This window comes from Pipra filicauda, unplaced genomic scaffold, assembly GCF_003945595.2.
Source record: "Pipra filicauda isolate LSUMZ 115617 unplaced genomic scaffold, ASM394559v2 scaffold449_size645428_pilon, whole genome shotgun sequence".
NCBI classification, from domain to species: Eukaryota; Metazoa; Chordata; class Aves; order Passeriformes; family Pipridae; genus Pipra; species Pipra filicauda.
The window spans coordinates 555,753-624,443 of record NW_024104586.1 but is presented as its reverse complement, the minus strand read 5'-3'; the positions used below and the strand labels follow the sequence as shown (position 1 = coordinate 624,443).

Below are 68,691 nucleotides of genomic sequence, written 5' to 3'. Positions count from 1 at the left end.
CAAACAAGGAACCAGTTCTCCTGGACATTTCTCCAACACTCAAGGTCTTTTGAAGCTGCTCTCGTGGCACCAAACCTGCTCGGGGTCTCTCCCAGCTGTTGGCTCTCCGTGGAGTTAACAGGCACACACTCCATTCCCTCCTCCCCCAGCCAAACCCAATTCTCACCGGCAGGACGGGCCCTGCCCTTACCTGTCCAAGCTCCCAGCTCGGCACAGCCGTGGGGACAGAGCAGCTTCCCAAGGCAGCTCCCGCCCGGCAGGAAGCACAACTCGCCACACTCCACCAGCCGCTGGGCACGGACCTGAGCTGAGCCCCAGGGAGGGCACGGCTGGACAGAGAAGGAGCAAAGAGCATTAATGCAGCACCGAGAAACTCAGTGAGACCAGTCTTTGCCTCCTAACCCTGTACGTGGAAAGGCTTTGGAATTCCAAAGCAAAACCTGAGACACCCAGAGAGCAACAGCCCCGCAGCCCTGCCACGGCCCCCCCCGGTGGCACCCGGCAGGTAACGGGCTTACCCGGCCCCCGCTGCCCAGCACAAGGCGCCCCTAAACGCCCCCCGGCTCCCCCGGTCACAAACCCAGCGGCCAAGGCGCTCTCCCCTCCGCAGCCCGGGCAGCAGCGGGGCCGCACCCTCAGCCCTCACACGCAACCGCCCCCACCCGCCCCGCCGGCCCTTTATACCGCGGGCCGGCAGCGCTGCCCAATCAGCGCTCGAGCGCCGCCGCCCAATCCCAGCCCGCCCGGCCCTGCGGCCCCGCCCCGCCCGCTCACCCGGCCCCGCCCCTCTGCGCGGCCCCGCCCCCCGTTCCCTCAGCGCGGCTCCCGCCGGGGCCGGGGAAGGGCGGTGGGAGCTCCGCGGTCACGGCCCGGCCGGGAGCTCTCCCGGGACAAGGGGAGCGGGGCCTGCGGGGACAGCGGCCTTCTTGGGGACGGGCAGGGCGGGGCCGGACGGGCCGGTGCGAGCCAGGGGGGCGGGTGGAGGGGCGGGGCCGGGCGGGGCGAGGGGCGGGGCCGGACGGGCCTGGGGGCGGGCCTGGGGGCGGGCCTGGGGGCGGGCCTGGGGGCGGGCCTGGGGGCGGGCCTGGGCGGGTGGAGGGGCGGGGCCGGCGCGATCCCGCGGCGCTTCGCTCTGGGCTCTGGGGCTGCTCCGGGCGGGTTTTGGGGCACTGCGCACACCCTGCCCTGGTCACAGCCCCGCCCCAGCTCGCTGCACTCCCCGCACCCCTCGCTCAGCTCCGCGGGGATTTGTGCCTCCTCCGAAGGTGGCAAATGTCCGCAAAGCCAGTCGGGAAGCCAGAGAGCTGCAGCCCCCGGGCCCCGCCGCGGCTTCCCCGCCCTCCCCCGGCCCCTCCCGCCCGTCCCGCCCCGCAGCGCCGCTCCCGCTGCCGCCCTCGAACCCAAGGAACGACCCCCGTGCCCCCAGCACAGGCCGGTCCCTCCCCGGCAGCCTCGGCACCGCCGGGAGCGGCCGCAGCCCCCAACGCCGGGCGGGGCCGCGCGGGGCGGGGGCGGGTCCCGCGGCTGCGACCCCGCGGGGAAGGGACCCCCGGGCCGGCCCCGTCCGGCCCCGCCGCTGGCCCTGATCGGGCACCGCCCCTCGCCCACAGTTTTAACATTAGAGAGCCAAGTTTAACCCAGAGCCTGCAAGCTCCCAAGTGCAGGGCATGGCCACAGACTTGTTATTTTTCTCTTTTTAATGACCGCGTTGCCAAAGTGGGGGAAACACAATCAGCATTACCTAAACAGCATCACAGCATCTCCAGGGCACAGAGGGACCGCCGAGAGGGGGCTGCCCTCGCCGGTGCCTGCTGCCGCCCACGAACCTGCCGCCCGCGCCCTACGCCGCCGATCGCCCCGCCCTGTCCCCACAGCGGGAAGCGGCGCGGCGAGACGGCGCTGCGGGCGCGGGGCGGGGATCCGGGTCGGGGCGGAGGTCAGGGAACAGGTAGGACGCCTCTCTGAAGCAAGGGGGCCTCTCACCGCCATCTTTAGTGTGGTTTCGACTAAATTCCGGTCCTGGCGGCGCCATCTTTACTGTGGGTTAGGGACGAACTTCCGGGCTGGGGTCGCCATCTTTTTGTACGGCCTTGGAGGACTTCCGGTCATGGCGCCGCCATCTTTCTTTCTGGGTAGCCTCGGACGAGGCTACCCAGACGAGGCCCCTCGGTCCGAGGGGCGCCATCTTTGGTGGTGCGCCGTCGAAAACAGTCCGGTCGCTCTCTACTTCCGGTACCCGACTTTATCCGAATTAGCGTCCCTCGCTAATTTCTGCGCTTTCGCCCCAAAAATCTTCACGTTATTCCCCCCACGCACACCCTGGGAGAGACGGAAGACCGCAAGTCCCGCCGTTCCGCCGGAATCGGCTCTTAAGTTGAGCGGGGAGCGCTGCAGCGGCACGAGAACCACTGCGCATGCGTCGCCGGTCCCCCTCCCGGCCGCCCTTAATTACCGTGTCATCGCCGGCGTCTTGCCAAGGACTGCGCATGCGCCGGCGTCGCCACCTTGGCTGCCCCCCCCCCCCGACGTTCCGGCTCCCCTCTCTCACTGCGCGCGCCTCGCCCGCTGTTCCGGGGCCCCTCCCTGACGTTTCGCGGCTCCCCCTCCGCTTTTGCGGCTCCCTGGGGTTCCCCCACCCACGTTTTGGGGTCCCCTTCTCACAGTTTAGGGGTGACCCCCAAGTTACGGGGCGGAGGGCGGGGCCGGGGGGGCGGGGAGTAAACGGGGCACCCAAGAAGGGGTTTTTTTTCTCTTTTATTTAATTTTATTTCCTTTTTAGTTTTCTTGCCTTTTTTTTAATGTTCTTTTCTATTTTTTCTTTATTTCGTTTATTTTTTGTTCTCTTTATTTTTCATTTTCTTTTCTTTCTCCTTTGGTTTTTATTTTTTTATTTCTTATTCTTCCAGAGAGGGAAACACTGCAGCTCCTCTGGGCCAGAGAAAGGCTCCCCTGCCCTTCCCTTAAACACAACGCCTGCAATGAGTACCCTGCAAGCCCGCTCTGCTCCTGCCAGGCACTGGGGCTCACCCAGAGGGGCTTTGCCAGCACCCAATGGAAATTAAAATTACAGCCTGGGCAAAGGCACTTCCAGCAGGACCGCTCCTGGCCAAGGCCACCGGGCTGTGCAAGTCAGACCAGTGACCACCCGGGGGGGGGGGATTTTCAGGGGGATACTTCCAGCTTTTATTCCCCAGAAACTCCAGTTCTTCCTGGCCCCGCTTGCTTCAGTCCTCCCCTGTTGGAAGAGGTCACACAGTCTTTCTGGGGGCCAGATTGCCAAAGCCCGGCCGGTCCATTCCCTCCACACCCCCGCGCTCAGGGGCCGAGGGGCAGCCCTGCCCCGCACAGACCCCGGGCTCGCCTTCAGCCCGTCTGTGCCAGGGCTGGAGCGATCCTGCCATCGGCCCGTGGCCACGAGGGGCACAGAAAGCCCAGGGCCAACAGCAGCTCCAGGCAGCTGCAGGCAGAGGTTATCCCTTCCCAGCTTTTTGGCAGTGGGGGGAAGGTGCCTTTCCCCGGCCGGCAGCGGCATCGTCCCCGCCGCAGAGCCCGCCCCGATCCTGGGCCGCCTTGGAGACAATTCCCCGTCCCAGCCCGCCTCCTGCAGAAAACTGTTCGGGTTGAATGCGTTCTTTGTTGTATTTTTAAATGTTTATTTTGTCGTTAAACTTCGTTATTATTCTCTCGAAAGCCCGGGGAAGGCGGCCACCCCCCCCCATCCCCACCGCACCCCCCGCCCCGGCCGGTCCCCGCCCCTGCCCTGCCCGGCGCTCGCCTCAGGCCCGGCCCGGCCAACGCCTCGCTCTGCGCAGGCGCCGCTTCCCAGCCCGCCCCGAGCGCCGGGCGCTGCCTCGCAGTCGCCGCCTGGCGGACACGGCCGGGAGCGGCACTGCAGCCGCGCCCCCCACTCACCCCCGAGGACCTGAAGGACTCCCGGAGCGCAGATTGACAAAAATAAACGTCCTGCAAGACCGACGTCGCCTTTCGGAAGTATTTCCTTCATTTCTGAGAACGATAAAGGGCCAAATCAACAATAAACGTTATTTCATCCCTTTGCCAAGAATAACCCTGCAGCTTGCCTTCCTTTCTGGGCTGACAGCAGACAGCTTGGATGCCCTGAGGTAAACATTAGACAGCTCTCTCCAACGTTTCTTAAAATCTCCTTCATCTTTCCCGTGGTAAAACCCACCCTTTTCATTGCATGGAGAAAAACCAAGCCAAACCAAACCCCACCACCTGACACGGGTCACAAGTTATGAAAGAGACTCCAAGCCACGGGAGGAAAGCTAACGAACAGGTGAAGTTTCAAGGAAATCCCACGTCTTCCAACATCCTGCTCATGTTGCCTACGCTGCCCCCGCATAGGACCCACTCCCAGGCATCTGCCCAGCAGCAGACACCACTGCTGCCCTCTCAAACAGCAGCACTTCAGCCACGAGCCACCACTGTTCCAAGAACCACAGCTGTAGATTGCCGTGCCCATCAACGGCAGATGTGGCAACTAAGCCATGTCCGCTGTCTGCTACCTGCCACACAGGACCCTCTTCTCTAAAAACAGCGGCTCAGCGGGCAGCACTGCCATTTTCCAGACACGTACTTACTCCCAGCAGTCAGGACACACTTCAGTACTTCACCAAGTCTGCGGGAGGACTTGCAGGGCCTGAAGGCTCACGCTAGGGTGTGGCACTCACGTGGTGTCTATGGAAACCATTCTGCTACTACGGAATGTTTTCTCCTAGGAAACACACCTATTACACAAGTTACACATCTGACCAAAAGGCAGCAAGTGGCCTCCAATCCCACCAATTGTCTTCTTGCTGTCACCACATCCTTAGCCTTAGAAGGCAGGGCGAAGTCTACAGCTGTTGGAGCAGTTCCTGGGAACGCCATAAAACACCCTTTCTTTGGACTGCCCAAGAGCAAGTGCTGAGGGCACCCCCCAGCTCCTGCCCAAACATCCTGTCCCGTCCCCATCCATGCCAGGAGCCCGCAGCCTTGGAAAACACACATTCCTGGGCTGCAGCTCCCAAGGGATGATGCAGCTATCCAAGCGCACGCCCGCGGGCAGGGGGGCACTTACCTGGGGGGCCGCCGGCCCCTCTGACTCCCCCCCACAGCAGCGCGGCCCCTGACCGTGGATGCCCCGCTCCCCCCGCTGCCGTCCCGCCACAGGGAACGGACGGGCAGGACCCGGCAGTGCCGGGACACCGGGCACGCGCACTCGGGCACGGGCAGCAGCGGGTGCCGGTTCTCCCCGAGCCGGGGGGTGAGGGATTCCCTCCGCCCGCCGCTGCCCCTGTCCCGGCCTCGGAGAGGCGGCGGCTCTCTGGGAGCACACCTGGGAGCGATGCCGCCTGCCCTCCGAGTGTGGGACAGCACAGCTGCCGTGACAACCCTCCCTCCAAAGAGCTTCCACCGAGCAATCGCCGGAAAGACCCAAATCCCAGCACTTGGGGCCCTTTCAGCGTTGCTGTGAAACACCGCGTTCAACCGGACACGTCCCTGGGAACGGTTCAGCCCCAAAATCGTGCTCCGTAAGCAGTGGACAAAATCTCCCTCCCTTTTTGGACCGAAAAGCAGTCCAGCAGCAGCAGGAGGCTGCCTTTGCCCATCCGAGCCCTGTCTCCTTTCTCCAAGCCGAAACCTCCCGGCATATTCAGGGCCTGTCTGGAGGGAAGCCCCTCTAACTCACTTCCTGTCGTCCTGGGGGAAAACCCAGACTGGATTCTGAGCAGAGTACGGAATGGGGGAAAAATCCGGACTGGATTTCGGCCAGAGTACGGAATAGAAAAAACCCGGACTGGATTTTAGCCGGAGTACAGAATGGGGGAAAACCCAGAATGGATTTTGGCCCGAGTACCGAATGGGGGAAAACCCGGACTGGATTTTTCCAGAGTACAGAACGGGGGAACACGGACTAGATTTCAACAAAAAAAAAAAATTTAAAAAAAAAAAACGAAGGGTTGGATTTGATGACTTAAGAGATCCTTTCCAACCCAGTCGATTCTATGATTTTCTCTGTGAGGAATCTTTGTCCATGTTCAATTTTGGGAGTCCGACTGGAAATTTCAGTGCAGGACTCCTGCAAACAAATGACAGCCCTTTCCACCAGGAAAGAAAGTGGTTACACTCAGGGTCTCCGGTGAAGGTGGTGAGCCAGCCTGGGCACTCCATGGGCAGCAAGAGCTTTCTGTCCTGGCACCTTCTGTCTGCAAGGAATCTTTTCTTGTATTCAATTATGGCAGTCGGACTGGCACTCCTAGCACAAGGTTCCTGCAAGAAAACGATGGCCCTTTACCCCAGGAAAGAAAGCATGTCAAACTTTCCGTTTCAGGTGCAGACGGTGAGCCAGCCTGGGCACTCCATGGGCAGCAAGAGCTTTCTGGTGTGGCACCCCTTGGTCTGGGAGGAATCTTCATCCGTATGGAATTTTGGGAGTCGGACTGCCAATTCCAGCGCATTGCTCCTGCCAGCGAACGACTGCGTTTCCACCCAGGACAGAAAGCCCTTACCCTCCATCTCTCATGTGCAGTGTGTGGGCCACTCTTGGCACTCCATGGACAGGTGTCTGTGACCGTAGAGGCAACCCCAGCACACTGTGCCATCAGCCAGACCTCTAAATTATGTGCCATTAATGAAGAGTCTTCATAGTCCACAGCCCATGGACGTGCAGCCCCACTTCCATCCAGAGCTGTAAGGAAAGGGGCAATCACAGGCATCAGCTTTTGGTAAATTTTCCTTGTCTCCTTTACTGGAGTGTCATGGATGAGCATTAACTGTGAACATGATTACGATTTATACTTCGAAATGGAAACTAGTCTAGTCTCACTTCCCCTGCAGGAATCCATCTGGAATGGATTCCCTCTTTCTTTGCTTGTTTTAAATTTGAACAAAATGTCTCAAAGAAAGCATAAGACTTACCAAATAAAGAGCTCAGTTATCCCAGGGTTGTGAACCAAACAACAAATCCAGGCAGGAACCAGTCTTCCTGTGAACAGCAGATGTCTCTGAATCCATCTCTTCTTTTTTAAAAGAGGAAGAAAGCAAAATGAAAGGAGTTATAGGGCATAATGCCAGTAAATTAGGGACATTTTTATTGAAGAACATCTTTTCAAGTTAAATGCACAGAAACATCCTTTTAGTGGGCCATTTATGTGCTTTACATACCTTGAACACTTCCAGGGATGGGACAACCTGGGGGCAACCTGTGCTAGTGTCTCATCACTCTCACAGTCAAGAACTTCTAAACCTTATCGGTTTAAAACCATTATTAAATATACATATACATTATTAAATATATATAAGATATATTTCATAGTTACTACATAACACTTCTCCCAGCATTTGCAGCAAGGCACCCACAGAGCAGAGGAGCTCCCGGCAGATCTCACTTGAGCAATCTGCTCCCCTGACATCAATCAGAGTAGGAAGTGACCATCCCCTCCCAGAGCTGGAAAGGTGCACAACGTTCTAAAGATTTTCTGAAACATATAAAAAAACCCCATTTTTTTGTCATCAAAAAACCCCCCAATTTTTCACAGGCAGAACAAGGCTTTTGAGTTTCTGCAAGCTTGATCACTTCAAGGGACGTCAGTTCGGAAAACCATCTGATGACAACCAAGTATAAAGTACATTAGTTATGAAAACCAACCACTAAAATTGAATGGAGAATATACATATGTATATATATACATGTATAATTCAAGTGCCTTAATTTCACTTTAAAAGTCAAAACTGCTTTTAAAGAAATTTAGTTTAATAAACTACATTTAAAAAACAACTACTGGGCAACACTCTTTCCCTCCCTTAAGTGTCATTCTTTGACCCTTGGAGAAAGGCTTTAAAGCAGTAAAGAGCCTGTTAAGCAGCAACTTAATCAAGAATTCAAATCAATAACATAGACAGAGACTGACTTCAAAAACTATTTTAAAACTAAATTAAAAAGCATTTGCATTGCCAATTGACAAGTTTAGAAAGGTTTCCTTAACGATTGTTGAGATTACAAAGTAATGAGCTGTGGAGAGAGCAAGACAGAGCACGGCAGGAAACCTGTGTGAATTTGCCCTTGAAATTTGTTGGTTTTTAACAAATAGGGTCACATCTCAAGGACCTGCATAAACCATTCTAGCCTTAAAAAAGGAAAAGCCTTCCTGGATATTTTTCATTACAGCAAGTGCCTAAGGAAGCTCTCAGCAGGGCCAGAGTCCAAAACAACAGCAGCAGAGGGAGATTAAAAGAACTGCAGGGATGGTTTCTTGAGCACAGGATGGGCTCCCCAAAGCCAGACCTTCATCCACAGCACTCAGAAGGTAGAAAAACAAGGATATGACAAGGCCTTAACTGGGGAACTGGTTACCAAGGGTTTATAGGGAAAGAACAGCGTCTGGAAAACAGGAGCTGGAAGGTGGGAGAAGGAAATAGAGCAGCAGCTGAGCCACCTTGAAATTCCTCTCGTGAAGAAACAGCTTTCCATGTCAGCTGGGGGGGGATTTAGAAGTAATGAGGGGAAATTGCAGCAAGAGGAGACTTCTTTGCAGATTAAAGTGCTGGGACAAATTCACTACAGAAACTAAGAAACTCTATCAGCAGCTCCTTGCAAAGAGGTCAGGCATCCACCCATCACAGCAAAGCCAGCCCCAGGGAACTGGGCCAGGCAACTTTCCAAGTCAATCCCAGACGTATTTTCCAACACTTGCACAAAATGTCATTGTGCATTGACACGGCACAGGCTTTCCCTCAGCTTATCAGGCCTTGGGACACCTCAGACTGAGATGTAAACCCAGCTTGTAGCACTTTGCTGTGCTCAGACTCTCCCCTCTCCCCCCGACACCGACACGTAGCTATGGTGAGCAACCAACAACCTGTCCGAGCCATGGGGGGATTTCACAGCCTGTTCCAAGCAGCAGGAAGGAGAAAAAAAAGGAAGACAAAAAGGAGGCTGGCTCTGCTGCTGCCCTGGAAAATGCAGCCTGGCAACCTCCACACAATAAAACACAAAGGGCACAGACAGTGTCTTGCAAATGGGGGCTCATGAGCCTCTCCGAAGGGCTGGTGGGGAGTAGCTCTTTTTACACATCTCATCCCTGGTGTGCACTGTTTTCCTCCACACAGACAGTGCAATCTCTGTGTTTTCATAGCAAATTCCTAAGAAATTGCCTAAAAATCAGGCTAGGAAGAGAGCATTTCTGGCTGCCAAACTCAGCTTAGGTGAGCTATCTTTAAAAGGGCTGGGCCAAGACCGGACCTGTGTATAAAAAAATAAGACTCACAAATAAAATAGCTTCAAACCTTTCAAAGCCCAATATTTACTGAGCATATTCAACCTTTTTCTTAATATTGTTTGTTTTTTAAACAGGTAACAGCAGCACCATATACTTCCCTGGTGATAGGCTGCTTTGCAGGAATATGTGTCATCTCCTAAACTGTTTGCTTTACAGAAAAAAAAAAGAATATTTGCACAGTATTACACCTGTTATCTCATGACATTTATATGATGAGCTCTAGGGGCAGAGTCAAAGCTCAGGTGCTCAAGATACCTTCCCAACAAAAACTGTTGCACAGCAAAGTATCACAGAATACATCCCACCTACCTCAGAGACACGTGCCACGGGAAGAGGCAGATGTTTTGGGAGTGATAAGAGCTCCTGGGATGATCCATGGTCCCACACAGTGCAGGGGGATGAGTCAGGGTGAGCCAGTACAGGCAGTGCCCTCACCACCACGGTCTCTCCAGAAGCGTTGGAGGCTGGGTCCCCACTCCATCAGCACCTTCCAACTCAGCAGTGGCACAAAGGAGCTTCAGATCCATCCAGGAGCAGCAGCTATGGAGCAAACAGAGGAGACAGCACAGGCTGAAAAACCCATCTGGCCTGGAGGCTGAGCTTAAATATGCTCCTGAGCCCAGGGGTGTAGCTGGAGACAGCAAGTGAGGCTCCTTAGGGCCCCTAAAGCCCATTAGGGCCCTCAGGTCACACCTGGGTCCTCTTGACCAGTATGTCCCATACAGCCCCAGGGCACCCGGACCACACTGTTCCTACCCATCTAACAGGGACTGGAGGGAAGGCTCCCTCTGCACAAAAGCATGGATTTTAGCAGGAAGAGAGCCTGCACACGTTTGAAAGCACACAAATTAGAACAGCACTGAGGAAGGACCCATCAGGCACACCTGAACAAAGAAACAAAACTCCTGCGTGGTTGTATTCACCTCTAATTGCTCTAATAAAGCTTGAAATAAAATTTAGAGGACAGCAAAGGCAGAAGGTTGAAAAATTAGGGGGAATCTCTCCATTCAGGGATTTTAGAGAGTTTTAAGTGCCACCAGTACAATTATGTGGGAACTGCTCACGTCCCTTCAGTTTTTCTCTTGGAGGGAAGGATTGATGCAGCTTGTTGACAGGGTCAGTGCTTTCCCTACCACTGCAGTGGCAAAAGGGGAGGTGGTAAAGATGCTGGGGGGGGCATAATAGGCAGGCTTTGCACCTGAAGGTCACTTAGAGGGGAAGAAAGTAACAGAGGAGAAAAAAAGTTCGTTAAATTGTCAGCAGATGCATCCCTTTATCATGTACAGGCTCGTGTGCTCCGGAGCCTGCAAACCCCTTCCCCGTGGCCCTGGAAACCTGCTTTCACCACTCAAAGCCAAGCCCTCCAGCAGCAAAAACCAAGGGGCTGGGGCCAAACCAAGAGCTGGTTTGACGCAGCCGTTTCCCCCTTCTTGGATCACAAGCCCGGTCCTGTCTCAGCACACAGCTGAGCTGACACGGTCCCGACCCCGACACCCCGCAGGCCGGACCAGGATCCATCAGCAGCTGCAGATGAAGAGCAAAGAGGACATGGGAGAAAACCACAGAGGATCACAAGGCACGGAAAAGCTGATACGGGGCAGGAATTATGAGACTTGAGTAGGAGCTGGAAGGAGAGACGTCTGAAAATGAGGAGCAAAGCACGGCACAACACTCAGCAGAGAACAAGCCATCCTCCCCTTCCAGCACCAAGAGCTCATGGGGAGGAGAAGAAATTGGAATGAGTGGAAAAGCCCCGGAGCTGAAGTGGCTGTGACAGATAGACAGGCAGACCTGCTTTCACAAGCTTGTGGTTCATGGTAGAAAAGATGGGTGGCACTGAACAGAACGTAAAGCCACTACAGGTTGTTATAACACATCATCTGCTGTGTTGAGCAGAGCTGAAGAATTTCAACTGCTTGTTTTGTGTTGTTGAATGTCTTCCAGCAAAGCCATCCTCCTGGCTCAGAGGGCAGTGAGGGATGGAGTATCCCCTGATTCCCTTGGCAGTTTGCTCCATGGTGAATCATCCTCACTGCTAAGAGGACCTGCTGCCAATTGTCCTGTTAGCAACTGTCCCTTGGGAAAATGACTCTCTCCTTTCTTTTCTTTGCTGCTTTGCCTTTGCTCTTTTTCACTGAGTCACCCCATAACGATTTACCCCCATGGGGCCTGCTCTGTACTCAGTTATCTCCTGCTTCCCCCTCTGGCTGCACATTTAATCAGTGAGGGGTTTTTTTCTACTTGCTTCCAGGTCTTTCCCAAAAATTCCTGAATAATAAAAGGCTGGAGTGGGAGTCTTAACTAAAGACTACCCACAAAAAAAAAGAGAAAGTAACAGAACCCTTAGGGAGCCTTTCCTTCCACCCTCCCATCTGCCCCAAGGTGATCAGATATTGGAAACAGAGCTGGAAATTCCTCAGCTAGTCAAGAGCAGTGCTGGCTAAACCCTGAGATGGTACAACACCTTAGGGATTGGCCACTGGTACTGGTATTCCCCTGTCTAAGGAGTGTTTGAGTCTCATTATTTCCACTAGACATTTTTTATGACAATCTGGACATGAAAATGCCCTGAAAACAACCATAGCTTGAGGTTTGCAGGCTTTGATGCAACAGCCCCTGTTTCCTCCATCCTGCTTCCACCTGGGTTCAGCTGGGGCACGTTGACCACCCTTTGCCAAAGTCCACCCTGACATCACACCTCGGTGGCAAAGTCCCCATGTGCCTCCCTGACCCGGGCACGGTGACCTGGTTACACTGACCACCCTGCTTTGCCCGTGGATTCTGGAGCTGCCACGTCAGGTCCTGCAGCCAGACACCCCCATGGCAATCCAGCAGCTAACAGTGGGACAAGGACCACCTGGAGCATAAGAGTGGGAGGGGCTCAGCACCCCAATTCTGTCTGTAAACCTTCCCACCAAGTCATTTTCAAGGGAATTAGCAGCACAGTGTCCAAATAAGGACGTGATGATCTTTGACCATATTACATTGATTTAATTTATGAGAAGAGGATTTGCGCTGGCAGGTTGTGCCTGGGTAGAAATGGGAGATCACATGTCCCTTGGGTGATACTCAAGGGGCTGGAGGAGCACCCAAGATTCCAGGAGCATTGATTCTGGGACCATGCATCTGTCCATAGGTTTTCAAAGTTCCATAAGGCATCTTTCCACGAGCATGACAGAGGGGTTTGGGAAGAATGCTTCACAAAGTTTTATAACTCCCTCTGATTTATTCTGCTTTACTCTTTCACAGATTCTCCCAGACAAAAGCAAGAAGCAGGTTTGGTGGAAGAGAAAGCAGATGAAAACAGGCACTGAAGCTCCTTGTGCCTCCTGGTCTCCCCTCCAGCTCTAACAAACCCACAGGAGTTTTCTCTCAGAGCAGAGAAAACGGCACAGTTGACTGAGAAAGCTGCACATCAGAGAACAGGATTCATTTCAAAGTGACACTTCAAAGTCTGAGTTAGGTATTAAATTTCCAGCATAACTGATGGAGTGAAATAAATACCGTCAGAGGGAGATTAGTGGCACAGTAAGGCAGTGCCCAAGCTTGGGGCACGTGGCATCCTCCAAAGACACCTCTCCCTTTCTGCTGCCTTTAGAAGGATCTGAGATGGTTGGTTTAGTCTAGAGCCCTGATGTGGGAACCTAGAGACAAATTCCATCCCAGATGACTTTCCCTGCCCTTTGCTATCCTGTCATGAGGATAAGATTATAACAGAGATCATGCAGTGACAGCAAGACACCCCCACATGCAGATTTCTCCTGTGAGAGCTCCAGAGCTCATCCCTGGTAGCTCAGGCAGTGGATAAACTCTCTTTCTTGGGACCACTGGGAAAACTCTTCTAAGTGACCATTCCGTGGTTTCACCTCTCAAACTTCCCAGTGGGTAGCAATCAGCAGTCCAGAGATGCCCATGGGAAAGTGGGTTGCAACTTGCCACCTTCCCACACCCCAGTCCTGGAAGGACTCAGCAGCCAAGCCTAAACAAGCAACCTGCCACAGTTCAGTTCCAGCTGGAGACCTCCTTATCAGCAGGTTTTGGTTTTTTCCACAGGCTATTTCTGTTTGCCTTTCCTCTCCAGGCAGTGTGTTTAGCACACCCAGCACAGCACCCATCTCCTAACCCCTTTCCCACCTTCTTTTGGGGGGTAACGATGCTCATGGTACAGCCCATCCCAGGCTCTCCCCATTCCCTCCAGCCTGGCCCTTTAAGTAACTTGACCCTCCGGGCTGCAAATCCCAGTCTCGAACTAAAAGGATGGAAAAGCATTTTCCCCCTTCCCCCTGGGTCTTTTTTGCTTTTGAAAGAAACTGTCTCTCCCCCTTTCTCTGTTGGTGGGAAGACATGGATCACCAAGGGACAGAGCAGCTTTCTGAGCACTCCCCTCCCGTATCAAGGCAAACTGGCAATTTCCCCACCCCACACTGCTTCTGGCAGCTCTTTTTTCCAGCTTTCCTCCCCTCCCGCCGGTCTTTGGCAAAGCTCAGCTGATTTCCAAACCCTCCGTGGCTGCTGGGGGTTGGTACAAAGGTTTAATTATTTGCTTTTCCTTGGGTGTGTAAGGCGGGGACAGGGAGAAGGTTGGGCCCCATGGCCTGACACTGCTAATCTTGCCCACTTTTGTTGTATAGTCCCTCTCTCCCCCCCCCTCCCTCCCTGTCTCCCGCCCAGCTCCCAGAGCCCGCCATGAGTCCGCAGGCAGTTTTGGAATGCTTTTGCCTGCTTTGCTTTTCCTTCACGAGAACAGCAAAAGGTAAGAGACTTTGGGCTGATTTGGGTCCAGGGGCAGGATGGGGTTTGGATGCCCAGAGGGATGAGATGCTCATCCCAGGGCGCAAAGAGCCTCCCTGGCTCCACATAATCCAAAATCTCCCCAGACTCCAGCTGGGTAGGCAGGAGTGATTGCCAAACTGCACACAGCCTGAGCATCTCCTGAGGCGGGGATATCTTTGGGATCCTGGAAGTCCTCCCTGGGGGATGAGGAAAACCAGAGAGCTGGAACTGTATAAACTGCACACAATGCAGAACTATAAAAACTCTTCAGCCTGTCTCACTCAGGAAAGCCCCAGGGAATGAGCTGGATTTCCATTGATTCCTGTCTTTTGTTGTTATAACAAAAGCAAACATTTCAGAAGCCCAGCAAGTGCATCAGATTTGCAGGAGAATTTTAAGTCACTTCAGAAAACAGGTTTGACTGGCTTTGTCATGGCAAAGGCAACCCCCCACCTCACACATGCTACAATCATATTTGTATACAAACAAGAGAAGGGACTCCAAATAATTCTAGATAAATAAGTTTAAAGCGGGGAGTTTGGATCTAAAGCTGCCCCATCAACTTCATTTTGCCTTATCATAAAGTCAGTGATTTAATTAAGTTCTCATGGGTAACACATAATATGAAGAATATGGCCTCTCTTCTCCCCTACAAATGTTTTTTGTGCCCCAGTTAATGTTGAACAGGCACTGTGAGATATCCCTCTTGTCTGTGGGCATGCTCAGAAAACTTGACTTTAGCATTAAAGTGTGTCTCTCTGGCACTCTCTGAAAGTCCTCAAGTGCCCAAGCAGAGCTCCCACTCTGGCCATCACTTCTAAGGCAGAACTGGAAGCCTAAGGTGACACCCCAAGAACACCCTAATATCCAAAAGCAGGCACAGACGATTTCCCATGGAAACCTTTCCGTGGGCTATACTTCCACATCAGCATAGAAGTGGCCCTTCTGGAGGCAGTGATGCAGGTCTCAAGCATCCCTACAGGTCTGGGGCCCCTCTAGGATGGGAGTTGCTGGGTGCAGCAAGGGGAGGATTGAGTTTTGTGCCGGCTTCCCTTCAACATCCTTCCCTTGCATCTTTCCGCAGGGGATTTGCAGCCACTTTCTTTCCAGCCCAGGACACTGTATCAGTACCACTACACCCTGGATGTCCAGCTGGACCACATGGCCCCGCCATCCCCTGGGGGAGTCTGGCTGCGGGCTCAGGCGTCGGTCCACGTGCACCGGCTCTGGAGGGACCAAAGCGGGGAAGAGCTGCTCCAGGTGCAGGTGTGCGGGCTGGGAAAGACATCACAGCTGGAATTCTCCTCCTGGGAGCACCCCAGGAGGTGTAGCCCTCTTCCCTTTCTAGCCCAAGTCATCTGGAAAACATCCTCTCTGACAAAATCCATTGCCTGCAGGTAAAACACACACCAGCCTTAGTGTGACACGCTTGGTCACTGCTCTCTGCCATCTTCTGCTGTCATAGATCCGTGACCTGAGAGCCCAGCACAAGCCAGACGAGGAGAGGAGCCAGGATGGCCCTGGAGGTCCCCCTGCAGAGATTGAACTGAGCCAGGAGGCAAAGGCAGAGCTCCAGAAGCCGGTGTTCATCTCCTGGAACAGTGGGAAGGTTAGCTGGACACCTCCCGGGCTTGTCCGTGCCCTCTGCAACGCGCTCCTGCGCACATCCCAAACTTTCCCAGCTATGAAGCCCGTAGGAACTGTTGCTCCACCTCTGATTTAATATCAGAGCAGAAGGAACTGGACAGAGTGCCCAGTGTAGGACTATCTGGTCTCCCATGTGATCCCAGATGGAGCCCCATCCTCCAAAGGGGCTGCAGCATCCCATGTTAAAAGCTCTTCAGTCCTAACCATGGGATACAAGCTCCTTTCTGACCTTCTCCTCTCTGAGGCTTTGGAAGACCAGGATGGGGAGGAAAGGGAAGTTTTGTGGACATGCATCCACAAAGCTCTTGCTATTGAGGGATGCAATCCTCCATGGGAAAACTCTTCAGGTGTTTACAGAGTGCTGCTCAGGTTGCAGGGGAGAGGCCTTTTGGCAGCAGAGAGCCTGCAGGGACCCCAGAGATGTCCCCTCAGCCAGGCACCACCTCTTGCCCCCCAGGTCAAAGCTTTCTACGGGAATGAAGCAGAAAGCAGCCTGATCTCCAACTTGAAGCGAGGCATCCTCAGTCTGCTCCAGCTGCAGCCCCACGCCGGCACCACGGTGGAGGTACGTGCAGAGCTGGGGCCAGATCCTGCCCAAAAACCAGGGACCATGGTGGACCAGGAGAGCTGGCCCTGCAGCACAGCCAGTCCAGGTGCTTCAGCAGAGGAGGCAAAATTCAGGATAAACAGCACAGGCTTTGCTGCTCCAGCTGGGCACTGAGCAAGGATGACTGTTGGAAAGGCAGACGACTTAAAATAATCTCTAGACGATTTTCAGGAATGGGCACACTCACAAAAGAGTAGTTTTTCCCTGGACAGTAGGAATAGTGGAGAAAAAACTCTGCAAGCATTCCTGCCAAGCAGGATTTGCTTTGCCAGCAGCCAGCAAACAGCTAAGAAATCCCTCCCTCCAGAGCTCAGCGAGGCTGGAGTGACCTGTGAACAACGTGGAGTAATCTCAGAACCCAAAATGCAGGCACAAAGATGCTGCTGCTGGTGTCAGCCTGAAATGCAAAGATGGCCAGATGGATTTGGAACTATCCAACACCCCCCAAATTCGGCCCACTTTTCCAGCTTTTTGGTGATTTTTCTATTTATTGGGTTGTCCTTTGTGTCTGTCCTCTACACAGGTTGTTTTACTGAGGGTGATCAAAGCTGGTCACCCTTACCCACCCTGGTCACTCACATTTGTGTTTCAGGAGGATGCCTCTGGGAGCTGCCAAGTCACCTATGCCGTGTCCAACCACTCCATCACCAAGACCAAAGATCTCCTCAGCTGCACAAAACCAAACTCTGGATTCACCTCTGTAAACAAAGCAAGTTCATTACTCTCCCTGTGGTGGGCTCAGGTCGTGTCAAGTACATCAGGGCCACCCCCCAGTTGATGTTTTGTATTCCTCAGACTCATTGGATTGGGAATTAGGTTGACAGGACCAAAGGCCTCTGTTTGTTTTGTTTAAAGCAGTAGCCCATGTTCAGCCCTGACAAAAACAGATTAAATCCCGTAGATCTTCATGCAGTTATAGCTGCCATGATCAAAATTGAAGGGTTTTTTAAAATATATAAACTCTACTGAATTGAATATAAAAACAGACAACACCACAGAGAGCCCAGGGGCCCTGGCAGGGGTCTCAACACCGGACAGTCACAGGGTGATATCATCACCAATGCCATTTGCTGCCTAAAACCACCACTTGCACCTAGTCCAGCTCTTCCCCTTCCCCAAGCCCTGCCACGTGTGGGCCCAGCTGCTCCAACACCATCTCCTGGCGCTCCCGAGGCAGAGGTGAAGCCCAGCAAGTGCGTCGTTCCTTTCGGAAGGAGGAAATCCAGAGAGCTTCCCCAGGGTCACCACGCAGCACGCCGAGGAAGTTGAGCAGTTTCTGGCATCGGCTTGGTGGAAATTGCTGTTGCTTTCCCTTTTGCCTGGGGAGTGTCCTTGCTGATGCTCCCCAGGAATTGGGGGCCATTCCTCTTCCCACACCATGCAGCTGTGTCGGAGCTGACGCTGTTGAATGGGCGTGGAGGAAGAGCAATGCTTTGGGAGGCATTTATTCCCAGTCTGCAGTCTCCAGGAGGAGCATCCCCCGTTCCCTCTGCTGTGGCTGAGCCCAGGTGACACCACTCTGTAATGAAAGTCCATGGTTGCATTTTTTCCTCCTTGCTTTTCCTTTTTCAAGGTTTTTGGAGTTGAGTGGCAGCCCAGCAGCAGAAGCCAGTATGTGGTGAAAGACAACCTCCTCCAGTCGGCCCTGGCCGAGGAAAGCCATGTGCTGGCTCCAGCCCTGAGGTCCAGCTCCAGCATCAAGATCAGTTCGAGGTGAGTGATGACTCCAGCCGTGAGCCACAGAGGGTGTAAATCACAGAGCGCTTCCCAATGGCTTCTTCTCCCTTCACAGGCAGCAGCTCCAGCTACTGTCTCCTCCAATGCCTGGTCCAGCAGAGGTGTCTGGACAAAGCCTTGAGGATGTGCTGGCTGGCACAGAGGGACGGCACCAGCCCCTGGGCATGGCCAGCCTGCCCTTCAGGAGGGTCTGCACCAACTGCCCGTCGGTCAGTGATGCTACTGACCCCCAAAACTCACCACATGCTCTCCCCCCAACCCGGGCGCTTGTAGGATTCGGGGTTAAAACACAGTGGTGCTTTTGGAGGGGCAGGATGTGGCCCCAGGAGCACACACAGCTGGGTTAAACTCATCACAGCTCTGAGGGCAGGAAATATTCCCACTGCAGGTCGGGCTGGAGAGGATAAACAAGGGATTATTTCTGCCGCCCCAAATCCTCCAGGCTTTTCACTTAGGAAATCTGGAATTGCAACAACACGACGCTTACAGTTTCTCCTGCTCTTTTCCTGGAACTCCCCACAAATTGGGGCGTATGGGCTTCAGCACGAGTCCCCAGCAGTGGGGGTGTGAGGCTGCAGTCAATGCCTGCAAGCAGCTGCATGACCCCCATAGGCACTTCCCACTCCTAAATATTTCCCAAGTATAAACATTATCCCATGATAACGGGGGAAAAGAGGCTAAACCCCACCTGACAAGCCTCACCTTTGCAGCTGAGAGCCCACCTGAAGGCTTTTGACAGATGGGGAATCAAAACAGACCCCTCGAAGGTGGCGACTGCCTGGCAGTTCCAGAGGTTCATCCGGATGCTGCGCAGTGCCAAGAAGAGAGATGTTCTGGAGCTGCTGAGGAGAGCTCCTGAGGAGACACGGTGAGACTGCCAGGAGCTTTCTTGCCAAAATTCTCTGCGTGTAGAACCCTGGCATGAAGAGTCATTCCTGGCTGAGACAGCTGGGGTCATTTGGTGCTGCTCCATACCCCATCCCTGCTCCAGGCAGCCACGGTGCCAGTGTACTCTGCTTTTCCTTAATGCCCTGCATGGTTTTTGAGGGTCATGCCACTGATGACCTCCCTCTTCTTGCTCCAGCCCCTTCGTCGTGGAGGCAGCAGTGGCTGCACAGTCAACGGCTTCCTTGGCAGCTCTCTCAGAATTCCTGGATTTCAGCAAGGAGGAGCCCAAGTCCCTCCTGGAGAAGTTTCTCTATGCAGCAGCTTTCTCTCCCCGGCCTTCAGGAGAGCTTCTCCACCTGGTCTTAGTAAGTATGGACATCTCTTTTCCCTCCCTGAGGGTCCTGCATCTGGGATGGATCCATGCCCTGTTTCATGCAGGAGGGAGCAGCAAGCATGTTTTCCTGAAAAAGGAAAGTATGTTTCTGTAGAAATAAATATTCCTGCTTATGGGGTTATTTTATGTGTGTTTAATGGGACACTGGTGATGGGAGCTGATGGTCCTTAGAGGAAAAGCTTTCAGCAGAGAATGCCTCATGTCAGTACATTACACATAATAAAAGCTTAATTAAAACTACTGTGGAAAATCAGTGGTTTATCCAATTAAACGGTGCATGGCCTCCTTCAAGGCAGGTAAGAGCAAGTTTTTCCTTACTTTTGTGATGAACGCTCTGAGATAAGAGGTAAAACATACTCCTCCTCTCTATTTTCCCCCGTTTTTTTCCCCTGCGTAATAATACCCCTTTCCTGATGCCCAGGACAAGCTGGATGGGAAGCAACTGGCCCCTGAGATCTGGGAGACAGGGATAGTTGCCGTGGGCTCTCTGGTGGGCAAGCTGTGCCAGCAGAAGCTGTGTGGGCTGCAGGTGGGTCTCTGCAAACCCTCATGCTTGGCTTTTTCAGGCAGCCCCCAGCTCCAGGCATGCCCAGAATGTCTCCTTCCCCTCACCTCACTCTCCTCCTCTTCTGCCCTCCTGCAAACCCCGAGCAGGAGGTGGAGCGTGGGGTGGAAACCATCCTCAGGGGGCTGAGAAGCGCCGAGGAGGACCCTGAGGTGGTCATTTACCTGCTGGCCCTGGGGAATGCGATGCTCCCTGGAACCATCCCCACCCTCCTGGAGCACGCTGAGGAGGGTCCTGCTGCTGTCACCACCACGGCCATCTCTGCCCTGCGGCGATTCCCCGCTCAGAACATCTCCAACGAGGTAGGAAGCAAAGCTGCCAAGGCTTGGTGTCCTCTTCCCACCCAAAACCAAGCTGTTGGGGTGCTTTTGCACATCACAGCACCGTTTTCATTTCCCTCCTGCATCAGGTGAAACGAGCAATGAGGAGGATCTTCCATGAGAAGAGGAAGAGCTACGAAAAAACCTGTCGCCTGGCTGCTGCAGAAATACTCCTGGATAACCACCCCTCACCCATGGATGTCATCAACATCCTGCTGGCCACCCAGGAGATGGAGACAGAGATGGCAAAACTGCTGCTGCTGAAGGTCCAGAACAGCCTGCGTGCCCACCACCACCCAGCAAGGTGGGCCTGGAGGGGAAGGTTGTGTTTTCTCCCCCTGCTCTACATCACTGTTTTCCTCCTTCTCCCGCACACTCCATCTGTAGTTTTTGACCAGAATGCCTTTAAAATGTGCCACCAACACTTCCTGGGGCTGGCATGGGAGCTGCCTGGGAATTCCTGGAGGAAGAAAAGGGATGCAGATGCCACCCAGCCAGCCAGAACCCAGCATCCTTCCTCGTCCTGCCCGGTGACAGTGGGACCCAGGCTCGTGTTTTCAGCAGAGTCCTTGGAGGCCAAGGCAGCTCTGGCTGCCAGGGCAGTGCACAGTTTGTACCTTGGTGTATCAGGGTGCTCTGCATTAATCTTCCTATCTGCACAAAATCAACCAAGCACTCGCATTTTTCAGGGCTAAACAAAAGCTGCACTATAATGTCTGACTGGTTTATCCTAACAAACCAGAGGAGAGGAGAATTCCAGGGTAGCCCATGTCTGCTCATTTCGGTTTTTTGCTCTGGGCAGTCAGCAGCCAAAAGAAATACCTTGGAAATTTATATTTCCTCCTTTGCACAGCCTTGTGTAACGACCACTGACATTTTCTCTTCCTTCCCTCCCAGTGCTGACATACCCTTTCCCTTTTGCTTCCAGGAAGATAATGAAAGACATCATGGGAGTCCCGCAGATAAATAACTACAACTTCTTCTCGAAAGCTGGCACCTCCTCTTCTTTCTCAGGACCTCTGACAGGTGACAGCACAGAGGACATTGATCCCGTGGTCCCCTCAGAGGGCTAAAGGAGGGGCTGGCAGGGAAAGGCAGCTCCCAGGAAAGGCTTAAACTCTATAGAATGCCCCAAAATCTCTGTGTGAGGTTTCTGAGCACGTCCCCCAACACCAGCTGGCTGCCATCACTGAGATACATACATACCTTCTCTAACACCCCTACAGCAGGAGGGCTAGGCTGTGCCACATACTTTTCCCAAATCCTACTAATTTGAAAGAGGAGCTTCAGCTGGACCTGAAACCAATGGTAAATAGTAGGTGGGAGTTTCTGTGCTTTTCCTAAGTCAAGATATTTCACTCCATTCTTCAGTTCCTTCAAAAAAGCTCTTCAAAAAGGAGAATCCTTATACGGAGATTAAGAAACAAACAAAAAAAAATCAAACTTCAGAGAGACTGCAACAAGCAACAATTGTTAAATGACTGCTTAATTCTTCATCCCTCAGCTCTCATTTCTGTCCCTCTTCAAATTATCTCAGTCTAGCTTTGTGGGGGTTAGTGAGAGTGGAATAGCCAACACCTGGGAAATAAAAAACAACCTTACAATGCTGAATCCTTCAAATATTGCAGGAATGGGAGGAGAAGGTGCAGAGTTTTCCCCTCTGGATCATGTAGTTTTATCAGATATAGAATGACCAACATAGGAGATCCATCCCTACAGTACCAGCTGTACCCTCTATTGAGGAGGCTTACAAATTACCAAGGAGCCACCAGCATCCTGCTTTTAGTGACCTCCCAATTCCTGTCATCATTCTGGAGGAGCTTTTCCAAGAAACCGCCCTGTCCTGCTGAGCACTGATATGGTGACACCGGGTGCAGGGGATGCACTCACCACGATCCCAGCTTTGCACATCCCACCTCCAGCCTCCGTATTTCCACGTCAGCCTTCAGCCCTGCTGCTGCTGCTCTCAGAGCATTTGGGAGTCACCACCATTCAGTGACTCACGTGCAAAGAGAGATCATAGAATCGTGGAATGGTTTGGGTTAGAAGAGACCTTAAAGCTCATCTAGTCCCAACCCCTCTGTCGTGGGCGGGGACACTTTCCACCAGACCAGGTGTGCCAGGTGCTGTCCAGGGATCCTTATGGGCATCTCTCTGCCTTTCAGTCACCCAGGACCTGCTTTCCACCTTCGGGCTGGACCTGCTGTTTTTGGAGGGAGGATTCCTGAGGAAGAGCATCTCTGAGTTCTCGCTGCTCAGCCGCGGCCGGCGGCTCCGCGCGGCTCAGGTGCACTGCTGGGAGAGGGGTGGGGGTGACAGCATCAATCCCGTGGTGCCACTGCCCTGTCTGTGTCCCCTCCTAACCTTCTTAGGGTGCCTGACCTCACCTCTGCACTCAGTGTGCAGAGATCCCCAGAAACAGGTACATTCCTACCCAGATCACCAAAGTGAAGCCGGACACACCCGCTCTGGAGAAAGGAGCCCCCCGCTCCCCCGAAAAACAGAGGATTTGACACTGATACCTCAGGGTGCTCAGGTTGGATGCCTCATCCAACCCACTCCAGGCTGATCTCCTAGTCCAAAGGGCACCTACCCAAGGGTTGGACAAGCATAGCAACTCAAATAGTGCTGTGGGACGCAAAGCACTCTCTAGCTTTGCTCTGTGCCGCTCACACATGTCCCACCTCCGTGTTCTAGGTCACCATTGAAGCACAAGGGATGGAGTCGATGATGGGAGAGAACATCTCGGATGGGGAAGAGGAGCCGGAGCTCATGGCCGGGATGTCTGTCACCTTCTTCGATGTTCAGCTGCGGCCGATCGTCTTCTTCCAGGGGTACACAGACCTAATGGCCAAGGTCCTCTTGAGCAGTGGAGAGCCCACAAGTGTGGTCAAAGGGAACCTCCTGCTGATGGATCATCACCAGGTACTGGATGGGGGGTAAGAAGTGACCTGCCTCCATGCCAAATCCTAGTGAATCCCATAAAGTGAGCCAGTGGTTGTTACTCACCACAGATAAGAGCAAGGTGGCACTGCTGGATGCATCTGGGTAAACAGCAGGATGGATGGATGGCTTTGCCATGGGACATAAGTGGCATGGCTGGAGTTCCTCCCTTGCAGACCCTGCTGCAGGTTCGGGATAAATGGTTCCAGCAGCCACAAGTCACTGCCGGTGTGAGCCACTCACGCAAGGGCAGTGCCCAGTCACAGCAAGCTCTGCCTTCTCCATCTCCCAGGTCATTCCTCTGCAGTCTGGTCTACAAGTGACCATCAAACTCCAGGGTGGGCTGGGACTTGACATTTCAGCCGACATGGACGTGGGCATTTGGGAGCAGGAACTGAAAACCAGCATCAACACGAGGTGAGAGGGTGAGGAACTGCCTGGCTGTGGGGATGGGGGTACCTGGGGTCTCAGCACCCAGCACCAGTGTGGCTTTCCACAGTCCCCAGCTCTTCTCCTGGTGGGGCTGGTTACACTTTTCCATGGCCAGACCTCAAATTATGGTGTTGATGGAGTTGCTTGGTGCCCAGCACAGGGCCGTTGTTCAGTGATCAGGCTCATGTGCTTCTATCCCACAGGGGAAGCCTCTCCATGGATTTCCAGGCAGAACTAGACTCCCCTTTCCTCCAAGCCACCCTGAGGAGCCAGACAGAGGTGGAGACCTCAATCCATTTTGACACCACGCTGAGGTTTTCCAGCAGCCCCGTGCTCATGTGCCTGCAGCTGAGAGAGGAGCAGGTCCCATACAGGTAAGTCCCTGGGTACAGTCAGATACTGTACAAACATCATGATGTGCTTGAGATAAAGGAGGATTTCTTGGGGGAAGGTGGGAATTAATGGCTGTACACTTACTGAGCAGGGTGGGTCGAAATTGGTAGGAACAGGGGAAGGACAGTGCAAGTTCATGACAACATGGGTGGAAGCACCACCCCTAGACCACCAGGAGATGGTGAGTATGCTGGTCTGGAACGAGGTCCACCACCACCACAGCCTCCTGACCATCTTGCTGTTCCCTTGTCCCACAGAGAAATCTTCACGGTTTCCAAGTCTGCTGGGAGCCAGAGCAGCACCACTCGAAAAGGCAGGCGTGGCACCATGCCCGGGAGGGAATTCGCCTTGCACCAAACCAACTCCAAGGTCTGCAACCTCCTGCTGACACTGGAAAAGGAATAGGTGAGTCAGAGCACTACGGGACTGGAGAAGTGCCTTGTCTCTGCCACACACCCCTGTGAACCCAACATGAGCTGCCAAGGGCCCTGCCCAACCCCTCCACAACCACCTCTGAATCAGAAAAATGCTGCAACAAGGACACCAGAAGAGGCCACAAGAGGAAACGCTGCAGGACAGCCAGAGGCACCCCTCGCTCGGGGCTGGAGGAGCCAAACCTGCCCTCACACCCCAAAGGCTGAGATTTCCCCCACCTGGACTCTTCCCCTTCATGGGGAAGGCCTTGCTGGAAGCCGGGCTGATCCTTGTGAAAAACAGGGCCATGATTTCTCACAGCCCAAGAAACCCTCCCACAAACCTACAGCCCCAAATGCCCCATTTTCTCCCCATTTATCAAAGCAGTCAGGAGGGAGCACATCTGCAGCCAGCTGGGAGGAAATTCCCAGTGGAGGGAGTGAATGACCCTCTTTTAACACACAGCTTTTGTGGCTGCCAAATTGTCCAGGAACACGTTAAAAAATATCTCTGGAGGAGGTGTGATGTTTTTCAACTTTTTTTTTAATGCATCCTCAGAGATACTCACCTCAGAATAATTCTCAGGGAGAGAGCCAGAGAAGCAAGACAAAATGTTATATGTCCTTTCTGGCTTAAATGAAGGTGTTTGCATTTATTTGCATGCAAAGGCAACCCAGCTCCCCTCTCACAGCTTGGAGCCATCCTCTTATTCCTGGGGGGAAATTTGCACTCTGTTGCCAGGGATGTGGTTGGTGGCTTCCTGCTCTAGTGTCTGCACCTGAATTTTTCCACGTGTTCTTTCCTTCTAGGATAGGCAGGACTGCAGGAATCATCTGAGGTCATTAAAAACACCTTGACATTAAAACCCATAAGGGCACAAGCATTTTAGTGTTTGCCAAGAGTGGGTTGAAAAGGTGTTTTGAGATTATCAGGACTCCTAGGACGGAGTGAAAACAATGAAAATGGAGAAATTACAGCTCTAACAGGTGGCACACAGAGCTGGATCTGAAGTCAGCCACACTCAGCTGGGCAACCAAATGATTTCAAAGCTGCCAAGGTGTTTTAAAAGTTCTCCAACCTTGGGTATTATTATTTTTTAATGAGTAATTGGTGGTGCAGCCTACCCTATTGGGCAAATACAGATGTGGCTGCCACAGAGGGCAAAAGATCCTGTTTGACTGACATGGTCCCTCCTGGATGTGAGAATCTATCACAGAACAGTTTGGACCAACATTACAAAGCTGTTACTTCAAGTAAACATCCTTCAGGGTGGACATAATTCAACCAAAACTGTGAAAGTTAAATAGTGGGATCACACCTCCATCCCATCATCCCATCCTCTTCCTCCTCCTTATCAAGACCAGCACATACTAGATGTGCCTTCTGCTGGTGCCTGCAGACTCAAAACCCATCAATCCAGAGGTGACTCCTGCCTGCAGCCTCTCATCTTCATTTTTGATCCAAAGTTTACATATTAATGGAGAAGCCTCTGGCCTCTCTTATCTCCTGAACAGCAGTTCCCCTTCTCTTTTAATCGAGGCAGCAGATGGAGATAAGATTCCCTCCACCCTGCATGGTGGAAGGCAGCGTTCCAGCAACAGAGATACAGCAGCTTCCCTTTTCTGCTGATATTTGGGCTCTTTTGGCGACCATTTATGAAAATCACAATTAGCTTCGAGTAAATATTGTTCTTCTGCTTTGCACTCTGCTCTCCAGCTGGATTGTTATCAGCCACCACCACCCAACACCTCTCCAGCACTGGAGGGAGGCTCATGAAGAAAAAGCAGTATTTCTTCATTCCTCCCTGATAATAATGTGCATTTGAAATATTTTTAGCCCTTTTCTGTGTGTTATAATGTCTTTTTTAGGAAAAAAAGAGACACATTGAGTATATTCTTTGAATTATGAGCCTGACAATGTAGCACTGAGTCTCCTGGTTTAGGGGGAAGAAAATTGTTTGGGTTTCCATCTGGGGACACTAATTACCAGTGCTTTGGTTATGTAGGGAAATAAATGCCATGTGCTTTTATATTTTCTCTGTTTGACACTTATAACTTCCCTGGACACACAGATGGGAAAAAGAGAGAAGCACTTCTGGCAGGAACAGCATGGCCAAAGCTCTCCAGGGACTGTCTAGGTCTGTATTTAAGGTGCCCCAGAGATGTGGCTAAATGCCCCATCAGGGCTCCAGAACAGGGGTGTGAGGGCCAGCTCTGCTCCTAGAACCCCCCAGAGCACCCTCAGAGATGACAACAACCGTGCAAGAGGGGTTCCCATGGGGCCAAAGACCCTGCCTTACCTCTCCTGCCAACTTCTGCAGAGGTATTGGAGGCCATCCAAGACTTTTGCTTAAAATCAGGGCTTCCCCTGCACCAAGGCTCTGCTGATTACAGGGCAGTCTCTCAGAGCTGGCCTCAAGGACACAGAGAGGGGATTTGCCCTCGGGTCTGAACAGGGGGATCCCTGTGTGCCCGTGGGAGGGGGGAGCTGTATCACCCTTGTTGCCCTGCTCAGCTTTGCAGCTCTGATAGCAGCTCGGAGTCCCACTGGCTCCCCAGCCTCACCCTTTCACCAGGAGCAGCCTGTAATTTCCCACTCCTCCAGTCTCAGGGCAGGATTTGGGCTGGCTCAGCTGTGTTTTACACCCCCATGAGATGCTACAACCCCTCCTGGCAGGCACTACCCTTATGACCCCTGCACAGTCCCTATCCAAACTCACTGCTCTCCCAGCTGTTTGGGGGGGACCATTCAGACCCCAAACCTCTCAGCCTTGGTGTTTGCTCCTCACACAAAGCCAAGAAGCACCCTCTTGCCATTTGGGACCTTTTCCATTGTTCTCTTTCTCCTTCTCTAAAGGAGATTCAGAGAGGCAGATTTGTCATTCAGCTGAGATTTACCCTAATTTTTGAACTTCTAGTCTTATCCTGCCAGAGGGACCAGGTCCTATAGCTGGGATTGGAGTTGAGAATGTGTTTCCAGATCCCATGGAAATGGTGATGATGTTTCAATAGAGATTTTACCAGTTTGCACTGCTGCTGGAAGCTTTGCTCTCCTGCTGAGCCACCAAACCCCTCAGGTTTTCCAGGCCCCTTCCCAAGATTTTTTTCCCCAGTCCTGGGTGGATGCTCAAACAGCAAAGGCAGTGAAGGAACATGGGCCTTTTAGTGAAGTCACTCATTTCTTTGGCAATGGCTCCAAACCCTCCTAGAAGGGACCTTTCAGACTCGGTCACCCAGCACAGGCAGTATTGTGCCCATGGAGGTGGAGTGGAGCCACCTCAGTCTAAGTGGGCAGAAAGGGACCTGGACATGTCCCCAAGTGCCAGATCTACACATCTTTTATCCTCCCAGGGATGGTGACTCCACTGCTGCCCTGGGCAGCCTATGCCAGTGCCTGACAGCCCTTTCCAGGAAGAAATTTTTCCTCACGTCCAGTCTAAACGTCCCCTGGCTGTTTCCTCTCATCCTGTGACTTGTTCCCCGCGAGCAGATCCCGACCCCCATCTGACTCCACCATCCTGTCGGGAAGTTGTAGGGGGTACGAAAATCCCCCCCCCCCCCCCCCCCCGAGCCTCCTTTTCTCCAGGATAGCCACCCCATCTCCCTCAGCCTCCCAACGGTCCTTTCATCCACGAGCAGAGGAAAGGGATATACAGGGAGGGGTGGGGTGCCAGATCTGATTCCTGCTGGAGATCCCCCAGGACAGCCGCTACCCGGCTCCGAGGGACCCTGCAAGGGGCGAGAGGCAGAGCAGCCCAGAGCCAGGAGCTGGAGCAGGGCTCCTGCCGCCTCTCCAGGAGTGGCTTCGCACGTGGAGCTGCAGATCAGCAGTGACCTCCAGTGGCTGCAGCCAAATCTCATAGAGATGTCAGGACAAAGCCCCTCCACTCCGGCCCCGCAGGGGTGTCCCGCAATCGGCACGCAGAGGGACCTTTGTGATGGATCAGGGCTGACCCCTGGCAGCCCTGTACCGCCCTGAGCTGGGTTCTGGGTGGCAATGCCACCCTCTCCTGGCCTCCAGGCTTGCCATCACAGACGATTTCCCATATTTTCTTTTCCCCCGCGAGCCACACCATTCCCAGGACACCTCGTACAGCCCTCAGGAGAGCACATGGACACCACTCACCAAACAGGGCGATAAAACATTATCTGCCTGTCTATCCCAGCTGGCTCCAGAGACAAAACTAACACGAGAAAGTGTGCACAAAATTGAGGGGAACGTGTGTGAGAGCACAGACCGTGGGCAGGGAGCAGCTCTCCCTGGGAGCCGAGTCTAAAGCGCTGGGGCAGAACTCTGATCAGCCACTGCTCTCTCCTTCCTCGGCAGCTTGCAATAAAAAGATTGTATTTCCTCACTGCTGGGCCCCAGTGACTTGCCAAGCTCCGTGAAAAATTAAAAGAAAAAGTGGTTTGGAACTCACCAAAGCAGTGGTGTGAATCCCAGCGCCGAACTGTGGCAACAGCAAACCTCACGTAGAGCTGCAGTTGCATATCCCAAGCCTCTGCTGCAGAGCTTGCAGCTGCCCTGGGCCATGCACATCACGCCAACAAACCTGCAAGGCTTCCCTGAAAGCCTGGGACATGCACAGGGACACTTATCTGGGAGTCACAGCCCCCTGGAGTCACGCTGGAGCAGACTGTGGGTAAGCAGTGGAGCATCCATGGAGCAGCAACCGGCAGGGTTGCTGTTATAACCTGCCCAGCCATCAGGGACGGAGGGAAAAAGCTGTGAAGCTGCAGTGGGACACAGCTGGGCAAAGCACAGCAGCTGTGCCATGAGGTTATCCCTGCAGGAAAAGCTGGGGGGGGGAAAGCTCAGGGCCGGGGCTAATGAGTCAGGCAGGGAGCCTGGGAACTGGCTGAGCCGAGCTAACAAGTCTCCAGGGCTGGGATAAAACCCTCTGGCACATCAGGTCCAAAACCCATGGGAAAAAAGCTGATCTTTTCCTAGAAATTTGTTCTACCCACTCCATCTTGGCCAAGAATGCGAGTATTTTCCTTTCTATAGGGAAACAGTGTTTGAAGAGACAGCCAGAGTCCCAATTCTGTGTGGGACAAGGGTACAAAGGGTGACACGGGGACAAACACCTGCTCTGGCCCATCTCATAGAATCAAAGAATCACAGAATGGTTTGGTTCAAAAGGGACCTTTATGCTCACCTCATTCCACCCTCCTGCCATGGCCAGGACACCCTCCACCACACCAGCTTGTTTCAAACCCTGTCCAACCTGGCCTGGCAAGAAACCCACTGACCCCAACCACACCAGTTGCAACCCTTGAGGTCTTTCCTATCCCTTTAAAAGCTGAAAAGCCTTCTCTGCCCAAATATTTTGGCTGTTGCAGCCTCACAGATGGAAGGTGCAGTGAGCCCTAGGTCTGCTATGTGAAAGGGAAGCATCCAACCACTTGGCAACAGACAGGTGGAAGAGCTTTTCCGTGGCAAAAATCAAAGCACTTGAAAATGTGGAGTTTAATATTATGTACTTTGCTCTTGACGTTGACACATGGTTAATTAAGATGTGGTGTGCAGTCACTGTAGCAAGTCAGAAAAGCTATACACAACTGAAATTATTACACACTGGATGACTTTTATGATTTGCAATTTGCAATCATTTATAAAAACAAGTGTTTAACAATGAAATTGTTAAACAAGTGCTGCAAAGATCCAGAGGAATCCAGTGTGGTTGTATTTTAAGGAGTGACATGGTTGGGTTTGGGTTTAACCTTTTAAGAGGGGCCATTAAAAACACAAGGGGAAGGACTGAGGAACTTCCTGCCAAAAGATGTAGTGATCCCACCATCACTGTGAGCACCCGAGGCCTGCAGGAGACATTTAGAAGGGAGTGAAGTAGGGAAGAGGAAAATAAAGCACTGTTCGAGGGATTGCAGCAGCATCAATCACCACCACCACATCTATGAAGTTTTCGTAGGAAGCACCCATTTTCCATGAGCATGGCTTTACAGCAGCTTCCACGCTCCCTGAGAGCAAAGCCACGTTGCTGTCATCTCCTAACCCATCCCTCCCTCCCTGTAAGTGCCACCAGTTTGCCTTTGCCCCCACAGTCCTCAATAAAGTGGCACTGGGGACCACTCAAGTGTCCCCTCTTGGCCACGCCCTGGAGTTCATTCATAGCTGCCTGCAAAGGGCAGGAAGAAAGGCAGGGAGTGCACATCCAGAGAGCAGTCTGGCTGCTCCCTCCGGCCCCTCCTCTCGCCTGCCTTGTCCTTGAGCGCTCCTTGTTCCCAGCTGCTGTCTGGCAGCGTGCTCCTATCATCAGGTGCCGTCCTTCGGGCGGGCTATAAAGGCACGGCGGGATGCAGCGCGTTCCCGGAGGTCTCCCTGCTCCTGCCATGCTGCAAGCCACCGTCAAGCTGTGCTGTGGCATCGCCCACGATCCCCTCCGCCGCCTGCCCGGTAAGCCCCGCTCACCTCCCCTCCAAGCTCAGGAAAAACAGGCAGGACAGAGGGGCCTAAAGGACATGTCAAGTCTGCATCGGATGGGTGTCTCCTTAGGAATGTCACATCTATGGTCCCCCTGTGTTGTATCATGCACGGGGTATTGGGCCCAGGGCAGATGACCTCCCAGCAGGGCTGTGGGGCACCATGGAATCATCCCTGCCCGCTCTGTGCTCACCAAAGCCCACCCGCCTCTCCCCTTAGGCTTGAAGGCAGCAGCTGTTGCAGCAGTACAGAAGGACATCAGAGGGCTGGTGGCAAGAGGATCCCATCGCCTGCCTTCCAAAATTCCTCATTATCTTCAGAAGCTGATGGGGAAGGACACAGGTAAGCTCAGCCCGGGCCTGTGGGTCCCACCTTTCCTAGCCTTGCTCACAGCCTCCTTGCAGCACATGATGGAGGGATGTGCATTAAAATGCAACCCCTCCCGCAAAATTGGACCCGTGTTTTGGGGGACAAAGTGTCTTCTCACTGCTGGGCTGGTCTCCAGCTCTCTGCTGGCTTAACAGCATTCCCTGTGCTGATGGCAAGCTGGGTTAGTGGGAGAGCCTGAGGTTGTGGGAAGGTAAATAGCATTTGCTCACTGTAGAGGCAGCCAAAGCTTTTAGCAGAGGTCACAGGCACTTACCCGTGTTTTGCTGCACTCCTGCTGTGTCCCTAGTTCCACCACTTACCTAAAGACTTGAAAATTGGCAGATTTATCTGCTTTTTTCAAAGTGTGGCTCGGTCCAAAGGCTGCCTGTGTGATGTTAGTAATACCCAAGCAAAGCGTAATTTGTACCACGGTGTTACTGGGAATTGCTTTGGAAAGCAATTTCAAAGAGCTTTCCAAGCAGTCAGCACAGACACAGCAGATGGAAGCCAGCAAGGTTTTCTGGACCAAGCCATACCTCTGCCCAGCAGGGGACCAGTTGCATGGGAAGATCCAAGATTTTGGGTAAGCAAGCCTCTCCTGCTCCAGCTCCTTTGTACTTCTGTACCCACAGCCATGTCCACAGGCAAAGCGGGGCTGGGAGGGTGTTTCACATTGCTCTGCCTTCCTCCTGCAGCTCCCTGCCCCGAGCCCACCAGAGGTGTCAGCCCCAGCCAGTCCTCCAGCGTGGACCTCTCCTACATCCGCCAGGGAGAAAGGGCCCTGCAGCGAGCACTGAGCATCCTGCAGCAGCACACCAGCTAGCAGGCAGAGCCCGTGCTGGTAAACCCTCACCACCTCCGTCCTTGGCTGCTTCGTGCCAGAAAAGCTCTCAAGGGGAGAAATTAGTCCAGGGAGGGAGGATCTGCTTCGCAGAATCACAGAACGATTTGGGTTGCAAGGCACCTTAAAGACCACCCAGTTCCAAGCCCCTGCCATGGGCAGGGACACCTTCCACTAGACCAGGCTGCTCCCAGCCCTGTCCAACCTGGCCTTGAGCACTTCCAGGGCTATAGTGGCATGGTTCAGATGTGCCACTTTTGGGGTTGACTGGGGCTCTCTGCTCCCCCAGGACACCAGTGCCGCCGTGTCCAGCGCTGCCCTCCCCGGGCTCGGCAGGGTGTTTCGGGCAGAGGTGGTCCTGGCCCTGCCGGTGGCACAGCTGCACCAGGAGCTGTTTGAGAGGATGGAGCAGATGCCCCAGTGGAACCCGAACCTCAGCCAGGTGAAGGTAAGGTGGGGCAAGATGCCATCATGGGCAGATGGTCCAAAAATTTCCATTACCAGGGTTGCCAGCACCCAAAACCCCCCATATTTAAGGGCAGTTTTAATATTGCTGGAGGTTTAAAGCTAATTCCTCACTCCTGCAAGAGCAGGATATCACCCCAGGGAGAGGAGATGCGCTTTGCTGGCACGGCATTGTAAATGTGTCATTTCCCAGCTCTCTATTCCTCATGGTGCCAGTTCACAGAGGTTTTTCCATATCAGGGAATCTGACATTACTCAGACTCTACTGTCAGAGGAATCAGATAGCTCAAAAAAAAGAGGCAAAATCAAATATACTCACGCTGTAGGAAGCTTGTGTTGTCCTGGGCTTCTTTCTCAGTTCCCAAATTACAGCATATCCCTAAGGAAGCTGCCAGCCCCAGAAAGTCTCCCCTTGCTCACCCAGGCTGGTTCAGATGCTCCCCAGCCTCTGCTTATTTATTGCTACCACTTACCTGTGCCTTCTGGAAAAGAAACAGCATCAAGAAGCTCCCATCACAGATTAAACAATAAAAAAAAACCAAAAAGCTCCAAAATCATCCCTTTTCCCTCTTGGAGACCGGAATTTAATTATTACCAGGTGCCAGCCCCAAAAACCTCTTCTTGCTGCTGCTTCTGCCCACGCCGCTGTCCCCACAGTGGCTTAGGGGGAGGAGTGAGGGGGTGTCAGAAATGTCCCCGGAGGGGCAGCCACAGGGAGCCTAATCCTAATTCCTGGCATGTCCCTTGCTCCGGCAGGTGCTGCGGCGCGTCGGGACGGACACGCTGGTGACACACGAAGTCACCACTCCCAGCCCGGGCAACCTGGTGGGGCGGCGGGACCTGGTCAGCGTGCGGCACCGCGGGAGGAGGGGCGCGGCCACCTACCTGGTGGGCACTGCCACCCGCGCCGAGCCGCTGCCCCCGCAGGAAGGCTGCATCAGGTAAGGTAGCCCCCCTTTCCCCCCAAAAGGACCGTCACGGGGTATCGTGTCTCTGCAGGGGGGGGTCACCGCTGCAGCCCTGAACGTGGGCACCGAGCACGGCAAGGCAGGCACGCCAAGGGCTGCGCCCCCGCTGGGTTTGCTCTGGGACCTCCGTGCCCCCGTGTGCCCCCCGGGGGGGACCCTCACCGCCTGCTCCCCTGCAGGGCCGAGTCCCGGCTCAGCTGCATCGTCCTGCAGCCACTGGCGGGGGACCCCGGCCGGACCCGCCTCACCTGGCTCCTGAGCATGGACCTGAAGGCAAGTGCCACCTGGGCAGGGACAGCGAGGGGTGCACACTCCGCTGTGCAGAGCCTCCTCCTCCCTTTGGCCGGCAGGACCAACCTTGGGGGGGGTTTCTCTCCCACAGGGCTGGATCCCCACAGCCGTGCTTCACCGTGTCCTGCCACAGTCCCAAGCCGACTTCCTCGAGCACCTCCACCGGCACCTCTCTGCCACCGCGGGGCCCTGAGCTGCGGGGAGACGGCTCTGCCCGGGCAGGAGCCAAGTGGCCAGAGCTGGAGACTCATTCCTGGTTCAAAGCAAGGCTGGATGGGGCTCAGAGCAACCTGGTCTAGTGGAAGGGAGTTGGAACAAGATGATCTTTAAGGTCCCTTCCAACCCAAACCATTCCATGATTCTCCACTCATTCATTGCCAGTGATGGGGTGAGACAGTGCACCCACCACGCAACCCTGGGCACACAGAACACATTCTCTTCTCCCAGCACCGTGCTTCTGCTTCAAGGATGGAGTGGAGCATCCAAAAGATGGGAAAACCAAGGCTGCACTAAGCCTTGCACGAGGAGTTACCTAAAAACCCCGGCAAAAGCAGCTGGTGTTCAGCATCATATAGGAGCAGCTTTTTGGCCTGAACTAGCAACACATCAATATTTATTTTTGCAGTGGCCAAACCACCTATTCATGTGTGTGTATATGTATATACATAGAGGTTTTTCCCCTGCTCAAAACAGCAATGTGAAATTCTGGCTGACAAAGAGGAGTGGCTGGGTTGAAATAACGTAAAATAAATCCATTTCAATAACCATTTGTATTTCCCCCTTCACACACCCACCCCACAAATAAATTAGCAGCAAGACATCTTTATGTGGATTTCTTTTTCTTTTTTTACATTATGTTAGAGTTCCAAAAAGAAAAAAAAAAACAACAAAATTAATAAATATTAAAAGTTAAAAAGCTCTGAATCTCATATGTACAAAATTTTATACATCGTGGTAACACTGGACAAGGGTTATATCACAGGAATGACACGATGGCTCTGCCAGGCCCAGGAGGATGAAGGGGACTAGGGGACTAGAGTCATCCTCTCCTCCTGGAGACAGGATCAAATCCCTGTGTAGCCAGAGCTACCCAAGCTCAGCCTGCCCTCAGCTGGAATAAATTCCCCATCCCTGGAAGTGTCCAAGGCCAGGTTGGACAGGGCTTGGAGCAACCTGGGACAGTGGAAGGTGTCCCTGCCCATGGCAGGGGGTGGAACAAGATGAGCTTTAAGGTCCCTTCCAACCCCAACCATTCCAGGATTCCATGAAACACCCAGTGCTGGGTGCCAGCCCTGCAGCATCACCACCCCAGAGCAGTGTGTGTGGGGGGGAATTATCACACCCTGCTTTGAATCTCCCCCACCTCTCAGCTTGAGGTCAGGGTTAGCACCTGCAGCGCAGCCCCCCTTGCCTAAATTCCCCCAGGGGACCCCAGCTGTGGGGTGTGAGGGGCCCCTGCTCCGAGGTACAGCAAGGAACCACTGCAAATATTCCTAATGCAATAAAGCACCAATGCCCAGGCCAGCACTGAAGAGGGGGGAGGCTGGGGGTGCAGCTGGGAATCTGGGAGGAAGAACATCACAGCCCATTTTTGAGGGGGAAGGGGGTCTTTTTCTTATGCTCCTTGGACAGTAAACGAAGCATTATCTTTGGCACAATAAATAAATGCTGGCACTCCCGTGGAGGGCAGTGGAGAGGCTGGCAAGGGGCACGGCAATCTGAGGGATGAATCCCGCCCCGGCACACCCACAGCATCTCGTGGGTCCTGTGGGTGCCAATACCTGCACGACTTGGATCTGGGCACCCCACAGGCACCCTCCACGTGCCCACTCCCACAAGGTGTGCCAGTTGCTTGGCTCAGACAGATGGGGGGCTTTTTTTTCCTATCTTTTGGGATGCCCACCTAATGCCAAAGGGCAGCACCCGGGAGCAGGGGACCTGCAGCCTCAGGTGCTTTGAGAGTAGTTAGATAAATGTGTGTCCAGCCGTGACTTGGCAGCGATCTGGGGGCAGTAGGGTGAACAAGCCACCCTCTTCACATCTCTTCAGCCCTTTTTATGCTGCTGGGAAGCTGTGAGGGAGTGTGGCAGTGTCCAGCTAGGAATACAGAGGGGTCTCCATCCATTTCAGCCAAAGCAGGTATCTCAACCCCTCCCCTGCTGCAATCCAAGCCAGACCAGAAAAGTCACCCCAGGCCACTTTACCAGCAAGCCCCAGACACCTGAAGAGCTTACAGACACTGTCCCTAGGGATGCCCATCCTGCTCCTTGGATACCAGGGAAGCAGCACCAACAGGGCCAGCGGACGCACCCACACCACACACGTGCTGCCAACATGTTCTCCTCTTTGCAATGCCAAACTGGTCTATCTGCCAAGCCTTGCCTTCCCCAGACTCCATCTCTGTGCCCAAGTCCTCCTCCCTAGGGCAGCGCTCACCACCATGGATACCCACCTTCCCCTGCCACTGCACCTGGGGGTGCCCAACGCCCTCAGCTGGGAGGCTGCACAGCCATAAACACCAAAACCAGGGCAGCCCCCTCAGGGACACCATTCTGGGGAGGTTTTAAGGACTGTAACTCCTCCAGGCAGACCCTGTCCCCAGAGCTGGCCTGACACCTGGCAAGGTGTGCCCAGTCTGAGGCTCCTAAAGTGCTGTGCATACCTTTAGTACTTGGCACAATAATTTTTAATGGCATTAATCACCCCCCTTCCACTCCTTCCCACACAACAAAAGATGCAGATGAATCTTCCTCCCTCCTCTCTTTGTAACTGCCCCTAAAATCCACTTCCTGCTTCCCAGTCACCTCCATTTCCCTCCAGCAGGTGTTGATGCTCCACAGGCACTGGGTACAAGGTGCAGGGATGAGGCTGGTTGTCCTGGGGAGGCTGGGAATCCGTATCAGCTCAAGGCTGGCCAAGGGCAGTATTGGCTAAAAAAGTCACTCCCAAGTGACAGGCATTTTTTACATCAATTTTTGGTCTTTGACCTGGTTCTTATTGCTCACATTGGAATTTCCTGGACCATTTCCTGCCTCCAGGACAGAAGCTGCTCTATGTTTTTCACGCTCCTCTCCCAGACAGGTTTCGAAAACTCTCTACCCCAACAGGGACAGCCCAGAGCAGCATTTGGGGATTTTCCCACAATTCCCCCTCCCCTCACCACCTCCCTCCAGTTCCTTGCCCCCTCAGATTCCCAGGATCCTCCCACTGCTACCCCTAAGCTCTGGGGCTGAGCTGCCAAGCCAGGACCCTCCTCTCCTGTGTTGCTGCTTGGAGTAGGGAAAGGAAAAAGCAATATTAAAGCCACTCTCTTCCCAAATCTTTTTAGCACCTTGGGAGGAAGCAGCCTGTCTACCCACAGTGTTTTTTTGCTCCTTTTCACCTTTTTTTTCCATGGTGCTGTCAGAAAAACGCCACAGTCGGGAGGGCAAGGGGGATCACAAGAAATAAGTGGTTTTCCTGGGAATTTCTGGGTGTGGAGCCAGGTCATTTCCAAACCTGGCAGTGCCACCCACGAAAACCATCAGTAGAAGTGGGGGGAGAGAGGAAAAAGAAGGGGGAAAAGGGAGGGAAGGAGGGAGAAAGGCTCCCCCTGCCCCGCGGTGAGGTGGCCCCGAGCGGGTTACCTGGCTGCCTGGCCCCTGCTCGGCTCGCTCGGGCCCGGCAGCCCCCCAGGAAAAGCACCACTGCTGGATATCCCAGGTGTTGGAGTGGGGTCCCCACCCGGTGTGGGGTATGGGGAGAGTGCCGGAGCGGGGCTGGGAGCGGTGATTCCCGAGGGAGCGCTGGGGCCAGTGACGGGGGTTGAGCTGGTGGTGGAGGAGGCTTTCTTGCCACAGGATTCACAGCAGAGTTTGTTGTATCCAGGGATGGAGCAGTAGCGAGCCAGAACCTCCATCTGGCAGAAGATGGACTTGTCCCCGAGGCAAGGCTCCCCTGGAGAGGGACAGCAGCGTCAGCACAAGATAAATCCCACTCTTGAACCTTTGCAACAGCCCCAAAGGCAACGAGGTGCCCTTTCAGGGTGCTGCCTATCCACAAAGCAAGGGAGGAAGAGGGACTCGGAAAACGAAGCCAAAGCACTCAAGGATTCTGTGCACGGAGGAAAAAAAGAGAGAAGAAGGGATGCTCCAAACCAGCATTCTACATCGGAGCGGGATGCGCCTCACCCCAGTTAGGAAAGACTCTTGCTCAGAGCAAGGGGCAAAAGCTAGAAAAAGCAAAAAAAATTCCAAGATAAAGAGGACATAAAATCTGGGAGGCAAAAGGAATGCAACACAGAAACTGCAAGAGCCTGGGCTCCACGAGATGGCAACCGAGCTGCAGGCTTTGGAGCAGAGGCACCAGGGATGCAGCAGCCGAGGGTGAAACTCCCCAGAAGCACTGCTGGATGTGTCCCCACTCCCAGCTGCCTGCATTTCCCACAGGGAGGTGGAGATGGCCTCGGGAGGGTTAGCGCAGGAAGCATTGCCCTCACACAAGCAGGGACACTTACTAGAGGAGATCTTGCTAACGGGGTTTTTGGCTCCATCCTGGGGCACCCGCTGGCCTTTGGTGGGGCTGTGGTCACCGGCGTCGCTGGCGGTGATGCCAGAGAGCTTCCCTGCTGAGAGAGCACCACGATGCCCAGAGGCCACAGGAGGCTGGGGGCACTCAAAATAGCTCGGGAGGGTGTTTTGGTGAGGGATTTGCTTTGTTTTAAGGGATTTCCTTAGCGATGAAGTCCCTTAGGGAACACCCGGTTGGCCCAGCACCTCAGCCACCCAAAAACTGCCCAGGGTGCCCATCTCAGCTCATCACACCCTCCAACTGCCAGAAAACCCCAAACCAGACAATATCAGGGTGAAGAACTAAAAAGGGAAATATTCTGGCTGGTGTTTAATCCGTTCTCTGCCAGCAGCTGATGTTCAACCTGACCTTCTCTGCTGGCACCTCCTGAAGCCACAATGGGCTGGAGACGTGCCTGAAGGTTGATCCCCACCAGCGTGTGCCCCATCCCAGTGCCACCTCCAGCTCCCTCCCCTCCTCTCACCTGGGCAGAGGGCCACGTGGCAGCCCTGGATGGCCTCTGGCTTGTCTCCCTCGCAGCGCCCGCCGCTCTCGCTGCCCTTGCACACCACCTGCCGCTGCTGGACACCCTCCCCGCAGGTCGCCGAGCACTGCGCCCAGACAGACGGACAGACAGTCAGTGACGGGGTGGGGGGAAGCCCTCACACCCCGACAGCACCCAGAGGGGCATCTGAAGTATGTGCAGCTACGACTGCTCGGGTGGATATTGCTTTCTAATACGGGGTTTCCCTCCCTGTCTCCAGCAAACCCCCACACTCTCCGCCGGGGTGCACAGAGTGTTCTCCCCTCTCTAATTTGGAGTGAACCAGTGAAAAACATCGCTGGCTCTTGTGCCCTTATCTCCATCTCTGGAAGTGTCCAAGGCCAGGACGGACAGGGCTTGGAGCAACCTGCTCTAAAAGAAGGTGTCCCTGCCCACAGCAGGGGGGTTGGACTAGATAATCTTTAAAGCTCTTTTTCAACCCAAATCATTCTAGGATTCTACTCCTGACCCCTATCAGCACCTGTCCTTCACATTCGGCTCCCATATCCCTTCTCCCAGGCACTTCCCACCACCTCCATCATCCCCCCCAGCCCGGCTCACCTCGGACCAGGCTCCCGTCCTCCACTGCGCGGGGCAGGGCAGGCGGGCGCAGGGCCGGCGGGTCTCGGGGCGCTGCCCGGGGCAGTACTTGGTGTGCAGGGTGCGGTTGGTGCCGTCCTGCAGGCGCTGCACACACTGCACCGCCCGCGCCTGCACCCCCAGCTTCCCGCAGGAGCGGCTGCAGGCACCCCACTCCTCGGCCACCCAGCTGCCAGGGCGGGAAGACGGACAGGGAGGAGGCGTCAGAGACTCGGCTCGTGCTGGGAACGCTCCCAGTGCAGCCCCGAAGAGAGATGGGAGCACCTCGGGCTGGGCGGGGAGGACTTACGTGGGCTGGGAGCACTCCTGGAGGTTACAGCGCCGCCGGATCGGCTTCGGCTTCTTGCCGTTGTCACAGAAGTTCCTGTGCACCATCCGGTTGTCGCTTTTCCGACGGCAGCCGTACTTGGTGTACTGGATGCCTGGGGGGTGGCAGAGTGTGGGCAGCGAGGTGACGGGTGTGGGGTTCACACTGGGTCCCCACCAGGTCCCTCTCCTGCATTCTGCAGGAACGAGGGCTCTCAGATGTCACTGCTGGGGTGTGACCCGAGCGGTGCATCACCCAGGCTTGCAGAGGATGCTCACGTGGATGCTGGACCCCCCCCCAGACTCAAGCTGCCACCGGGTGCAGGTGTCCCTGCTCATTGCAGGGGGGTTGGACTAGATGACCTTTAAAGGTTCCATCCAACCCAAAACATACTGTAATTCTATAACATCTTGCCCGTTATTTGAGGATCAGATCCCACTGGCCATGTGGAAGCAAGGCTTTCATCAGCAAACCCCACAACACCAGTGTATGGGTACACATGCTTCTTCCCAGAGGGAAAAACCCAGCAATAATCCTGCCAGGAGCCCCTGTGTGCTACCTGCTGCACCTCTCAGCACTTCCTGGTGTGTCCACACCTATGTCCATGCAAACTTGAGGAGCCGGTCATCTGCAAGATCGCTATTCCTTGGCTCAAATCCAGTTAAAAACAACCAAGGAATTCAAAAATCATAGCAGGCCCATGGATAGACAGGCAAAGGTTATGCACACACGATCGTGTAAGCCTGCTTCTGTAAGAAATCTGCCTAAAATGCTCACCTAAACTGCTCTGCAATAATTTTTCCAAGCCAGAGACACCCCGAAGGGCTCCCACACCCTCTGATGTGCCCAAGCATCCCTCCCAAGCACGCACTGCAGGCTGCTATGAAAGGGAAAGCTACCTCCTCCACACGCCTTGGAGCACTGGGACCAGCTCTTGAGGGCCCACTCGTAGGAATCCATCTCCTCAAGCAGGACGTTGTTGTTTCCGATCATGGGCAGCAGGTCCTCGTGGATGATGTACCTGTACATCAGGCTACTCCTCACCTCCTCCTCCTGAGGGACGACCTGCAGGCACAGAGGGGGAGAGGGGGAAGGAGTGATGCCATGGGAGAGGGAAGGGAAGAGGAGGCCATCAAAGGATGAAATAAGTCATCAATGACCACGTGGTATAGTGGCCTATGCCCAAAACCAGGGGGGGATACAGGGCTGGATGGGAGCGCAGACCTGCTCTTCCCTAGGTGCCCAGGGAACTCAATCCCTAACTCTCCCAAATGCCACATGACTAAAATGGGACATAGAGTCGTAATCAATTGCTGCACAGAGCCAAATGCAGCTGGACTCAAAGGCAAGTGCCCAAGCAATGCCCCCTTATGCCATTCTTGCATGCAGCCCATTATCCCTCACTTTTGGCTGGCTCATCCCCTGGATTTAATGATGTGCCCTACACCTTTTCTTTACCAAAGTCTTTTCGCCACTTCCCACCTCAGACCACTTGCCCTCTCTGTGACAGTCACCCCCAAACCCCCCAGAATACATCCAGTCAGCCTTACCAAAACACTGATGGCCTCATGCAGGGGACCACTGGTTTTCAGGCTCTCCTTGTCCTGTTCAACAGTGTATTCCCACTCCAAGCCCATCTCAATGAACACTTGGCTTTTGGCTTCTTTGCCCTTGGCATTCAGGATGAAGTTACCCGTGGCTTGATTCTTAACAGCTGGAGGAGAAAGGAGATATTTCAACATCATTCCCTCTGGTCGCTGCCTTTGGAGGACTGGAATGACCCAAATAAGACCCTTCTGGGTGGGAATTATCAGAACAGGGATGAAAAAGGGTGAAGGCAGAAGTGGACTACAGCGTGCTCACCGATGCTGTGGGATGCCGGCTCCACCTCTTCTATCTGAAGGTGCCTCGCTCCAGCCGGAACCTCAAACATCTTCAAAACACCTACTGAAAGGGAGGGAGGAAGGTTGGAGGAAGAGAAAGAGCGGGTGTGTTCCAACTGGACACGCGTGTGAATCCAGCTGGGCCTGACCAAATCTGCTCCCAGACTCTCACCTGACTGCTTGGGGGTCTTGGCCAGCGTGCCCTTCACCGTCCGGCAGTGGGAATTGTCCCCCCCACAGACCCCACACTTGTCATCCTGCTTCAGGGAGCCAACCTCCTTGTCACAGCCCACGTGCTGTCACCCATGGGGAAGAGAGAACAAGCCCAGGGTTACATCCCTGCAGCCCAGCCCATTACCCTGCTGCCCCCTTGGCTGCCCACAGGGCTAAAACACGTGTCCCCAAGGGGCGATGGGTCAAGGAGGTGCACAAGCTCGGGCCTGGAGAGGGGAAGGACAGGGAGAATCCCACAGCAGCTCCTCACCACGCACTCGCCCCGGACGCAGATGCTATAGGGGTCTCGGTAGCTGCACCGGGTCCCGTCGTGAACGACCTGGTTCATGAACACCACGTCCCCTGTGCCCTCAGACTGGCAGATCAGCTCACACTTCTGAGCATCTGTGGCAAAAGAAAGAGGAAAGGGGAAAAAAAGAGGGGGGAAAAAAGGGGGTTTGTGGAAATACATTAGGGTGAGTGAAGGATGAAACCCATCTCAGCTCATATCCCTGAGCACACTAGATTCCCAAAGCCCGGGTTATTCACGTGCCTGATCTCCCACGTCCATTTGCTGCTCAAGAACCTGCATTTTTGCCCAGCACACTCAGGAAATTAGGAGAAGGACGGGACACACTACATGACACTGCAATGCAAGATGGTCCTGGCTCCCAGCCCAGCCTGGAGCAGACGTTCCCCACTGCAGCTCCAGGAGCAAACAGGCAGCTCTGCCATGGAGACAGGCTGAGAGAGCTGGGGATATTCAGCCTGGAGAAAGGAATGCTCCAGGGAGACCTTATAGCTCCTCCCAATACCTAAAGAGGTTCCAAGAAAGCTGGAGAGGGATTTGGGACAAAGGAGAAGGGCCTGGAAGGACAGGACAAGGGGGAATGGTTTCAAATTGACAGAGGGCAGGGTTAGATGGGATATGGGGAAGAAATTCTTCCCTTACAGGGTGGGGAGGCCCTGGTACAGGTTGCCTGGAGAAGCTGTGGCTGCTCCATCTCAGGTTGGACAGGGCTTTGAGCAACCCGGGATAGGTGTTCCTGCCCATAGCAGGGGATGGAACAAGGTGATCTTTTAGGTCGCTTCCAAACCAAACTGCTCTAGGATTCTACGATTTTAAAGACCTGCCTTGTTGCACAATAGTCTCCAGCTCAGCCTCTTCCCACCACCCACCACCAGTGCAGCTGGCACAGCCTCCATCCCCTGGTGATGGCCACAGCCTCCTCTGGGAGGGGAGGCAGTTTGGTTACAGCTCCTTTGCCAGGACCTGCCGCCACTCACCATCGTGGTGCTCGTAGGGAAGCCAGGAATGTTTGCTGTTCTGGTAGGTGTAGTAGGAGTTGCGCTTGGAGCACTGCTGGGCACGGAAATCCTGGTAGGGCCCCGGGCACTCCTCGGCATTGCACACCTGGTACTCGTAGGTGGCACCCGGGCAGTGGCGCCCACCATATGCCGGGCTGGAAAATAAATGCAGCGGGTTATAAGAGCGCCGGAGAGGGGAGGATGTTCAAACCCAACACAGCTCAGCGCCTAAACGCAGGCACAGCTCGCACAGGAACAGATGTCCCCATCCTTGCCAACACAGGGAAGAGCCAGGAACCTCTGGCTCTCGGCCACTTCCAGTTTTACCCCCGCTAAAAGGGAGGGAGGAGAGACCCAGACGTACGGCGGGTTGTCGCAGCTCCGGCTGCGGGATCGCACACCTCCCCCACAGGTCCTGGAGCACGAGCCGAACTTGGACCAGGAGCTCCAGCTGCCGTCCTGGCTGTATGGCTGCTCCGACGTCTTCCAGATGCAGTGGCCCTTGAAGCACCACTGGAAGGGAGGAGAAGGAGGGGTGAGCTCCCCACCTGCCTCTTCCAAAGTGCTCAGTGAAGAGCCCTCCCGCATCCACAGTACTATAGGAACGGTGCAGCACAGGAGGAAGGCGCTCCTCAGTGTGCCCTCGGGCACATCCCCCTCCACAGGAACCAGGACCAGCCCCTACCTTGCCCGGAGAGCACTCGGTCCCATCCAAGGGTGGCCCCTTCTTGGTCTTGCAGAAGTAGGGGTTGTCCGGGTGGCTGCACCAGAGCTGCTTGCAGGGGTCGAAGGTGCGGAACTGGGGAGCACAGAGGGGCTGGGCTGGGACAGCAGCAGCAAGTCCCAGCAGGCTCGTGGCACCCAGGCCGGCTGGGGGTCCCGGGGAGGGGGCACGGCGCGGCTGTACAACCCGTACTCACCGCCGTGCACGTCTTGTAGCCCACGCCGAAGTCGAAGCGGCACTGCTCATCCATGGAGTAGTTGATGCCTGGCAACTCGGGTAATGTGGGCCACTGGTGCTCAAAGGGGTCGTCCAGGAGGCAGTCGTAGGAACTGCAGAGACACAAGGCAGAGTCGGACGTGGAGCATTTCCCTCCATCACCCCCATCCCTCAGCTCCGGGCCTCTCTCCAAATTCAGGTTTCGATACGCCTGAATTATCACGGAATTCTAGAATGGTTTGGGTTGGGAGGGACCTTAAAGTTCATCTCATTCCAACCGCCTGCCATGGGCAGGGACACCTCCCACTAGACCAGGTTGATTCAAGCCACAAAGTGGCCTTGGACACTTTCAGAGACGGGGCAGCCACAGCTCCACTAGGCAATCTCTGCCAGGGCCTCACCATCCTCACAGGGAAGAACTTCTTCCTAATCTCTAATCTAACCCTACCCTGTGTCAGTGGGAAGCCATTCCCCTTTGGCCTGCCCCTCCAGGCCCTTGTCCCCAGTCCCTCTCCAGCTCTCTTGGAGCCCCTTTAGGCTCTGGAAGGGGCTCTCAGGTCTCCCCGGAGCCTTCTCTTCTCCAGGTGAACACCCCCAGCTCTCCCAGTCTGTCTCCATAGCAGAGGCGCTCCAGCCCTCGGAGAACCTTTGGCTACAAAACACCACCAGTCGCGCCACCTAAAGGGAGAAACCTCCCCTCCCAGTTCGGGTTGACTCACTGGATGTAGCGGTTGAGCTCCTGTTTGCTGCAGCGGGACCAGTGGTAGCGGTGGAAGGCGGCCTGGACCAGCGGGGCCATGATGCTCCCCATGCTGGTCTCGTCGGCGCAGCGGTTGCCCTGCCCATCGTGCTCCATGCCTAACCTGGTGGGAAAAGGGATTTCTGCACCAGCAGAAAGCATGCTGTGCAAAGCAAGGGGCTCCCACCACGCTTGTCCCGCTGCCGAACGGGCACAGCCCGCTCTGCCCCCGTGACTTACACGTGTCCGGTCTCGTGGGCCACCACGAACGCCGAGGAGAATCCGTCCTCGTGGTTGAGGGTGCAGCTGCGGAGAGGGTGGCACATCCCCGTCACTGGAGCGTAGCCTGGGGCAAAGAGAGAAGGGAAGGAGACAGGAGGAGAGGAGAGAGAAAACCTTTGAGAGAGGAGGGGGAAAAATGACAAATTAAGAAAAAAAAGAAAAAAAAAGGCAACAAAAACACAACCTGGCTTCACCGCGGCAGGAGGAGATAACGAAGAGGAAGCCGCTGAAGAGGAGGAGCTGCCCATGTGGCTCGGAGGGCAGGCCAAGGACTCGCTCACCAGTGTGATCACCCCCGTGCCAAAAGCCAGCTGAGGTTGCTCTGAGGCTCACAGGCACCTCTCTGCCCTCGTGCCAACACCCCTGGGCAGGCAGGAGGGCACCCTGTGCGTGCTTTATGGGTGCAGGTCACCACCGCCTCCCAGCCCAGCAGCGGCACCCCCCGCGCCGTTCTTCAGTTAGAACAAATAAAGAAGAAAGGAAGGGAGAGAACGAAAGGCACGAGGTGTCCCCCAGAGAGCCCTGCCAGAACCACAGCCCTGCTCCCCTGGAGTGTATCCACACGTGTCCCCAGAACCACACACCGCCCCGGCCCCCAGCCCTCGATCAAGTGCAGTGCAGTGGGGCAGCTGTGGGCAGGGAAACCTTCCCCCGCCCAGTCAGCATCACATCACCTCCAGTTTGGTCACCTTTCCTTTTTTTTTTCCTCACGTTATTTCTGCCCAATTCAATCAACTCGTTGGCACACTCCAGAATTTACTTTCCGAATAGTTTTTATATAAATACGTGTTGGGGTTTTTTTATGACCGACCCTTTTTGGCATCAAGGGGGTTAGCGAAGGAAGGACTTACAGGTCCAAGAGGTAAAAGCAGGGCAGGACCATGCTGGATAACTGTGCCCTGGGGATAGGCATGCTGCAAGAGGAGAGCTCTGTGAGCCAAGAGGGAGGAGCTGAGCTGCAGCAGGACAAGGGGTGGTGATGAGCTGAGGGTGGATGCACACCTGTCCTCCTGTACTCACCCCGGCCAAACCACGGGATCCACAGAGCCCATCATCCTCGTGGGATCCTTGCTCCACACCAAGGCACACCCATAATTGGGTTTAACCACACAGTAATCAATCAAATCCTGGATAAATCATTTTAAAATATTCCCCCCCCAGCAAAACCTTCCACAAGAAAGAGTAAAGATGTGGGAAGTTTTCTGTGTAAGGGAAGAGCAAATATATTTTGTCTAGGATGAAAACGGGATAAATTCCTAACCAAAGAGGCTCTGAACAGGAGATGGGATAAAGGAATATGAAAGGGTGGATGCTCAGTAATGCAGATACTGGTCTTTCATAATGAGGATCCCAGTAGGAACTGGAAGTATAAAGGGTTCTCTACAGAAGAACGACGGTGAGAAGTAACTGCCTGGAAAATTTTAAATTGGGAAAGACTGGATTAGCCTGCAAATGCTTCCCAGACATACACACTCAGGAGAAGCAGCATGTCATGGAATCATGAAATGGTTTGGGTTGGAAGGGACCTTAAAGATCATCCAGTTCCAACAATCATCTGCCCTCACCAGCACAGCAAAACACCAGCCAGTCTCCTTCTTCTTCCACATGCACTTAATTCTTCTTTATGGACATTTCCTACCCATTTTCAGCCTCTCTGACCTTCTGCATGGACCACCAGCCTGCTCTAAGGGGACAAGCCAACTGTGGGTGATGACAGGGCAATAAATGCACAAGAATCCCTCAGCCTGGGCCAGAAATCCCTCCGTGCCACACGCTGAGGAGGGTCACAGAAACTCTTCGGGTATTGACAAGACTTCTGCAGCAGTAATTAATGATTTACAACCCATCTATCCACTGCCTTTCTCTCCAAAGGGCAGGAGTTTATCTGCAACCCACACGCGAGGGCAACAAGGCTCAACTGGCCCTTCCCCTTCCAGCTTTACAAACAAGTACTGGAGGTGCCACAGTCTGGTCCTTCATGCCACACAGCCCCGAGCTCATCAGGGGTGAGAGGAGTCCAAAAGGACTTTGTTTTGAGGAAAAGAGGCAAGAGTAAGAGAAGTGTTATGACTCCAGCGGCCCAACCAGAGGAGAGTTCCCAGTGGATGAGGAGCACCTTGTGCCATGCAACACAGCCAGGCAAGGACACGGCAGCCACGGGGACTTCTGCAGAAAGCAAACGTCCATCCCAGGGATGTGTGACAAGCAGGAAGCCAGATCCGCAGGGAAACGGGGAAGGAGGTGGAGCCAGCACCCCTACAGCAGGGCTACTCCACTGTTCCCACAACTCCTTCCCACCAAGGCAGAGCCCAGGGAGTCTTCTCCCCCTTCTGCTGACATGCCAAAAAAGGTCCTCTCACACTTTGGATACAGTCACTTCGCCAGGAAGGGTCTAGAAAAACGAAACAAAACCTGGTATTTTGCCCACGCTGCCACACGACCCCAGACAAGGAGCCCAGGGCAAGTCAATGGCTCGGTGAGGAGGCTGTTGGCACAACCCAGACTCTGCTCTTTGGTGGCCAACAACATATTCAAGAGGGTTTCCAGCTGGATATCTCCCGTGGTTCATCTCCTGCTGTGGAGAGATCCTTTTCAGGCAGGTAATTCAGGTGAGGACAGGTCTTCTCCACCTCTCCTCCCTCCCTTGCACAACAGGAGTACTCGTGCTACAAATCAGTGTGAGGTCACCACCATGTTCATGGCATCAAATGGAACCTCCTGGTGGAAATTCAGACCTGGCCACCAGCGTGGGAAGAAGGAGATGGCAATTTGGAGGCAGTGGGCTCAGAACTGGGAGAAGTCACCTCTCATGATGACACCAAAGCACCTGCTTTTCTAACGGAGCCCTGAAACACCAGGAGCTTTTCCTGAAAATTTTTTTGCCAAGGTCTTTAACTTCCCAGACCACATCAGTGCAGCCTCTGCACCAGGAGGGTGAGAGACCCCTGCAGTAAAACCTCCTCTTTGGCCCAGGATTCATTCAATGCTCTCACGTCCAAGAAACCAATCCATATAAAACCAGGTTTTAAAGGTCCTCCAGAGGACAGAAAGGATTGACTGTCCCAAAGAAGCTTCCTGTGATATTTTATCTTTTTTATCTTATTTTTATATTTTTTAAGGCATTTTGGGACAAGAGGAGGACTGGTACAAGAAATCAAAGAAGAGTAGAATTAACAAAGATATCATTTCACCCATTCAGGCTGGAGCTCTGAATTTGTTCCGTCTTTCTTCTACTTCACATGGGGGGAGGAGGAAAAAAAGCAAATACCGATTTTTATAACCTTTTTCTGGACCTTGCTGGCCAAGACTGTGTTTCTGCGAGAAATCCTCTCCCCTGGCTGGCTTTCCCCCAGCAAACTGCACATACCTGATCGAGACAAGTACAGTACCTTGCATACCTGCGGGACCAAAATCTTGCCTGGTGAGGAAGACGGCGTGGTCGTGGTGCTCGGCGTGCTCCGGGTCCGAGCGCTGCTGCGAGTGAGCCCAGCGACACACCTGCTCCAAGCTCCGGGACGGGTTCCCTCGCTCGATCAGGCTGACCGACTGGGAAAAGAATCAAAAACTCACCGGTGGGAAGCAAAGGAAGACACACTGCCCTTCCCCCCCCCCCCGGCCCTTAGTTGGAAGCCACGGGAGGTTTTGTCCTGCAAAGTTCCAGGTGGGAGACAAGAAGCTGCAGGAGGACTCGGGTGTGAACAGTGGTGAGCTGAGAGCTCGCCTGGATTCAAACATCTGCTCATCATTTTCCTACATCATCCCCTGAACCGCAGCATAACTGGGCAGAGCAGCTGCCTCCAGCACTGGCTTTCAGGAGGATAAATCATCCTAAAGGGAGCCCGGCGGGTCTCATCCCTCCGGTTATTGGCCATAACACCACAGCTCCAAATCCCTTCCCCTCCATAAATCATCCTCCAGCACAGAGCACAAACACCACTGGGAGGAAGCCAGACAGATTATTGGCTTTTTCAGGTGGAGACGATGTTCCTGGTCCCACAGAAACCTCCAAAAATGGGCCACCCTCCATCCTCGTCCCTGTTCCTCAGAACCAGCCCCAGATCTCTTGGATTTCTGCCAGCTGAGCATATTTCTATAACAAGGAGGGGTTTTTCCAAAACCTAAAGGGTCTTATTTGTGGATCACACACACATACACACAGACACATCACCATGTTGAATCATTAACACCTTCGTAGAACACTTCGGGTGGGATAGGGGCTTGCCCCAAAATAGGAAAATCACACTGTTGTAAAGAAAATCTTCTGGCTGCCATGCTTGAACAAGCCTTAAAAAATAAATCCAACCTGAGAAACGTTCCCAGGAAACCTTCTCATGCTTTTTCTGTCCACGCCCAAGCCACCTGAGAGCTGGACAGCCAGCAAAGCCTTCCAGGGAGCCGAGTCGAGGCTGGGACACAGGAGATCCCAGCCTCATCTTCTCCTCACTAATATCCAGCTCCTATCAATTTGGGAAGCCACCTTTTTCTCATCATCTATCCTTGAGCTCCTGAGGAAGCCTCTCGTATTTTTCCCACATCCCAGAGGACGCAGATAAGGGCAGATCGCAGCCACCCGCCATCTCCCCAAGGACTTCTCCTTGGCTATGGGGCACTCCAGACCTTCAGACTCCAAAATCCAGGCCAAGAAGGGTTCAAATTCATCCCTGCTCAGCACAGTTGTCATTTGGGCTTCAGCAGCTTACCTGAACAGCCACATTTTTCCAAGCCAGGGCTTACCTAAGAACTAAATATCACAGCAGGTCCTGCCCAGCACGCCCCAGCACCGTATTTACCTGCCGGTACCCCACCATGATCATCCTGACCAGCACGATGTTGATGTGAACGCCCAGGGACTCATCGTGATAAATCTCATCCACCTGAACAAAGGAGGGAAGTACAACAGGGAAGAAATTAAGATCATCCCCCAGCCCTCAAGCCCCTCCTGTCCTCCACACTCCCACGTCCAGCACCCGACCCTGCTTTCCAAGACCAGATGCAAAGATCTCACCTCCCTCCCCCCATCCCCAGTGTGGTCTTTTTTTCCTCTGTGTAAAAACAATAAAGTCAAAAGGCCAAGCTGGAATAAGGCAGTTTTTCCCAGCATAGGTGGCTCAGATGGTCAATGGCATCGCCCACACCATCAGGAGAGTGGAGGAGGGCTGAGTTTCCTCCACCCCATCTCGCAATGAGCCGTTGCCCCTTGGGAATACGAATTCCTCAGAGGGCTGGAAATGCTTCAGCCTCCAGCATCCTTGCGTGGTGGAAAGGAAAAATGCCTTTTTGAGGAGAGGCAAACCATTGTATCAAAGCAAGGGCATTACTCAGTCACATCAGTGAGTCAAACTTGACCTACCGCTTCAGAAATCCCGGGAGAAGACAACACAATGAGAAGAACAGGGAGGGCTTGTGAGTCAATGAGATTTCTATCACCCCGGGCTATTAAAAATGACTTTGCAAAGGAAATAAAGAGCTACAACCTTTTCCTTCCGCGTTTCCAGGATGAATAAACAAATTCTACTCCTAAGTGCTACCAAGGGAAGAAGAATCCAGGTGGGAAAGACCTCTGAGAGCCAAGTGTGGTGACAGCCACTGAGAGAGGCACAGAGCGAGCAGCCACAAACTCATGTGAGATCCTGCACCACCTTCACCCACCTGCAAAGCATGTGTGAAAATGCAGCCGGGGAAAAAAAAATGATTTTTGAGAATGGGACCCCCATTTTCCCCCAAAAAGTCTCCAAAATGAACAGTTCCACAAATGGAGGTTCACTGCAGAAGTCGAGGAAACCATATTAAAACCATTTTTAATACTGACTGGAATTCACATTTAAATGAAAATATATTTTTTCAGCTTTGCCCAAGAGGGAAATAATTTGCCTCAGCTCTGTCATAGCTTTCCAGACTCAATGAAGATTATAAAATCAGATTTATGAAGCTTTTCTGTTTTTTCCCCACTCCTTTGGGGTTTTTTAAGCTCACATCGAGGGAGGGGTGACAAGTACCCTTTTACTGTTGCCCAAATCCAAGTCAGCCATTTCCCAGTGTGTTTTACAAGCCCCCCAATTTACAGCCTGTGTATGTGTTTGAAACACCCACTCAGGCCATTTTTAAACCCAAAACCCTGGCATTAATGTTTTCCCATGATAACTAACACTCCTGGGAGGTGGCTCCAAGATATGCAGAGAGGTAATGCAGATCCTGAGCCTTGAATGCAGCAAAATTGATTAAAAAAAAGTAAAATCAATCAATGAACTGCCAGTCCACCCCCACTAACTCATCCCTTTGGATGCACAGGCTGCGAGAGCCGCAGGGTTATTTATTTATCAGTGTGCAAAGACAACGCTGGTCAACTCATTCTCAGGTCACCCCTGCTTCCCGTGGTTGGGATGCTCCTGCACCTTTCAAAGGTAGTTTGTAAAAATAACGAGCATATGATGGATTCCTTCTGATCTAACTCTGTTTTTCGGGGATGTGCACAGATGGGAGGAAGGCCGTGCAGCATTGCAGCTGCAAACATTACTCAGAGCTACAGTCCCACCAAAGCATTAAGGATCCATTCCAGCAAGGAGTTTCAAATCCCCAGGGATGTGAGGCTCAGCCCTGGGTTTTGGGCTCTGGGAGGCTTTGGCAGCCCAGAGAAAACCTCATCAGATCTGAGAAGTCTCACGTCAGGAGTTTGACCTGTTACAAAAATATTCCAGCCTTAACGTGTGTCCTGTGAGAGTCAATATAAAAGTATGGGAAAGGGGGGAGAGCAGGAGAAATGAAAACTATGCTTGGAGAGATGGAGAGCTGGACCTGGGGAGTGGTTCAGGGAACAAGGAGGGAAACAAGCACTTCCTTCACTTTCCCAAACCTTTACACGTTTTCCTTCACCACCAGCACTTATCAGGAGCTGGAGCTTCAAAGTGGCAGAAGGCAGGGTTAGATGGGATATTAGGAAGAAATTCTTGGCTGTGAGGGTGGTGGGACCCTGGCACAGGTTGCCCAGAGAAGCTGTGGCTGCCCCTGGATCCCTGGAATTGTCCAAGGCCAGGTTGGACGGGGCTTGGAGCAACCTGGGCCAGTGGAAGGTGTCCCTGCCCATGGCAGTGGGATTGACTAGATGATCTTTAAGGTCCCTTCCAACCCAAACCACTCCATGATTCTAGGATTCTCTGGTCATCCACCAGCACTCTGCTGCTTTCCATTCATTAGGATGAACCACATTCCTGCCTTAGGGACTTCTCTGCCAGGCAGAGCTCCCGGCCAAGCCACTTGCTGTGACTGGGAGCATCCAGCAGTACAGACCTCTCCTTTCCCAGCTGCACAGGATATTTTGGCAAAATGCTCAGCAGATCCCACAGGCAGCAGGAAAGGATTCTCCATGACAACCTGGTGCAGCCCCAGCTGGCAAGAGGAGGGCTGCACCCAGGGCAGGAAGGAGCACGAGCAGAGCTGCTGTCAGAGCAGGAGCTTTGATCCATGGTACACAGCCCCCTGCTCTCAGCAATGGCTCTTCCCACCTGCAGTACCTACAAACAGTCCCCAGGTCTGAGAAGAGCTCCCTGGCCCAAACCAGGCACCCTCAGGCAATATTAGATGCCCTGGGAGAAAAAAAAATTGGGAAACAGCAATATTTTTCACAAGCATTAACAAATAGACTCATCACCACCCTCCCAGCACTGTAGATCCTTCCTCAGCCTCACTGGAGGAGCAGCAGGACCATGAGCAGCTTAGAAACAGCTCATTAAAGGACTAAGACCAAGAAGCTGTATTAGTCCAAGATGGGATTTAATCTCCTAAATCTTCCTTATAAAGCAGTGCTAAATCCCACTCTCCTCCAGCTCACAGGTACCCCCCTCCAGCCTCTGAACTGAAGGGTTAACCCTAAACCCCAGCCCCTGTTTAGTCTAGGGTTTAGGAAGGGATCTCTACCTAACTGATACTAGCTCAGCAGCAACCTTTAGGGTGAACTCAGAAAGCACATGTGGAACCAGACTGCCCAAGGCTATGGGCTTCCCTTAACAGCCAGACAGAAATAATTGATTGAGGGCAAGAAAAGTCATATCCAAAGGGCTTGGTGCTTGCTGCTGTGGGGACTGTAACCCAGGTTTTGGGGTTGCTGGGGACGGGGGAATCAGCAGGGCCAGCGTCCCCTCGAGTGCTCCAGTGCCTCTGGAAGGAGAACAGGGCATCATCTCCTCTCTCCCCATCAGCCCACCCTGGAGCTGGTTCAGGCCAGCAGAGGGGATGGAAACCGGCCCAGAGAGCAGTTTGCAGGCTTGGCACAACTCCTCCTGCCCTCTGCAGATGCCATTATGCAAGTCAGTGTCTTCAGAGAAACCCCTTCCCCCCCCCAGAAAAATACCTGCTCGGCAAAGGGCTCTGGCAAAGGGACCTACATCCCTGAAGACATGGGACAAAGATCTTCTTATCCCTCTTGCCCATGTGGTTACATGCCCAGCCTGTTTCACACCGTCACCTGGCAAGAAAGGCTCTCCTATTTCATTTAAAAGGGAATTTTTCCACCTATAAACAGCCCAGCTCTTCAGGCTCGCTGTGAATTAAGGGCAAACCAGCCCACAGGACCTCCCCCATCACTGCCACACCAAGGGGACAACACTAATATTTTACAATGAAAGGAACATTAAAACCCTGTGTATCCTCTCCAAAATGCTCAGTGAACTCACCCTGTGCGTGGGACCCCCCTCAGAGCCTCGCTGGTGCCGGGAGCAGGGAATGCTGCCTACCTAAATCCCTGCAAGCCTCTGGCCAGCCCCGAGCCTGCAGCCCCAGACCGAGATCCCGACAGCAAACCGCACTGGCAACGAGGTCTAGACCTCGCTGTTCTTCAGGGAAGGAAAACAAAGGGAGAGACACGAGAAGAATTTGCCAAACCAGCAGAACAGCTGACATTTCAAAACCCCGGATCGCTTACTCAGTACAGCCAAGTCATCTTTAAACTCCTTTCTTTTATTCCCTTCCTCAGTTTTCATGCTGGTGGATTCACCCTGAGCCTCTTTTCTGGGGCTGAGGGATTAGAAATGGAGGGAAAAGTCCCCCTGACCACATTTTTGGGCTCGCATGCCCTGCAGGGATGCACAAAGCTGTTGTCAGCACCTCTGCAAGGGTTGAGCAGAGGAACAGAGGAACAAGAGGGAAGGGGAGGTTTGCTCTGCAGGGCACAACTATAGATTTTATCAGAGCTCTCTCACCAACAAGGTATGTTGTCCCAAAAACATAGCAACAAGCACATAAGCCTATAGAGAGGGTGGGAAAAAGTGCATGGACACACAAGAGACATCAGAGGCATTTTTGTTATTATCAGTTAGCGAGGAGGGGACTCATGAACCCCTCTCTCCCACAAAAAACCCCATACACCAGAAGGACCAGAATTTTCCCATTATTTTAGATTGGCTTCCTGAAACAGCAGCAAGCTCACGCCTTGAGCAATCCACGCTCCAGCTTGGCTTTTCAGATAAGCCCAAGTTAAAATTAAAGCTGAAGGTTTAATTTTTTTCCCCAAACCCCCTCCTACGTGGGGTCTCAGTAGCACTCTTTGTTGCTCAGCCCTTAGGAACAATAATTTCAGCTGGAGTCAGGCAAGTCCCAGCCTGGAGAGGGCTCTGACTCATGGGGTTTCCCTAGTAACCTGAAACAATGGGAAAACACCAAGTACCTTTGCATCCTTAACCAAATCATGGGCAATATCCGACAAAACCCCAGCAGACTGGTTAAGACCAGGCCCAGGCTTAACACAGCCCATAGCTTGGCTTCTCCCACTGGAGTGGGGCCATCCCCAGACTTGAGAGGATCGGGGACGAGTGGTGGGAAGTCCAGAGGAGAAAACCAAGGAGCCCAACTGAAGGACCAGAGGCTGCAAAGCAGAACAGGACACAAAGTATCTCCTCTCCTCTACCCCTTAAGTGGTGCTGGATCCCCTCCTGGTTCCCAGCCCTCGCTGCCAGCAGGCACTGTGGCTGGGGGATGCTAATTTTCCTTCAGTAACACCCCAATCCCAGCCACTGGCAGCAAGCAGGAGATGGGAATGGCTTCTCCAAGCCACCACAACACCAAATATTCATTCCAATAGCCCAGTGACAGGGAGAGGGACAAGGTTTGGTTGGGTGGACACCACGACGCTCAGCTTGGAGCACCAAGACGTGCTCAGCAAGCAACGGCAAAGGATGCATTTCCCAATCCCCCCAACCTGACCCCAAATTCCTGTGTGGCATCCGAGCTAAGAAGGGAAGGGCAGGCTGGGAATGCAGGCTGGGAGCTCGCAGAGAAGGCAGCCTGCCTGCAGGGAAGCTCTTAGGTGCACAAAAGGAGCAGTCATCCTCCTGTCAGCTTCCCGGGATGGACACAAAAAAAAAAAAAAAGAAGAGTTCTCCGTGACAAATCATTTATCACTGAGCTTCAGCTGACACCAAGTTCCTAATAAAGGAGTCTGTGCCTTGGGAAGAGCCGCAGGACCCCACCTACAGCAGGGCTGGGAAGGGGCACGTGTCCCACCACCCCCTTGGCACCCAATGGAGACCCCAGAGAGAGCCAGGAAAGTTTATTATCAACTTCCAAGCTCGCTGCCCCCTTTCCTTGGGATATATCTTGATAGGAAAACTCCTAGACAAGAAAACTTTCCCAACATCTCCCCGACTTACTCCAGCCCAGCTCATTAAGTCCTTTCCTCGTTAGAGGGCTGGCCAAGTCCCTTCTCCTTCCCCTTGCCTCCAACTAATGGGATTAGTGTTCAGCTGTGTGGTCCCAGCACGCTCCTCCCCACCACCTTCCTCTCTCCCTCCCTCTGCCATCCAGGCCAGAAAGCAGGACGCTCTTTTTTCTGCTGAATCGGGTATTTGAAGGAATCTGAGCCGGTAAGGAAATGAGGCGCGCTGAGGGAAGAGGAGGCGGACGGAGGTCACGGCAAAGCTGGGAAGAAAACGCACTAAAAACCAGAAAGAAAGAAGGGGGGGGAAGAATATACAGAAGGAAATAATGCTTGGGGGAAGTATTTGTTGCATGTATTATCCCTGGGGGGTTTTTTCCCCCCTTTTATTGATGCTGCTTTTTTCCCCCCTTTATTTAATTCATTAAAGTCTCCAGCGCCGCCTGTAACTGAATAGGCAGCATCCTCCCTTCTCCCAGCACAGCATCCCGTGCATTCACTCCCTGAAAAGTCCTGCCTGCAGGGAAGGAACCATGAAATGTGCCTGAAAACCAACCTTTTGATTAGAGCTGACAATCCCCGGGCACTCAAACCGTCCCTCCCACCCCCCCCAAGATGGGAAAGGAAGAATGACATCATCTCCGACCCCCATAACGTGGGAAGAGCCTGAGGTCAGAGCAGGGAACTCTGTGGCTTCCCACTTGCAGGAGGATTTAGTAAACCAACGGGAGAAACGTTCAGAGAGGGAATTTGAGTGATGCCAAGAGCAGCCGACCACAGGCATCGCGACAACGTGCCGGAGAATAAAACACTGCAACGAAGGCATTTGCTTCTTAAAGCCAACATTTTCTCTGTTTTGGAGCAGCCACATCACTCATCCTCCACCCCATCACCCTCTAATCCCGCAAATCCTTACCCCCATGTTGATAACTTCCCCTTCATTACCGAAAATATGGCAGAAATAATGCCCGAACCAACAACCAACCACCCAAAAAACCAAAAGCACCTTCATAACTTTGTTATTTCTGAACTGGCTGAGCCTTTCCAACATTTTCCATCACCACGTAAAAGAGTACTCAAAGAAAAATAAATAAATAGAGGTGAGGATGAAGCATGGAAAACAAAACAAAACTGGGAGAGAGAAAGAGATCCTTGAACATGTACCCCCTTTGCTGACATTCAGGTGCTGGCAGAACAAACCTCCTGTAAGATGGCTACCTGAACAAATATTGATCCCTCCACATCTCTCAGGACTCAGGGAATATGGATGTTTCTATCTTAAAAAGGAAAGAAAAGGGATGTAGGGAACCAGCACAGGCTTCCCCATCCCTTCAAGTGAGGAGAGTTGCAGGAGCTGTAAATTAGAGTTGCTCTAAACTCCTTTTCAAACACATCTAACTAACCCTCAGGGTGCACAGGTTTTCCAAGGAGCATGAAAAAGCTTCTGAAAAGCTATAAAAATATTTCCTCTGCCAACAAATATTACTCAAAATAAATTATCAACATTATCATTACAGAATAAATAATAAAATACCGTAATTTCTAACTAAATAAGGAACAACCATTCTCCTTTCTATCATTTCACAGAATCATAGAATCAGCCAGGTTGGAAGGGACCTCTGAGGTCATCAAGTCCAACCCTTGATCCACTACTGCTGTGGTTCCCAGCCCATGGCACTGAGTGCCTTGGTCTTAAACACCTCCAGGGACGGAGAATCCACCCCTTCCCTGGGCAGCCCATTCCAATGCCTGATTAGCCTCTCTGTAAAGAATTTCTTCTTAATATCCAACCTAAACCTCCCCTGGCACAGCTTAAGACCGAGCCCTCATGTCTTACTGAGAGCTGCTGGGGAGAAGAGACCAACCCCCCCTGGCTCCCCCCTCCTGGCAGGGAGTTGCAGAGAGTGAGGAGGTCTCCCCTGAGCCTCCTCTTCTCCAGGCTGAACAGCCCCAGCTCCCTCAGCCTCTCCTCACAGCACTTGTGCTCCAGTCCCTTCCCCAGCCTTGTTGCTCTCCTCTGGACCTGCTCCAGCCCCTCCATGTCCTTCCTGAGCTGAGGGCCCAGAACTGGACACAGCACTCCAGGGGTGGCCTCACCAGCGCTGAGTCCAGGGGCAGAATCACTGCCCTGGTCCTGCTGGCCACCCTGTTCCTGAGCCAGGCCAGGATCCATTGGCCTTCTTGTCCCCCTGGGCACACTCTGGCTCCTGTTCAGCTCCCTGTCCATCCCCACTCCCAGCTCCCTTCCTGCCTGGCTGCTCTCCAGCCCCTCTGTCCCAGCCCGTGGGGCTGCCGGGGGTTGTTGTGGCCAAAGGGCAGGACCCGGCCCTTGGCCTGGTTGAACCTCATCCCCTTGGAATCAGCCCAACTCTCCAGCCTGTCCAGGTCCCTCTGCAGAGCCCTCCTGCCCTCCAGCAGATCAACACTCCCCCCCAGCCTGGTGTCATCTGCAAATTTGCTGATGATGGACTCAATCCCCTCATCTAAATCACCAGTAAAGATATTTAACAGAACTGGGTCCAACACTGATCCCTGGGGACACCACTGGTGACCAGATCCCAACTGGATGCAGCTCCATCCCCACCACTCTCTGGGCCTGGCCCTCCAGCCAGTTCCTGACCCAGCACAGGGTGCCCCTGTCCAAGCCTTGGGCTGCATTTTCCAGGACTGTGCTGTGGGAGATGGTGTCAAAGGCTTTGCTGAAGTCCAGGCAGACACATCCACAGCCTTCCCCTCATCACCAGGTGTGTCAGCTGGTCATAAAAGGAGATCAAGTTGGTCAGACAGGACCTGCCCTTCCTAAACCCGTGCTGGCTGGATCTGATCCCTTGTCCACCCTGTAGGTACTGTGTGATTGCATTTAGGATGATCTGCTCCATAACCTTGCCAGGCAAGGTGAGAGATCTTGATGATGAGAAGGAGACGGTCTCAGTCAGGAGAAAGAGAAAATGCTCTTGGTCTTGGATGAGAGAGAGCAACAGCACCAACACACCAGACCCTGCCATTGGCCAGGGGAACATGATAGAGGTAAACACCAAAGGACTCTGCTTTCCATCCCTCCAGTTCCCACCGCTGTTAAATGCCAGAGCCAGTCACGTGCAGGCACAGCCCTTCCTGCAGCACTCCTTCCCCTCCCAAACCCATTTTTTCCGAGGGTGACAGATTTGCAGCATCAGAAGAGCACTAAGCCAAGGGAAGGGTGGGAGTCACATCTTCCCCCCAGAAGCCAAGCCTTACTATGTTCATGAGGGTGAGGACGTAGTTCTGGACGTGCTCCTTGCCATGGAAGCGCACGACTGAGTCATCCACGGCCAGCAGGACCTCGATGTTGTAGTCATCCTTCCTGGCATGGCGCCTCTTGCGCTCCGTGTCCCCCAGGCGCTCCGTCAGCAGCTCCAGGGAGTTGGGGAGGTCACCCACCTGCGCCCCGGGCACTGGGCAAGGCATGGAGGGCAGAAAAACAAAGAGCCGCTGAGGTGACCTGGCACCATGGCGGCACTCCACAGAACAAGAAGCGAAGCAGGGAAAACAGACAGGATATTTAATTCCAAACAGGATATTTAACTCTGACTGGCTGCTCTGTGGTGCGGAAATGGCTCTGAATTGGAAGTACCAGGGCTAAAATGCACATTAGTGGTTGGACTCTGATCCTAAAGGTCTTTTCCCACCTAAATGGTTCTATGGTCTGTTTGATTCCACAGTTCACAGAATCATCATAGAATCACAGAACAGTTTGGGTTGGAAGGGACCTTAAAGCTCAAGTTCCGTGGGCAGGGGCATCTTCTACTAGATCAGGTTTGCTCCAAGCCCCATCCAATCTGGTCTTGAACTCTTCTAGGGACGGGGCAGCCACAGCTTCTCTGGGCAACAACTTCCAGTGCCCCCCCCCCCTCATTTCACAACACGGAGGTGATTAAACCAAGGCTGGGCTCCAAGCCCAGCATTGTCACTCCTTTCTTCTCACTAACAACCCAGCTGGCAGCTAAAACCAGTACGAGCCAGGGGGCACGTGGAAGGAGAAATCCTCTCTCCACTTATTCTCAGTTGCTGGGACAGAGCAGATTCCAGCAGCCCCTACCTTCAGGGTGGAGGTCGTGGCGCGGCGCGGCGCTGTCCTGCCGGATGGCCGACCGGCGATACACCACGTGGGCCCTCCCGTGCTCCTCCATCTCCTGCTGCCCCCTCTCCAGGGGCTCGATGAAGAACTCGTTGCTGTCTGTCCGAATCAAGCCAGCCTGGACTCCACAAGGAAATCAAGGGGAAAAAAAAGGTGTGGTTTTGTATAGGCACAGGCAGACAGATACACTCAATACATGCGTTAAAGATCGATGCAGAACACACATGATTATGAAGACCACCCCGAATAAACCTGTCTTGTTGCTGCTCCGTGACACTGGGATGGCTCTGTTACCACGCTAATCTATGACAACCCATAATTTCTCCTGCAGATGGGAAAAAAAAATTTAAAAAGAAGGGGAAAAACTAACCAACCAGAAAAACAAACAAACAAACAAAACCAACCAAACAAAACAACAACAACAAAAAACAACCTGGCTGCAACTCAAGTTATGTCTTTAAATGGCAATGAAACTCTGTTCTTCTCATCAGCGATGAGTTCTGCTGAACTCTGAACTCAAGGGATAACAGGATACACGCCACTTCACCTCCCTGCACCCTCCCCATCCCATTCCCATAGTGCCAGTGAGGAAATCTGCCATTTCACCAACCCTAAGAGCTGCAACAAGAAGAAGAAAAAAGAAACTGTCCTCTCTCTGCCCCACAAAGCGCTTGGGAATTAGCACAGGGGAATCCCGTCGGAGGAGAAGCTGGAAAGCATTACAGCTCCACCTCCCAAACACAGGGAAGATCAATGAGAGGGCAAACATCACTGGAAATGTTGTCCTGGCTACCGACCTGCTCCTAATTAACACCAAGCTCCCATCAAATCCCTCTTACATCAGCCTGAGCACTCAAACCCCGCAGCGCCGGCCGGCTCAGACCTCAGGCAAGGAAAAGGATCACTGGGATTTGGCTTCCATCCCGTGGGCAGCACCCCTCCCAGCCCAGAATTTTTCACAGCTCCCTCCACCACGCACGCGTGCGTTCCTTCCTCCGGCGCTGCCCGCTCTTGAATTGCTGCCTGGAAAGCACCAGCAGAACATATGGATCTGTTCTTACAGCAAAGCCTTCGGCAGCTCGTACCTACTGGAGTCCTCATCAGGGTTTTGATTGGAACGGTTTTCATCAAATCAAATCAAATCAAATCAAAATAAAATGCATACAGAGATGTATATTGGACAGAGTGTGGGGCTCTTCCAAGCCCGCCTGGATCTTCGGATCCCCTTTCCATTCATGTACTGTTGGATTCATCATGGCATCGGCCAATCTGGCTCTCTTAGACTTCATCAAATTTCCTGCTCCACTTGGGTTTTAGTGGCTGCTTAACTCCTCTGCAAAGCACATTTTTGGCTGGTTTTGTTTTACACCTCCTTCCCGAGGAATGTAAGTACTTGCCTGACACACATATGTCAGATCCTTCCCACGGGAGACGTTCAGGTCAACCCAGGGCAGGACCTCTCCAGCCAGGGATTGTCCCACTACCCTCAGCCAAGGAGATCAAGACCACAGCCAGGTTCAATCAAGAATCTGGAGCACCAGGCAAGGTGGTGGCGATGAGGCAGAGAACAAGCCAGGGACTGAACCCACAAGTCAGGTTCAGTGATAGCTGAAGAGTCCATGATGATGGGGCAGGTCACAGAATCATGGAATCAGCAAGGCTGGAAAAGCCCTCTAAAATGATCAGCTCCAACCACTCTCCCAGCACTGCCAAGGCCACCACTAAACCATGTCCCCAAGCGCCACATCCATACGGCTTTTAAATCTCCCCAGGGCTGGTGACTTCACCACTGCCCTGGGCAGCCTGTGCCAGCACTTGACAAGCCTTCCCATGAAGAAATGTTTCCTAATTTCCCAGTCTAAGCCATTGCCCTTAACTGTATTACAAGAGAAGGAGAAGAAGCAACCCGTGTCCCAGGAGGAGCTTTGCTGGGACACCACCACCCCCTCCCAGCCCTGCCACGGGGCGTTTCACCCCGGACCAGGCACCCCAAAGCCGGTTTATGGGTTTAGGGCGAAAGCCGGGACTTGCTGAGTCAGGCGGCCGGAGGAAAGCTGTGCCGCCGCGCCGGGGCAAGGCTGGATTAAAATGTGAAAGAGCCTGGGCCCGAGCCACAGCCCACTTGGGTCTGAGCTGCTCTACAGCTCGTGACTAATTACAGATGGCTCAAGAAATAAAGCAGCCCAGGCTTTCTCCCAAAGGCGGGATGCAACGCGCTGCCGACCGATGGCTGGTGGTGACCGATGGCAAAGCGGATAACGCGAGGATTTGTGTGCCCGTCTGATCAGAGCAGCCCAAGGAATGAAACAGAAACCACACAGCAGTCACCCTGGCACTTGCAAAAATAAATTAAAAACCAGAACAACTCAAAAAACACCATTGCAGGCCATGCACCAACCTGCCTGGTCTTAAAGAGGAGCAGCCCAGGTTGTATTTCAGCATTTTTGGAAGGTTATAACTGTAGGCAGCCAATAAGAAAGGCCAGACACCACCTAGAAAGCCATACTCAGCTTTCCTTGGGCTCTTTCCAAGAGATCAATCCCATCCTCAGTGATCAACTTGCCATGTGCTCTCCCATCCTCGATTTTAATTTGGTTTAATAATACCAAATTGAATTAAATTGATTGGTGGGACCATCACTCCTAACATGAGATGCTGTCTGCAGCTCTCAGTGAAGGTAAGCACCAAACTAGAAAATGGCTCTTAAAGACAATTCCACTGGAAAGAGGGAAAACACTTCTTTTTTTTTTCTTTTAAGGAAAACACCAAGCTCACTCCTGTCAGCTCACAGAGGGTAAAGTCTCTTTTCCAGCTCTCCTGAAGCTCACCAGGCTACAGGAGAGATGAAATCCAGCCTCACTAAGGGGGAGCCCCCCAGAACCCTGGGTAAGCAGCTCGTCCACCACCATTGGGTGAAAAGCTCCAACTCCCACAGGAATTCAGGAAATTCTGACACTTCAACAGAGCTGAGATGTGGAAAAATTAATAAAGCTACTGCACTCAGCCAGAGAAGCAAACAGTGCCGAAGGGGGAAGCCAGCTGCGTGCATAGTATGTATTTTTCCTATGAGATTCACACTTAATTTGGACAAAAAGTCCTAGAAAACCAGGCAGTGTGAACACAGACACCATCACTAACACCACTGCCCTTCCATCCAGGGATTGCCTGGTGAGAGCATCGGGGGGGGGGTCAGTAGAAGGGTGCATGGTCCACGGGTGCTCCATCACCATTCTGGTACCTCTCTGTCTGCAGCACAGGCTTTGCAGCCTCTCAAATTCAACACTTTGCCCTCCTTGACTCCTCTTCCCTGCTCTTGGTGCCAAGGTAAGCGATTTTTGGGATGGCTACAGACCCTGCTTTGTCAGGTGACACAAGCCAGGACTCCTGGTGGGGTGAGGACATGGAGGCACTCTTACTGCTGACTGATCAGGTCTTCAGCCCAAACAGGGCTTGGTTTGCAACTCACTGCCAAAAATTAGGATTATCCCCTGGGAGAAAAGCCCTTGCACTCATATAAGACCCAAACCAGCTGAGGCCAGTGGGACATCTCACACCTTCTTTCTTCCCAAAATTAACCCTACAGTTATAGGAGCTGCAAGGAAAATCCTCAAAGACAAACCCTTTTTTTTTTTTTTCGCTGGGGTATCAGTCTGGGGACTATTTCTCCCCTCATTCCCTATGAATTACTGTTCCTGAGGTCTTTTGTGCTCTGCTTATCTGCTGCCACCCATCTGAAGCAAACCAGGGCGCCAGGGCTGGAAAACGCTGGCTCTACAGTTTACAGGACTATGGCAAAAAAACCCGGAGGAAAAGTCAGCCATAAAAAGCAAATAGGGTGCCTATGGGTGATAATCCTTCACCCATCTCTGCAACCAGCAAAGCAGGAAGGAAACAAGGCCGACCACGCACTGCTGAAGCCAGCATGGAAAGATATGGGATGCCTCCGCTGCAGCGAGACGTGTCCGCCGGGGGAGATTTCTGTCTAATGCTACTTTACCAGTTAGGAATTTGGTGGCTTAGATCAGCTTTGAAATTATGTTATGGGCGACAGCACCTTCCCACCCTGGTACGAGACACCCTTGCAAAAAAAAAAAAAATCAAAGGGCAGATTTTCACGCGTGGATGCCCACGGCCAACAACAGCCGAGGAAGGTGCCACGGGCTTGGCATCCGGGAAGAGGATCGGCTCCACTTACACGGCTAAATATGGAGTGAGGAAAGGCTTCGGGAGCACTGTCTTTTTCAAGAAACTGGGTTGTTTTTTTTATCCCCCCCCTCGTTATTTATAATCTCAGTCTCCGTTTGTACACGGGCTGATCTCCTTGTGTACACAGCCTTCATCCACGGCATCCCAGAACGCTTCCTCTGACCGCAGACCAGCGGCCGAGCGCGGTCCTGCGCCTCCCACGCACGCTATACTGGGATACCAAAGCCACAGTCCCCTCCCCGAGCTGGTGGATAACTTCCAGAAAAAGTCCACAGCAATTCCAGGGTCCTTGATGAAGGGAGAGTTTCCTCCAGCTGGTGCTCCCCACATTAAGTTAGTGGGGAGCACCTCAGTAGCAGTCCTGACTGTGTACAGCCCTCCCAGATGTTCTACTGCTTCTCTGACAGATCATAAATGTCATCCTCCCATCCCATCCACACCCAGCACCGTGTTTCTGTTCTGTTTCTTGCTCCATTTCCTAAATCAAGCTCTCTTCACTGCTTTTTGGGGGTCCCCTTGGGCTCCCAACTCCTCCAAAGCAGATGGATCCTGAGCAGACTGTAGCTGTCAGACTGACTTAAGCCAGAGGATCACACAGCCAGAAAACCCATGGAAGAGGGAAGACAACTGTGACATTGGAGGTATCACAAAATCCTCTTTACTGGGGGATGAGGAGAGCCCCTGCTTGGGCTCTGTCCTCCCAACCTCTTCCCCCAGCCTCATGCCCTTCCCCAGATGACGGGAAATTCCTGGTTGAGGCCAGGATATCTATTCGTTGGCCACAGAGCAAAAAATACGCTGCAGGAAGAAAAGAAAAATCCTTATCCTGGAGAAAGGTCACTTCTTCCTTTATGTGGGCTCAAAAGGGTGGGCTTGGGGTACTGTGGGTGGCCAGACAGGCATGGCTGCATAAATGCACACGGAAACGCATCCTGTGGCACAAGCTACGTCCTAACCCAGCACTGCTGCTACCACCTGCGGCCAAGGGATGGCAACAATAACAACAAACCCCACCTGGGGAGGTGTGCAAGGGGCTGAGAAGGGAAAAAACTTGGGGCTAAAGCCTAGGAAAGTTAAATTCTGGATGCTAACAGCATCCAGGGCTCCAGGGAAGAGAAATCCCCTCGCTGCTTCTCAGCTGTCAGCTGCTTCCAGCATCCCTTTGCTCATGATGCCAAAGGGAGTGAGACTGTCCACGGAACCTCCACACTTCAGGTCTCCATTCCAGACACATCACTTATTTGCTGGAGCTATAGGAAATGCCTTTAAAGCTCCCAAGCCTGCCCAAATTCGCCAGCCCCAGTGCAATCCGTGTCACGGAGAAATGTCTGCAAGTTTGCAGCCTCAGCAAAAGTCCCAACGGGATGCTTCAAAAGGTGTGGATTACGTGCTGAAAAAAATTTAACTACTATATGTAGGCAAAATATGTATTTCTGGCTACGCTGCTCTATCATTTCTGCTTGTACAGTAACACTGGGTGCTGTATAAAAAGAAAGGAATGCCAAATTTTTTGTGCTAGTAATCAAAACTGGCTTAAGGAACTCCCAGAATAAAGCAACCAAAAAAGAAATATATAAAAAGAACCAAAAGAAAAAAAGCTCAAAATAAGACATTTATTCCAACCCAGGAGTAACACTGAGTGGTACCAGGAGGAAACAGCCAACGCTGGCACCTAAAACAAGACTTAAACTGGCTCAAAGGAAATCTGAAGGGCAACGGGCCAAAGGTATTAAAAAATGAGCGATTCCCCAAGCGTATCAGAGGTAGGAAACCCACAGGCAGAGCAGACGCCGGGGATAAGGAGGTAATAGAGCCATTTGAAGGAATTAAAGCCCTGTGGCAGCAAGTTACTAATGCTGAACTGTGCTCAGAAAGCCAGGAGGTTCTGAGCACGAGAACGATTAGAAAAAAAAAGAGGTCGTCCCTTAAAAAGACAGTTGGTGGAAGCCAGACTGCACCTAACAGTGATTTCAGGAGATGCTCAAGCTCGCTCAGCACCATTTAAGAGGTGGGAAATGCAGAGAAAAAGTTCCTGGGGCAGTCCCAAGGTAAAATACAGGCAAGCAAGGACAGAGCAGCACCACCCAGCGTGGTGCACCCATTCCAGAGGCAGGGCACAGCCCGTGGGTGTAACAACATGTGGCACAGTCCACCTCCGGGCAGGAGGCAGCTCAAGCGTGGGACTGGCAATTTTTTCAAGCCCTTTAAATAAATATCCCTGCTCAGCCAATGGAAGGATGGAGCAGGCAGGTAGAACCCTGTGTCAATGTGGGGAAAGGCGACCTGCCAGGTAAAGGGCGATGAATGCCGTGGACACCTAAAGCATCACCAAAAAAAATCAGGTTTCAGGACACCACCATTCACCTCTTAAGAGAAAACCACACCAAAACACGGGCACCACACACGAGCCACCCCGCCAGCCCCCAGCTCACCAGTCCGTCGCAGTTGCTGATGGCCACGGCGGCTCCGGGCATGCCGGAGATGTCCCCGGTGAAAAGGCACCGCTGCTGGAGGGGCTCCCGGAAAAGCACCTCAAAATCCTCCTGCCATTCAGCCACGGCGCCCGGGGGCAGCAGCCGCCGGTTGGGCCTCAGCCGGAGGTGCAGCTCCTTCCCAAAAACCGTGACGTTGAAGTAGAGCAAGCGGCGCTGGGGGGGCTCATCTGGGGGGCTGCGGGGGACGCGGCGGTGGGATGGGGAGGGATCGGGGGGACAGGCGGGATCGCCGATCCCCGCCACCGCCTCGCCGGACACCACGTGCGAGAGGAAGCGACCCCGGCAATCGGTGCTGAACGGGACGATCACACCATACTCGCGGAGTTTGCCGGACAGGAGCAGCTCTGCGGAGACAAGACGGAGGGAAAGAGCCGTGGGCACGGAGCATCCCGCTCAGGCACCGGGATCTCGGCGGCCAACCCAACTTGGGGAGCCTTTGGCGAGCCCCGCCGGAGCTCCATAAACCCAACAACTGCTTTTCCGTCCCAACACGGCTCCGCTTTGTAGTTTTAAGCGGGTGCGTCCAACGTAGCAGAAGGAACTCGGGCTGACGTCCCCTCGCACGCCAAGCACGCCAACTATTTCTCGCCCAGGCTCCATCTCCCCCAATTCCCACTGAAACCAAACAACCCCCCCCGCCCCCGGCGGATTCTCCCCTTCTCCCCATCCCGCGGGGCGCAGCCACCTGTCAGTCCCCCCCCCGCCCATCCCGCCCCGGCGGGGCCCCCCGTCCCGGGGGCAGCGGCCGTACCTGGGGCGCTGCCGGCGGCCAGGCAGCCGTGCAGGGGGACGAGGCAGGAGAGCACCAGCCGCAGATAATCCATTTGGGGCCGGCGGCGGGATGCGGCGGGATGCGGGGCGGGCGGCGCCCGGCGACCGCCTCCCCCCGCCGCCGCCGCGGCCGCCGCCGCTCCCGCCGCCGCCGCTGCCGCCTCCGGGGCGGCGTGGGGCGGGCCGGGGGCCGGGTCTGGCCGAGGGGTGGGAGTTTCGGGCTTGTTTTAATTAATTTCCTTTCGATTTTTTTAAAATTTTTTTTCCTTTTTTTTTCCTTTTTTCTTTTTTTTTTTTTTGTTTTATAATTTACTTTTGTTATTGACAAGCGCCCCCACAAAAAAAAAAAAAAAAAAAAAAAGTTCTCGCGTTGCCTCCGGATCGTTCTTTTCTTGGAGATTTAAAAAAAAAAAAAAAAAAGCCTTTTCGGGTAGCCCGCCCTCCCTCCCACCTCCCACCCTCCCTCCCACCTCCCACCCTCCCTCCCACCTCCCACCCTCCCTCCTCCTCCTCCCCGCCATCCCTCCTCCCCACCCCTCCCCGCCCCGCGGCCGCCCGGCTCCAGCGCTGCCCGAACAAAGGCGAGGCGCGTCGGGAGCCGGGGAGCCCCCCCACCTCGCTGTGCCCCCAGCCCTCTCCCCAAATCCCACCTCCCGGCCCGGCGGGAGCGGGACCCCACGCGGGGATGCTCCACAGGGAGAGCCAAATCGTCTCCCAGCGCTTAGAGCGCTGCCGCCGCGTGAGATGGAGGTAAACATCCTGTTTGGAAACATCTGGGATGTTTTCCAGATGTGGAAACATCCATAACAGTGAATTTGCAGATGTCCCATCCCTGGAAGTGTTCAAGGCCAGGTTGCCCAGGGCTTGGAGCAACCTGGGCTAGTGGAAGGTGTCCCTGCCCATGGCAGGGGCTGGAATGAGATGAGTTTCAAGGTCCCTTCCAACCCGAACCATTCCATGATGCCATTATTCTTCTTTCTCTCTACCCCCTGTGTTTTAAGGAGGGAACAGACAGGAGAAAGCACTGGTATGAGAGCCATGCCCTTCACACCACTTGGGTTTTCCAAAGGGCATCACCAAAGCTCTGGAGCACGCTGAGTACATGCTGTGCTTCCTTGGGCACCTTCCTTGTCACCACCACCCTTACAAAGGGCAAATAAATTAAGTACTCCCCTAAAAAAGTCTATGGAATTTCAACAAATCCAGCACCATGGTAAAGGGGCTTCCCACATCAGAGTCATGGAATGGGTTGGGTTGGAAGGGACCCTCAAGATCATTTCATTTCAACCCCCTTCCATGGGCAGGAACACCTTCCACTGTCACAGGT

General features: G+C 53.5%; 3 protein-coding genes and 1 long non-coding RNA gene across 10 annotated transcripts in view; 2 read left to right on the top strand and 2 right to left on the bottom strand.

Moving 5' to 3' along the window:
* LOC113993216 overlaps nt 1-702 on the bottom strand; it is a 4,364-nt gene extending 3,662 nt beyond the window's left edge. For 4 of the 5 annotated variants that reach the window (XR_005565242.1, XR_005565243.1, XR_003542540.2 and 1 more), the window contains exons 1-2: nt 581-674; nt 191-329 (exon numbers count right to left, since the gene is read on the bottom strand). This is a non-coding gene — a long non-coding RNA (uncharacterized LOC113993216). The other variant, XR_003542541.2, reaches the window with a different exon arrangement.
* A 13,223-nt stretch (nt 703-13,925) lies between these two features.
* LOC113982677 (microsomal triglyceride transfer protein-like) lies at nt 13,926-31,099 on the top strand. Its single transcript, XM_039385900.1, has 19 exons — nt 13,926-14,034; nt 15,139-15,320; nt 15,520-15,663; nt 16,159-16,266; nt 16,901-17,017; nt 17,882-18,021; nt 18,101-18,254; nt 18,756-18,913; nt 19,130-19,298; nt 19,749-19,856; nt 19,982-20,194; nt 20,302-20,516; nt 21,141-21,238; nt 22,378-22,499; nt 22,910-23,137; nt 23,448-23,572; nt 23,791-23,961; nt 24,238-24,385; nt 31,055-31,099. The coding sequence occupies exons 1-18, from the start codon at nt 13,968-13,970 to the stop codon at nt 24,383-24,385; spliced, it is 2,667 nt and encodes an 888-aa protein (XP_039241834.1). The 5' UTR covers nt 13,926-13,967; the 3' UTR covers nt 31,055-31,099.
* LOC113982661 (steroidogenic acute regulatory protein, mitochondrial-like) lies at nt 30,709-33,962 on the top strand. The gene is made up of 7 exons (XM_027711097.1): nt 30,709-30,808; nt 31,055-31,177; nt 31,900-31,982; nt 32,335-32,493; nt 33,267-33,451; nt 33,658-33,751; nt 33,861-33,962. Exons 1-7 carry the CDS (start codon nt 30,709-30,711, stop codon nt 33,960-33,962), a joined length of 846 nt encoding a protein of 281 aa, XP_027566898.1.
* Nucleotides 33,963-35,029: 1,067 nt separating this feature from the next.
* Nucleotides 35,030-67,425, bottom strand: ADAMTS14 (ADAM metallopeptidase with thrombospondin type 1 motif 14). Of its 3 annotated transcripts, none has more exons than XM_027711125.2 (22): nt 67,345-67,425; nt 66,531-66,937; nt 59,854-60,010; nt 59,013-59,209; nt 49,924-50,007; nt 48,523-48,679; nt 45,092-45,197; nt 44,832-44,975; nt 44,093-44,225; nt 43,858-43,971; nt 43,537-43,685; nt 43,152-43,327; nt 42,136-42,269; nt 41,824-41,947; nt 41,632-41,715; nt 41,319-41,482; nt 40,668-40,833; nt 39,751-39,883; nt 39,423-39,630; nt 38,802-38,928; nt 38,265-38,372; nt 35,030-37,705 (listed from the first exon to the last, which is right to left on the bottom strand). In XM_027711125.2, the coding sequence occupies exons 1-22, from the start codon at nt 67,415-67,417 to the stop codon at nt 37,392-37,394; spliced, it is 3,459 nt and encodes a 1,152-aa protein (XP_027566926.2). In that variant the 5' UTR covers nt 67,418-67,425; the 3' UTR covers nt 35,030-37,391. The 3 variants fall into 3 exon arrangements, with proteins under 3 accessions (XP_027566926.2, XP_039241843.1, XP_039241841.1); XM_039385909.1 differs by having other exon boundaries at nt 41,632-41,712; XM_039385907.1 differs by having other exon boundaries at nt 41,632-41,947.
* Nucleotides 67,426-68,691: the final 1,266 nt, after the last annotated feature.

Excerpts from the sequence above, each read along its gene's own strand:
- ADAMTS14 (XM_039385907.1), bottom strand. The coding sequence starts at position 67,417 with ATGGATTATCTGCGGCTGGTGCTCTCCTGCCTCGTCCCCCTGCACGGC. Across the intron at positions 50,008-59,012 it reads TCCTCACCCTCATGAACATA|GTGGATGAGATTTATCACGA; the intron begins GTAAGGCTTGGC and ends TCCTTTGTTCAG. Across the intron at positions 43,972-44,092 it reads GCTACAAGACGTGCACGGCG|TTCCGCACCTTCGACCCCTG; the intron begins GTGAGTACGGGT and ends TGTGCTCCCCAG.
- LOC113982661 (XM_027711097.1), top strand. The coding sequence starts at position 30,709 with ATGCAGCGCGTTCCCGGAGGTCTCCCTGCTCCTGCCATGCTGCAAGCC. Across the intron at positions 30,809-31,054 it reads TCCCCTCCGCCGCCTGCCCG|GCTTGAAGGCAGCAGCTGTT; the intron begins GTAAGCCCCGCT and ends CTCTCCCCTTAG. Across the intron at positions 33,752-33,860 it reads TCCTGAGCATGGACCTGAAG|GGCTGGATCCCCACAGCCGT; the intron begins GCAAGTGCCACC and ends TCTCTCCCACAG.
- LOC113982677 (XM_039385900.1), top strand. The coding sequence starts at position 13,968 with ATGAGTCCGCAGGCAGTTTTGGAATGCTTTTGCCTGCTTTGCTTTTCC. Across the intron at positions 19,299-19,748 it reads AGCTTCTCCACCTGGTCTTA|GACAAGCTGGATGGGAAGCA; the intron begins GTAAGTATGGAC and ends CCTGATGCCCAG. Across the intron at positions 22,500-22,909 it reads GGCGGCTCCGCGCGGCTCAG|GTCACCATTGAAGCACAAGG; the intron begins GTGCACTGCTGG and ends TCCGTGTTCTAG.